Raw genomic sequence first — 72,089 nt, forward strand, 5'->3', positions numbered from 1 at the left:
CGGGGAGGGTCCGGGGAGGGTCCGGGGAGGGTCCGGGGAGGGTCCGGGGAGGGTCCGGGGAGGGTCCGGGGAGGGTCCGGGGAGGGTCCGGGGAGGGTCCGGGGAGGGTCCGGGGAGGGTCCGGGGAGGGTCCGGGGAGGGTCCGGGGAGGGTCCGGGGAGGGTCCGGGGAGGGTCCGGGGAGGGTCCGGGGAGGGTCCGGGGAGGGTCCGGGGAGGGTCCGGGGAGGGTCCGGGGAGGGTCCGGGGAGGGTCCGGGGAGGGTCCGGGGAGGGTCCGGGGAGGGTCCGGGGAGGGTCCGGGGAGGGTCCGGGGAGGGTCCGGGGAGGGTCCGGGGAGGGTCCGGGGAGGGTCCGGGGAGGGTCCGGGGAGGGTCCGGGGAGGGTCCGGGGAGGGTCCGGGGAGGGTCCGGGGAGGGTCCGGGGAGGGTCCGGGGAGGGTCCGGGGAGGGTCCGGGGAGGGTCCGGGGAGGGTCCGGGGAGGGTCCGGGGAGGGTCCGGGGAGGGTCCGGGGAGGGTCCGGGGAGGGTCCGGGGAGGGTCCGGGGAGGGTCCGGGGAGGGTCCGGGGAGGGTCCGGGGAGTTTCCGGGGAGGGTCCGAGGAGGGTCCGGGGAGGGTCCGGGGAGGGTCCGGGGAGGGTCCGGGGAGGGTCCGGGTAGGGTCCGGGGAGGGTCCGGGGAGGGTCCGGGGAGGGTCCGGGGAGGGTCCGGGGAGGGTGCGGGGAGGGTCCGGGGAGGGTCCGGGGAGGGTCCGGGGAGGGTCCGGGGAGGGTCCGGGGAGGGTCCGGGGAGGGTCCGGGGAGGGTGCGGGGAGGGTCCGGGGAGGGTCCGGGGAGGGTCCGGGGAGGGTCCGTGGAGGGTCCGGGGAGGGTCCGGGGAGGGTCCGGGGAGGGTCCGGGGAGGGTCCGGGGAGGGTCCGGGTCCGGGGAGCGTCCGGGGAGGGTCCGGGTCCGGGGAGGGTCCGTGGATGGTCCGGTTCCGGGGAGGGTCCGGGGAAGGTCCGGGTCCGGGGAGGGTCCGGGGAGGGTCCGGGGAGGGTCCGGGCAGGGTCCGGGGAGGGTCCGGGGAGGGTCCGGGGAGGGTCCGGGGAGGGTCCGGGGAGGGTCCGGGGAGGGTCCGGGGAGGGTCCCGGGAGGGTCCGGGGAGGGTCCGGGGAGGGTCCGGGGAGGGTCCGGGGAGGGTCCGGGGAGGGTCCGGGGAGGGTCCGGGGAGGGTCCGGGGAGGGTCCGGGGAGGGTCCGGGGAGGGTCCGGGGAGGGTCCGGGGAGGGTCCGGGGAGGGTCCGGGGAGGGTCCGGGGAGGGTCCGGGGAGGGTCCGGGGAGGGTCCGGGGAGGGTCCGGGGAGGGTCCGGGGAGGGTCCGGGGAGGGTCCGGGGAGGGTCCGGGGAGGGTCCGGGGAGGGTCCGGGGAGGGTCCGGGGAGGGTCCGGGGAGGGTCCGGGGAGGGTCCGGGGAGGGTTCGGGTCCGGGGAGCGTCCGGGGAGGGTCCGGGTCCGGGGAGGGTCCGTGGATGGTCCGGTTCCGGGGAGGGTCCGGGGAAGGTCCGGGTCCGGGGAGGGTCCGGGGAGGGTCCGGGGAGGGTCCGGGGAGGGTCCGGAGAGGGTCCGGGCAGGGTCCGGGGAGGGTCCGGGGAGGGTCCGGGGAGGGTCCGGGGAGGGTCCGGGGAGGGTCCGGGGAGGGTCCGGGGAGGGTCCGGGGAGGGTCCGGGGAGGGTCCGGGGAGGGTCCGGGGAGGGTCCGGGGAGGGTCCGGGGAGGGTCCGGGGAGGGTCCGGGGAGGGTCCGGGGAGGGTCCGGGGAGGGTCCGGGGAGGGTCCGGGGAGGGTCCGGGGAGCGTCCGGGGAGGGTCCGGGGAGGGTCCGGGGAGGGTCCGGCGAGGGTCCGGGGGAGGGTCCGGGGAGGGTCCGGGGAGGGTCCGGGGAGGGTCCGGGGAGGGTCCGGGGAGGGTCCGGGGAGGGTCCGGGGAGGGTCCGGGGAGGGTCCGGGGAGGGTCCGGGGAGGGTCCGGGGAGGGTCCGGGGAGGGTCCGGGGAGGGTCCGGGGAGGGTCCGGGGAGGGTCCGGGGAGGGTCCGGGGAGGGTCCGGGGAGGGTCCGGGGAGGGTCCGGGGAGGGTCCGGGGAGGGTCCGGGGAGGGTCCGGGGAGGGTCCGGGGAGGGTCCGGGGAGGGTCCGGGGAGGGTCCGGGGAGGGTCCGGGGAGGGTCCGGGGAGGGTCCGGGGAGGGTCCGGGGAGGGTCCGGGGAGGGTCCGGGGAGGGTCCGGGGAGGGTCCGGGGAGGGTCCGGGGAGGGTCCGGGGAGGGTCCGGGGAGGGTCCGGGGAGGGTCCGGGGAGGGTCCGGGGAGGGTCCGGGGAGGGTCCGGGGAGGGTCCGGGGAGGGTCCGGGGAGGGTCCGGGGAGGGTCCGGGGAGGGTCCGGGGAGGGTCCGGGGAGGGTCCGGGGAGGGTCCGGGGAGGGTCCGGGGAGGGTCCGGGGAGGGTCCGGGGAGGGTCCGGGGAGGGTCCGGGGAGGGTCCGGGGAGGGTCCGGGGAGGGTCCGGGGAGGGTCCGGGGAGGGTCCGGGGAGGGTCCGGGGAGGGTCCGGGGAGGGTCCGGGGAGGGTCCGGGGAGGGTCCGGGGAGGGTCCGGGGAGGGTCCGGGGAGGGTCCGGGGAGGGTCCGGGGAGGGTCCGGGGAGGGTCCGGGGAGGGTCCGGGGAGGGTCCGGGGAGGGTCCGGGGAGGGTCCGGGGAGGGTCCGGGGAGGGTCCGGGGAGGGTCCGGGGAGGGTCCGGGGAGGGTCCGGGGAGGGTCCGGGGAGGGTCCGGGGAGGGTCCGGGGAGGGTCCGGGGAGGGTCCGGGGAGGGTCCGGGGAGGGTCCGGGGAGGGTCCGGGGAGGGTCCGGGGAGGGTCCGGGGAGGGTCCGGGGAGGGTCCGGGGAGGGTCCGGGGAGGGTCCGGGGAGGGTCCGGGGAGGGTCCGGGGAGGGTCCGGGGAGGGTCCGGGGAGGGTCCGGGGAGGGTCCGGGGAGGGTCCGGGGAGGGTCCGGGGAGGGTCCGGGGAGGGTCCGGGGAGGGTCCGGGGAGGGTCCGGGGAGGGTCCGGGGAGGGTCCGGGGAGGGTCCGGGGAGGGTCCGGGGAGGGTCCGGGGAGGGTCCGGGGAGGGTCCGGGGAGGGTCCGGGGAGGGTCCGGGGAGGGTCCGGGGAGGGTCCGGGGAGGGTCCGGGGAGGGTCCGGGGAGGGTCCGGGGAGGGTCCGGGGAGGGTCCGGGGAGGGTCCGGGGAGGGTCCGGGGAGGGTCCGGGGAGGGTCCGGGGAGGGTCCGGGGAGGGTCCGGGGAGGGTCCGGGGAGGGTCCGGGGAGGGTCCGGGGAGGGTCCGGGGAGGGTCCGGGGAGGGTCCGGGGAGGGTCCGGGGAGGGTCCGGGGAGGGTCCGGGAGGGTCCGGGGAGGGTCCGGGGAGGGTCCGGGGGAGGGTCCGGGGAGGGTCCGGGGAGGGTCCGGGGAGGGTCCGGGGGAGGGTCCGGGGAGGGTCCGGGGAGGGTCCGGGGAGGGTCCGGGAGGGTCCGGGGAGGGTCCGGGGAGGGTCCGGGGAGGGTCCGGGGAGGGTCCGGGGAGGGTCCGGGGAGGGTCCGGGGAGGGTCCGGGGAGGGTCCGGGGAGGGTCCGGGGAGGGTCCGGGGAGGGTCCGGGGAGGGTCCGGGGAGGGTCCGGGGAGGGTCCGGGGAGGGTCCGGGGAGGGTCCGGGGAGGGTCCGGGGAGGGTCCGGGGAGGGTCCGGGGAGGGTCCGGGGAGGGTCCGGGGAGGGTCCGGGGAGGGTCCGGGGAGGGTCCGGGAGGGTCCGGGGAGGGTCCGGGGAGGGTCCGGGGAGGGTCCGGGGAGGGTCCGGGGAGGGTCCGGGGAGGGTCCGGGGAGGGTCCGGGGAGGGTCCGGGGAGGGTCCGGGGAGGGTCCGGGGAGGGTCCGGGGAGGGTCCGGGGAGGGTCCGGGGAGGGTCCGGGGAGGGTCCGGGGAGGGTCCGGGGAGGGTCCGGGGAGGGTCCGGGGAGGGTCCGGGGAGGGTCCGGGGAGGGTCCGGGGAGGGTCCGGGGAGGGTCCGGGGAGGGTCCGGGGAGGGTCCGGGAGGGTCCGGGGAGGGTCCGGGGAGGGTCCGGAGGGGAGGGTCCGGGGAGGGTCCGGGGAGGGTCCGGGGAGGGTCCGGGGAGGGTCCGGGGAGGGTCCGGGGAGGGTCCGGGGAGGGTGCGGGGAGGGTCCGGGGAGGGTCCGGGGAGGGTCCGGGGAGGGTCCGGGGAGGGTCCGGGGAGGGTCCGGGGAGGGTCCGGGGAGGGTCCGGGGAGGGTCCGGGGAGGGTCCGGGGAGGGTCCGGGGAGGGTCCGGGGAGGGTCCGGGGAGGGTCCGGGGAGGGTCCGGGGAGGGTCCGGGGAGGGTCCGGGGAGGGTCCGGGGAGGGTCCGGGGAGGGTCCGGGGAGGGTTTGGGGAGGGTCCGGGGAGGGTCCGGGGAGGGTCCGGGGAGGGTCCGGGGAGGGTCCGGGGAGGGTCCGGGGAGGGTCCGGGGAGGGTCCGGGGAGGGTCCGGGGAGGGTCCGGGGATGGTCCGGGGAGGGTCCGGGGAGGGTCCGGGGAGGGTCCGGGGAGGGTCCGGGGAGGGTCCGGGGAGTTTCCGGGGAGGGTCCGGGGAGGGTCCGGGGAGGGTCCGGGGAGGGTCCGGGGAGGGTCCGGGGAGGGTCCGTGGAGGGTCCGGGGAGGGTCCGGGGAGGGTCCGGGGAGGGTCCGGGGATGGTCCGGGGAGGGTCCGTGGAGGGTCCGGGGAGGGTCCGGGGAGGGTCCGGGGAGGGTCCGGGGAGGGTCCGGGGAGGGTCCGGGGAGGGTCCGGGGAGGGTCCGGGGAGGGTCCGGGGAGGGTCCGGGGAGGGTCCGGGGAGGGTCCGGGGAGGGTCCGGGGAGGGTCCGGGGAGGGTCCGGGGAGGGTCCGGGGAGGGTCCGGGGAGGGTCCGGGGAGGGTCCGGGGAGGGTCCGGGGAGGGTCCGGGGAGGGTCCGGGGAGGGTCCGGGGAGGGTCCGGGGAGGGTCCGGGGAGGGTCCGTGGAGGGTCCGGGGAGGGTCCGGGGAGGGTCCGGGGAGGGTCCGGGGAGGGTCGGTGGAGGGTCCGGGGAGGGTCCGAGGAGGGTCCGGGGTGGGTCCGGGGAGGGTCCGGGGAGGGTCCGTGGAGGGTCCGGGGAGGGTCCGGGGAGGGTCCGGGGAGGGTCCGGGGAGGGTCCGGGGCGGGTCCGGGGAGGTGTTGTATATGTGGGTGTGTGAAAATTGATGAAAAAGGATTAAAATTAAATGAAATTCGAAATTTGCATAATTAATCCAAAATTATGTTAACTCGTGTAATTATGCGTATAACTATGCTAATTAGAGAGGTGATCGTATTAATTTATACGAGTGGGTGTGGTTGTGTTAATGATAGCCTTTATGATAATCAGGCCCCGCCTCGTTGACGAGGTGGGGTTATCAATCAGTATAACGCAATCAATCGTGTGCAGTTACGCTAGTGTCAATTCGGCCTCGTTGTCTAACTTCGTATTATTGATCAGCTTAATACAGTGATTCTCGCTTTAACACTCCCCGAGTGTTCATATTTTAGGTCCCAATTTCATATCATTCGCTTTAAAGTTTAATGAGTGTGGATTGGTGTGTTTATAGTTTAGGTTCCCAAGTTCACATCTCGTCGCAGGATACAGATTTTATGCAAAAACTTCAGGAAAGAATCACACGACCACTTCTGTATTAATCAATTTATTTTCTAATTAAACCTTAACTATAATATGTATGTGAACTCTCAATCTCGGAACTTCAACACGGTATCCACACGGTATCAAGACAGTATCATCAACGACTGTACGATTTCACTTTGATAACACATGCACCCCGCATAAAGCGATTGCTGTTAGTGAGAGAGAGAGTCGGGACATGCAAATGCTATGCTACACAAAAGCTTATACATTATAATATGAACGATCATTATGCTTGAAATGGTCAGCACATTATCACAGGCGATTGATTAACATCCAACAGTATTCATATAAAAAAAAGACAATCAAACAGTTATTATTTCCAAAGGCATAAATGTAACAACAGATCAACCGGACAGAATATAAGATTACCGAAATGGCTTAGTGTGAGGGTATGCGCCGGAACGTGTTATCTCACGGGAGATTAATTAATTAATTCGTGAATAAGATTGTATGATCAGAAAATCGGTTTAGCACGATTCCTCCCCGGGAGCGTAGCTCCGGGGCGAAGGTGCCAAGGGTTAATTCGTATTGTTGGATCGGTTGGTAACTTATGCGATTAGAAGTACAGTCCAAAACAAAATATTAAAGAGGGAAATTATGAATATACTTATAAATGACGGACTGTTATCACACGAACGATGCTTCCACAGCCAGATGGTTCACGGACTTGAGTGTTCGCTTCTGGTTAAGGACCCGTGTATGTTTGAGTGATATGAATTGTTTTGAATAGTCAGTGTTTGGAATTAATTCTTTGCGTTGCCATACGCTGAAGTTGGCATCGCTTGTAGGAGAAGTAGCCTCGCTCCCTTTAGAGCGGTGAGGTGTGTGGGAGTGCGTCATACGAATCACCGCCCTCCTCCACGCAGCAGCCAGCCTCCGTCCACGGGGGAGAGTTGCTTGATCGCTCTCAGTGCTGCTCAGTGGACACCTCTCTCCACTGCTGGATGAGCTGCGCGATCACGCTCGTGCTGGTTCGCTGACAGCAGTTTCTCTCCGCTGTTGGATGAGCTGCATCGGCACGCTCCCTCTCTCTGGGTGGAGAACTCGAACGTGCTCGTTGCTGGTTTGCTGAAAGCAGGCTTTTCTCCACTGCTGGATGACTCAAGTTGCACGTGCTCTTGCTCTGGTTTGCAGAAGCTCTTGCTTGGTGCGTCGGTCGCTCTGCAGCTGGACTCAATGTAGAATAATTTTTCAGCAATACTCTGTCTTTCAGCTCTTGGAAATCACACTAGGTGACGCCTCACTACCTTGCGAGTCTTGCCAACGTCAATGGGTCGCGACGGGGCCACTTTGGCTTCTGCTCGCCGCCCCCTGCTCTGCAGCTCGCCGGCTGGCGATCTGTTGCTCTCGTTCCCGATTGAAACTGCTCCTGAGCCGACCCACTGGTCGAACTCCCCGCGTTCCGACCTCCTCCGAGTCGAACTCCCCGAGTTCCGACCCCCCTGGTAGAACTCTTCCAAGTTGCTCCTCCGAGTCGAACTGTCTCCCGAGAGTCGACCCCCCGGTCGAACTCTGGTGAGCCGACCCCCCCCGGGTCGAACTCTGGTGAGCCGACCCACTCCTGTCGAACTGTCTCCCGAGAGTCGACCCCCCGGTCGAACTCTGGTGAGCCGACCCCCCCCGGGTCGAACTCTGGTGAGCCGACCCACTCCTGTCGAACTGTCTCCCGAGAGTCGACCCCCGGTCGAACTCTGGTGAGCCGACCCCCCCCCCCCCCCAGTCGAACTGAGGTTTCAATGCTCAGGATCCTCTTTTTATGCCCAAAAATCCCTTCACTCGGATCCCGCCCACAAGGCGGGGTTTCTTTCGATTTTTGCTGTGTCAGGATTTGTCAGTATGTATCTGTGTCCGTGTGTGTCCGTACGTGTGTCAGTGTGTGTCCTTGTGCATCACCCACGGTATATTCCGTTGTCATACTCCTACCATAAAACCCACAAGTAAAACAATCAAATGTTATAAATTGTCTCGAAGGCGCCTCTCTGTCTGGGTGCACAACCTGGAGGGAGGGGCGATATTCCCTCCGACTTTCACCGACGCACAAAGAAATGGTTAAAAAGTTTTAAGTTAACATTTCATTTCATCAGAGTTCCATAGTTATGATTCTGTATTAATCCAAGGTCTGAGTCAGCTTCTCGTTGTGGTGTTTGACTCGTGTTTCCCCAAGCGTATACACACTCCTACCCCGCGCTGCAGGGATACAAAGACGGCCGGGATTTCTCTTTCTCTCCGACCCTGGGTTTAACATCGCCCTTTGCTTACGTTGCAGTTTTGCTGTGCGCTTGCATTTCTTTTCCTCTCTACTCTTACTTTAACCCTGCTTATTATTTGCGTATGGGTGGAGGCTAGAGCATTTATGTTGACTTAGGAAAACTTGATTGTTATAGGCTTCGGGTCAAGTCGTATAGAAATTATTAAAATATGAAAATACATTTCATATTAAATTAATAGACGGGTGATGATTACATTGACGTAGCTTGTGGCAGGGTTCAATTGAAGTGGGTGTGAAGATCAATAACTTTAGCCTACCCTGTCGTTAAATTCCGATTTTAAGTTACTTTAATAGTAATGTAGAACCAATCAGCTTTTTGACTGAACTATATCTAGGCTAACGCAAACTCCCAGTGACCCTGGCTTGGTGTGTTTACGTCAGCCCCTGGCAATTCGCTGTGCTCTGCTCTCTATCTGCTCCCTCTGACCCTGGGAGGGCTCTGAATGTCAAAATCGTGTTAGTGGGTCAAGGTAAATATGACCTCCACATGCCATGCTGAGGCCTGGTTTGGTGTTTTTATTCATTATTAAAATTAAAAGAAACAATAGAAATATGTATCTATATGTATTGAAAAATTACTTGTTAATATTAAGATGGAAAGGGGGCATATACAACATCCGCCCTTTTAAAAATGATCGGGGGTCATTTGGCCACAGGTCATTTTTAAAATTAAGAATATATGCACTTTTCCATCATGAATCATCAATATTACTCAAGTATTTTTTTCTTACAACGCGCGCACGTCACAACTTATGATTACATTTGAAATAAGAAAAGAAATACTAAAAGGAAGGTAAAACAAGGGGAAATTGTTTTACTGGCTACATGTTATAGGAGAGGTCGTTATTCCATGTACCCACGTTCAATACTGTCCGCAATCAGAATACATTTTCGGGTTTGACCAGTGGGAAATTCAACAAAAATGCCAGCTGTCTGGTCTGGGAGTCCCCATGTATGGGTGTGGCTGTACCCATTTTAAGGCAATTTGTACCTGTGTTGTACTGATTGTTTCCAGGGATGCTGATGGTAGCACATTTTTTTTTTAGTGTTGGAGTTACCAGATATGAAGGAATGTGTCCTTGGAGAAGATCACTGATGCTTGTGCTACGCAACAAGTCTTTGGATCAACCATTGAATTGGCTGTCGAGTATTCTCTTCTTCGTACAGATCTCGGATTGCGAAACCCAATTCTTGGATTGTTAAGTTAACCATGGCGGAGTGCAGGTTAACGAGAACCACGGTGTCTCTCTGTCTTTCTCATGTTACCTCTCTGCCACCTTTGTACCAAGTCATTGATAACCTGACTGACTCTTTTAGTCAAGAGTGTATCATATCTCTCATGGCCAGGTATCTTAGAGTTACCTATGACCCTTCCATGCAACATCATCATATCATCGTCCCGGCTCATCGTCGTGATGGCTTTGGCCTAATGAACATGGCTCACTGGTTCGTATCGGTAATTTATTTTATCACTCCCTTTCCATGTGAGATTGTGTGGCGTGAAGTTATGCTGTGCGTAACCAGGATCAACATACACCACGAGTTTCCGTGCTCGACTGTTGGGGTCATTTGCATTCTCCGCAGCCCTGTGCACATCTGCTGCCTCTGGGAGTTGATTTGACTCTGGGCCACGATTCCCTTCTGCGCTACGATTCGATTCCGTGCCAGAATTCGATTCTGGGTCACGATTCGATTCCGTGCTTTTGAGTGTGCTGTGTTTCAACACAATTCCCGATCCGTCACGGATATTCTTCTCCTCCACTTCAACACTCTGAACTCCATCCCTCCTTAGTGTGCCCGAGCACAATTTAACATCCAAAGGCTGATGTCTGCATTCATCTGCCTCTTCCACAGTACACTCACGCACTTCCACGACACAAGGGGTGGCATTTATATTTACCAGACCATCAGGTTTTCCTTCCCCTCCCTGCGGTTGGTTATCATCTCCTGTCGGATCACACTTTAATGCAGTTATGTTTCCCTGCTCGATAGGCGTGTCAATTACGGGAGCAACACTTGCGCTCTCCACCACATTATCAGAACTGGTGCCCGACGCAGTTATTTTTTCCCAATCATTGGGACCCTCCTGGTTTACCTTGTCAACAGCAGCCTGCTTAATTTTTTTAACGGGTCCATGATTTCCCTGCAGCTCCACGGACACCACTCTCACTGAAAGCTCCCTCTCAACCAATGTGATTGATTCATCACGTGCCCGTGTCATTTTTTGTGTCTCAGCCAAGCTCACGCCTGTCTCCCTATTCCTCATGCCTCTGCTCTCTCCTGGTAAAACTGGTGGGGGAATCGATCGGAAGTGGGCCGATTGTGTTTGATCCCTCGTGTGTCGTGGCATTGGGACCCGGCATGATTCTGCTCTTGGTCTACACACACCGCGATTCTCGCAAATATGCGTCCCTGCACGCTGCGATCGCTCCCAGCCTGCGGGCCATTGCCTCGCTGGTCGTGCTGTGTTTCTGCTCACGTGATTTTTATTTCCCTCTGAAACGCTGGTTACATCATCCCTCTCCCTGGGTGTCGTAGAACTATTGTCTTTAGCTCTGTACAGCCAAGCTCTGTGCGCCTTATCCTCTATATGGTGTATGGAGGCTGTTTCTGGATTCAAAACCATTCCCACAATTTCTGTAATCTCTGGACTCAAAGACCCGAAAAACATAACTTTGAACCTTTTGTCACCTTCGTGATACTGATCCACATCACCCGCGTAGTACGCTCTTTTAAACCGTAGGAGGTAATCTCGCGGATCCTCGTCTGCGCACTGGGTCATAGATTTTGCAGCATTAAATCCCTCAGACCATGTTAAATATTCTCCAAACTTCCGGCTCACTGCCAGGCTCAGCTTTTTGAAATCGTTCCGAACCTTGTATGAAAGCGACTTTACCCATGGTATAGACTGCTCGTGCAAGCTTCGTCTCAGTAAACTGGCTTTCTCATTCGTTTTACTCAAACCCCTGATCACTGCTTCTGCTTCTTCCGTTGCGATGTGAGCGTGTATGTCTCTGTTCCTATCGTGTGGATCAAAGTAGGGAATTCTGACGAGAGCCTTGTCCATCAATTTCAGAGTTTTACTACTGAATGAGTATTCGGACAGTTGATCATCGTCAGAGGCGTCTGTTCCTGAGGAGTGCTCACTCGAGCTGTCACCATCACGGTGGCGCTGCTTAACATAACTTTTGTAGTGCCTTTTGCACCTGTAACGTGAGTCAACTTTGCTCGGTGACTCCTGCTTATCCCATGGCTCATGCTTGTGTGATGTGCGTCTTTCTGGAAAGTAATCTCTGCCATAGGTTCCACGTCGGTCGTGCTTGCGTGGAATGTGTCTACCAAATGAGCTGTCTCTGTCATGTCGCTCGTCTCGCCCCAGCTCCGCCCTTTTTTGCTCGATCAGTACAGAATATCCTGCTGACTTAGTTTTAATATTTTTTCCCTCTCTACCCTCGAAGTTGTCAGTCCTATGTTTTCCTGTTTTCATCCGTATCTCTCCCTCCCCTCTCTCGAGTCGCGAGGGGGGATCTCTGTCAAAACCACTTTGATTTGTAGCCACACCTCCTGTGTGACCTGTCTTTGGTTTACGTCCGCGTGGCTCGGAGTGTGGTAAACTGTTACTCCCGTATGTGTTCTGTGTATCAACATCTGTGGGTTTCGCTGGTGCAGTTAGTGCTGACTCTTTCTCTCTCACGAGGGTGTGCAGACGCTCTACCTCCTCTATTAGGGACAGTTTCTCCTTTCTTTCCCTTTCAAATTTTACCTCATTCCATAATCTTTCTCTGTCTGTCTGTGTGAGGAGATATGAGTCTAACCTTACTATTTCTGCAATTTTTACATCACGTTCGGCTTTGTTACATGTCATCACGTCCTTAAGTAGTTTCCTCCTATGTGCCTTAACATCTTCTATATGTCTCCCCTCCCATACGTCTCTCTGCTCTGTCTGCTCTCTAGCAATCCGTCCAGTACGTTTTAACACAAATTCACGATATTGTTTTTCCATAGATTCCATCTCCTCCTAGGAGGTCCCCTCTATATCGGTGTTATGCGTTGGGGTGTCAAACTCAGAATGTTGCGGGTCATGCCGTTCTCTATTATGTAGTGTAGTTAATAGACTTAAGAGTGTATCTTAATTCTAACATCTCATGTGCGGCGTGAATTACTCTGGAATTCCACTTCAGAGCACATATAAAAACATTTGTATCACAGGATGTTGGTTCAACTCGAGCAAATAATCTTACCCCCACTGTCTTTGTTATCCACTGCTACTCTGGTATTTCCTTCAGAGTGCGTTTTTTTGTTTGTTTTACCCGTTTACAGTCACAGGGCAATGTTAGTTCACAATACCTTAATTAATACAACAGTGATTCGTTCCTTAATTTAAGCATAACCTGTCTGCGAGAGATCCTGGATACGAGCCCCCAATTTGTTGTATATGTGGGTGTGTGAAAATTGATGAAAAATAATTAAAATTAAATGAAATGCGAAATTTGCAGAATTAATCCGAAATTATGTTAATTCGTGTAATTATGCGTGTAACTATGCTAATTAGAGAAGTAATCGTATTAATTTATACGAGTGGGTGTGGTTGTGTTAATGATAGCCTTTATGATAATGAAGCCCCGCCTCGTTGACGAGGTGGGGTTATCAATCAGGATAACGCAATCAATCGTGTGCCGTTACGCTAGTGTCAATTCGGCCTCGTTGTCTAACTTCGTATTATTGATCAGCATAATACAATGATTCTCGCTTTAACACTCCCCGAGTGTTCATATTTTAGGTCCCAGGTTCACATCGTTCGCTTTAGTTTAATGAGTGTGGATTGGTGTGTTTATAGTTTAGGTTCCCGAGTTCATATCTCGTCGCAGGATACAGATCTTATGCAAAAACTTCAGGAAAGAATCACACGACCACTTCTGTATTAATCAATTCATTTTCTAATTAAACCTTAACTATAATATGTATGTGACTCTCAATCTCGGAACTTCAACACGGTATCCACACGGTATCAAGACAGTATCATCAACGACTGTACGATTTCACTTTGATAACACATGGACCCCGCATGAAGCGATTGCTGTTAGTGAGAGAGAGAGTCAGAACATGCAAATGCTATGTTACACAAAAGCTTATACATTATAATATGAACGATCATTATGCTTGAAATGGTCAGCACATTATCACAGGCGACTGATTAACATGCAACGGTATTCATATAAAAAGACAATCAAACAGTTATTCTTTCCAAAGGCATAAATGTAACAACAGATCCACCGGACAGACTATAAGATTACCGAAATGGCTTAGTGTGAGGGTATGCGGCGGAACGTGTTATCTCACGGGAGATTAATTAATTAATTCGTGAATAATAATGTATGATCAGAAAATCGGTTTAGCACGATTCCTCCCCGGGAGCGTAGCTCCGTGGCGAAGGTGCCAAGGGTTAATTCGTATTGATGGATCGGTTGGTAACTTATGCGATTAGAAGTACAGTCCAAAACAAAATATTAAAGAGGGAAATTATGAATATACTTATAAATGACGGACTGTTATCACACGATCGATGCTTCCACAGCCAGATGGTTCACGGACTTGAGTGTTCGCTTCTGGTTAAGGACCTGTGTATGTTTGAGTGATATGAATTGTTTTGAATAGTAAGTGTTTGGAATTAATTATTTGCGTTGCCATATGCTGAAGTTGGCATCGCTTGTAGGAGAAGTAGCCTCGCTCCCTTTAGAGCGGTGAGGTGTGTGGGAGTGCATCATACGAATCGCCGCCCTCCTCCACGCAGCAGCCAGCCTCTGTCCACGGGGGAGAGTTGCTTGATCGCTCTCAGTTCTGCTCAGTGGACACCTCTCTCCACTGCTGGATGAGCTGCGCGATCACGCTCGTGCTGGTTCGCTGACAGCAGTTTCTCTCCGCTGTTGGATGAGCTGCATCGGCATGCTCCCTCTCTCTGGGTGGAGAACTCGAACGTGCTCGTTGCTGGTTTGCTGAAAGCAGGTTTTTCTCCACTGCTGGATGACTCAAGTCGCACGTGCTCTTGCTCTGGTTTGCAGAAGCTCTTGCTTGGTGCGTCGGTCGCTCTGCAGCTGGACTCAATGTAGAATAATCTTTCAGCAATACTCTGTCTTTCAGCTCTTGGAAATCACACTAGGTGGCGCCTCACTACCTTGCGAGGGGCCACTTTGGCTTCTGCTCGCCGCCCCCTGCTCTGCAGCTCGCCGGCTGGCGACCTGTTGCTCTCGTTCCCGATTGGAACTGCTCCTGAGCCGGCCCACTGGTCGAACTCCCCGCGTTCCGACCTCCTCCGATTCGAACTCCCCGAGTTCCGACCCCCCTGGTAGAACTCCCCGAGTTCCGACCCCTCCGAGTCGAACTGTCTCCCGAGAGTCGACCCCCCGGTCGAACTCTGGTGAGCCGACCCCCCCCCCACCCCAGTCGAACTGAGGTTTCAATGCTCAGGATCCTCTTTTTATGCCCAAAAATCCCTTCACTCGGATCCTGCCCACAAGGCGGGGTTTCTTTCGATTTTTGCTGTGTCAGGATTTGTCCGTATGTATCTGCGTCCATGTGTGTGTCCGTACATGTGTCAGTGTGTGTCCTTGTGTGGATCACCCACGGTATATTCCGTTGTCATACTCCTACCATAAAACCCACAAGTAAAACAATCAAATGTTATAAATTGTCTCGAAGGCGCCTCTCTGTCTGGGTGCACAACCTGGAGGGAGGGGCGATATTCCCTCCGACTTTCACCGACGCACAAAGAAATGGTTAAAAAGTTTTACGTTAACATTTCATTTCATCAGAGTTCCATAGTTATGATTCTGTATTAATCCAAGGTCTGAGTCAGCTTCTCGTTGTGGTGTTTGACTCGTGTTTCCCCAAGCGTATACACACTCCTACCCCGCGCTGCAGGGATACAAAGACGGCCGGGATTTCCCTTTCTCTCCGACCCTGGGTTTAACATCGCCCTTTGCTTACGTTGCAGTTTTGCTGTGCGCTTGCATTTCTTTTCCTCTCTACTCTTACTTTAACCCTGCTTATTATTTGCGTATGGGTGGAGGCTAGAGCATTTATGTTGACTTAGGAAAACCTGATTGTTATAGGCTTCGGGTCAAGTCGTATAGAAATTATAAAAATATGGAAATACATTTCATCCATAATAATTAAATTAATAGACGGGTGATGGTTACATTGACGTAGCTTGTGGCAGGGTTCAATTGAAGTGGGTGTGAAGATCAATAACTTTAGCCTACCCTGTCGTTAAATTCCGACTTTAAGTTATTTTAATAGTAATGCAGAACCAATTAGCTTTTTGACTTAACTAGATCTAGGCTAACGCAACCTCCCAGTGACCCTGGCTTTGTGTTTACGTCAGCCCTTTGCAATCCACTGCGCTCTGCTCTCAATCTGCTCCCTCTGACCCTGGGAAGGCTCTGAACGTCAAAATCGTGTTAGTGGGTCAAGGTAAATATGACCTCCACATGCCATGCTGAGGCCTGGTTTGGTGTTTTATTCATTATTAAAATTAAAATAAACAATAGAAATATGTATCTATATGTATTGAAAAATTACTTGTTAATATTAACATGGAAAGGGGGGCATATACAACAACTACAACACATAAATCAACAGTTGCGAATTGTTTCATAATGAACTGTAACCTTCTTTGCATGCCGTTTAATTTTGAACTTATTTTTTACATCAATAATCAGTGGCATAAAACGAGAATATAAGAAATATTCGCAATAATATTAATTCTACCGTCAATAATCCAAACAACACAATATCCACGACATTGGAATTCGATTTTTTTAAAATAAAATATGCCAAAAAATAACCCGTACCCATGACCCAAGCCGAAACCTACAACCCCTCACTCTTATGTACTGAGAGAGGCCTCCACTTCTTTGAAACCCTCAGCAACAGACCTCATAAACATCCATGAAATCATATTCTTTGGGTCTTTCGGTAAAGTCACGTAGGTAGGTTGAAAGAAAATAATTTTTAAAAATAACAAAAAAACTACGACGTTTGGATCACAACACAAGCGATCGTCATCAGGAGGAGAAAAGAGGAAAGCTGCTGAGGCAAAACAGTCTGCGACAATTCTGTAAGCAGCCAGGGCCTTAAACGAAGGGCAGACCCCTTCCCAATGTTAAATGAAATGCAACTCATATTATTTCTGGCACAATTATTCCGGAAATCAGAAAACGATGACTGTGGACATTTAATTCATATTCTAGATGTGTGGGGACCGGTGGCGCAGCGGTGAGCGCACTCTGTGAGAATGTGGAGATTGGTGGCGTAGTGGTTTGCACATTGTGTGAGGGGGGAGTGGTGGCACCGCGGTTAGCACACTGAGTGATTGGGGAGCGGTGGGCACAGTGGTTAGCTATAAATGCTCTGACACGTGTGGCATTGCCTTTGTACTGTTCGCCTTTTGGCGATCTCTGGTCTGACACTGGTGGTGAGACTGGGCCATAAAGAAGGCTGTCTCTGGTGTAGGCCAATCAGTTTCAAAGAAAATGCAAATATGATCAGAGCATGTTTGTTTGCATGTTCACCACAAGTCACGTGTGTGGTTAATGCAGACTTGATTCATTGCAACAGGTTTCTATTTGGTGTTTGAACATCTTAACATTACTCCTGTTTTACTGCCAGAAAGGGAAAAAAAACCTTTTATTATTTTTCATACTTTGATTCTGGAAAATGGTCCCATGATACAGCTTGTTTGGCTGGATGGGGCTAAATGGATGTGTCATAGGCTAGAAGAGAGATGGAATGATGTGGTACAGAAGGATGTGGATGGAGCTAATTGGACTTTGATGACTTGTACCAAGTGTCAAAATCAGCCTCTGTGGAGGAGGTTTTCATATAAAGTCTTATAACTTTTTTCACAAGATCCCTAATCTCAAGCAAAAAGCCACCCAGACACGAACATGTGACACATTTCAATGTTTATTCACCCGATTGCTACTAAGCATGCATCAATTTCCAATTGCAGTCGACAGACACATTATGGTTTGATGTGGAAAATAGACTGTTGCAGAGTGCGAATACGATCTACAAAAAAAATATTTTTGATAGCAGCTTGCAGTCTTTTACATGATGAAGGATCATTTCCATTTATCATCCCAACGAGTAAACCATCTTAACCAATCAAATATGCTATGATTTTTGGAAAACCATGAAACACTATTAAAGTGTTCATTTTTGTACATATTTTCATGAAATGTTTCCAATAGATGTTTATATAGTTTTCTTACACGCGTCATGTAGTTCACTATGATAATAATGGTCTTGATATCACGCCATTTACACAGGGGCGTCTCAGATAAGGGGCGTCTCAGATAAGTGCCATGCAGCACATTTCATGAGGTTTTCTAAATAAAATTTTTGCAGGCTCCTTGTGCAAACCAGTCTTGTTTTCATGTCGTTAGTAAAGCAAAACTCACAAACTCATGGACTGTGTTGACCGGGGGAGGTGAAGATAATCACCAATAACCTTGCCATGGACATACTCTAAGACAACCTCTGTGAAGGACGTTCTCCCTGTGGAACTCATCATCCCTTCTTGATGCCCCAATCATTGTAGTGGTCCCCTAGAAGGCCAATAGACCCCCTCTGAGTACCCCTACTGCTCAACATCCATGGCAATTAATGTATGAGAGATGCGAGTTGATGACCCAGGTCAAAATATAACAAGAATATAAATGTATCATACATAGTTTGGACAACACTCACTTTGCTATCATGTATAATCAGGTTGGGCCAAATATTTAGACAGTGCATTTATTGTCCATTGTGTCAGTTTTGAAAGAATTAAGCAACATTGAAAAATAGCAAGCTCTGTCTTCATCTCCTGCCAATGCCAACATCATGCTCATGTTTGCTTTGCCAGGCCCGTTGACATGTGTGGCAAACCCAAAAGATAAAAATGCTATTGACAACGCATGTAAAAAAAAAGACATTTCTGATTTGACCCAAAATCCATGTTCACTTGGATTTTTTTTTTGCATTATGGTGCAGTTAAAATATAGTATTCAGCTCATTAAATTAACCTTTCAACATTAACTTTCAATCAGTTTTAGAAAAAATATATTTATTGCCTTAATTAATTATTTTGATGTTTAGTTCCCATAATATTTATATCCCTGATCTATAGTATTCTGCTTGTGCAGAAATGTGTAAGAGACTCCTGCATGTTCTGGTGAATCAAGTCCATGAACTTGGCGACTGTGCGCTAGACACCTGGCTGGTAAGCCCGTGCACAGCCAATGCCCCAGCTGGTAATTCCAGAAAGGAACCAGCGGCCGTTTGAGTCCTGGCAAACAAAGGGCCCCCCAGAGTATCCCTGCAACAGACACACACGACACCAATGTTAGAAGTTTACCGACTGACAAGGAGCCATGATGGAGCGATGATTACAATGACCCAGTATAGGAAATGGCATGTTATGATACCAAAGAAGGCATATCAGAAGGCCCAAAAAGTAGGTTTAAATGTTCAGCGCAAAGAGCAGTACAATTGAGAGGCAGGCTTGAAATGTTGTGGGACTGGGATCCTGAATGAGGACTTTGTTGTGGAAGGCCCATTCAGGACATGGCATTAAAACTCCGCTCTCCTCTTGCTTAAAAACAAACACCTACAAAATCACCCGAAGACAAATTGGAAAAATATTTTAATTACATGCTGTCAAATGTCACAAAGGGTGATTAATGCACTCAGCAGTGACTTATCTGTGTGCTCCAGTTTCCTTCCACGTATATACAAACTCACTAATTGGCTGGCAACATCTGAACATATATAGAAATGCAGGGCAATTGTTGGCGCAGGCTCACCTCCCTTGCAATATTCCAGCTTGGTCTTTGGCTCCTCAGCAATTCTGAGATGCAATTATCATGAACGACGCTATATAAAATGAATCGCTAGATATTTTTAAATAGCATAGCAAATGTGCTAAATTATCAGTGACAATTTGTTTGATTCGGAAAAGCCACATAGATCAGAAGGCTGGGAATGCGTTCAGGTCGTGTTGAACAGGGAGCTGTGCGAGTGACTCGAGGCGTGGCTGCCCCTGTGGCGCCCAGCTGATGCCCGCATCGCTCGTGCCACTCTCCTGGACCACCGAGTCATGGAACTACCCGCGGGATCCTGAGTCGATGCGACTCGTGTCATTGAGGGAGTGGCCGCAGGGCAAGTGAATGTCGGGTGCCCACAACTTAATCGGCATTATTTTCTATTGGCAAGCTTTAGGCAACCCTGTGATGGATTTGTATGTTTGTCTATGGGATACATTCATCATAGTAACAGGACCTTTCTTACCAAAATCTGTTCTTAATTATCATGGGAACTCAACACGTTCGTCAATAACAATGACCTTAAAATTAAATTAAAATGAAAAAATGTAGACTTTTGGGCAATGGCCCTTTTTCATAGTACAAATGGGAGACGGACCATGGCCCGAAACGTTGCATATAATGTTGTGTCTATTAAGGCCACAACATTACTGACTAATGTGTTGAGTTTTTTAGTTAGTTGTTCTTGGGCACCACTGCCAACGCAGCAGCAGCATTGCCAAATAATAATGTATCATCCGGTTAACTTGTTAGCACTCCATACTGCTCAGTCTGGGTCAGCGAAGCATTGAACCAGTTCAGATTTTGCTTTCCACTGATACTAGCCATGACTGGTTATCAAACTCATGTGGCTGGCTTCCACAGCAGGGCACGCTGAACAACACTGCCATTGCCGTGAATATTACATGTTTATATTATTCTTATAACATACGATACTTGTTTCGTACCACGTGTGTTGATTTCGATTTAAAGCTTTCGTGACTGCAGGGATTAATCTTCTTGGTTTTTTCGGTAAAGTCACGTAAAAGGGAAATAATAAAATGATCATAAAACATAATAAAATAAAATTATCACGACGTTTTGGCCACAACACAAGCAGCCGTCCTCAGGTGAAGAAACAGAGCTGTTGGAAAGACAGCATTCCAATGAACACTGCTAAGCTTGGCAGTGTATTTTAAGCTGGGTGGGAGGAGCAGAGCGCCTTGACAAAGGAGTTTACATATCAACAGAAGAATTTTGCATTGAAGTAGCTATGTTAATGTGAGAGATTAGCAGGATGTTAAAGTCAGAAATTAGCATGTAACTGGGAGATTAGCATAATGTTAATGTGACGAATTAGCATGCAACTGGTCACGGAAGTGGCTATTTTAAAGTCAGAGTTCACATATCAACAGAAGAATTTAGCATACATTGAGGGAAAAAAGTATTTGATCCCCTGCTGATTTTGTACGTTTGCCCACTGACAAAAATTATCAGTCTATAATTTTAATGGTAGGTTTTTTTGAACAGTGAGAGACAGAATAACAACAACAAAAATCCAGAAAAACGCATGTCAAAAATGTTATATATTTGACCCCCTCTCAATCAGAAAGATTTCTGGCTCCCAGGTGTCTTTTATACAGGTAACGAGCTGAGATTAGGAGCACACTCTTAAAGGGAGTGCTCCTAATCTCAACTTGTTAGCTGTATAAAAGACACCTGTCCACAGATGCAATCAATCAATCAGATTCCAAACTTCCACCATGGCCAAGACCAAAGAGCTCTCCAAGGAAGTCAGGGACAAGATTGTAGACCTACACAAGGCTGGAATGGGCTACAATACCATTGCCAAGCAGCTTGGTGAGAAGGTGACAACAGTTGGTTTGATTATTCACAAATGGAAGAAACACAAAAGAACTGTAAATCTCCCTCGGCCTGGGGCTCCATACAAGATCTCACCTCGTGGAGTTGCAATGATCATGAGAACGGTGAGGAATCAGCCCAGAACTACACGGGAGGATCTTGTCAATGATCTCAAGGCAGCTGGGACCACAGTCACCAAGAAAACAATTGGTAACACACTACGCCGTGAAGGACTGAAATCCTGCAACGCCCGCAAGGTCCCCCTGCTCAAGAAAGCACATATACATGCCCGTCTGAAGTTTGCCAATGAACATCTGAATGATTCAACTCGCCGTGTTTGGAGGAGGAGGAATGCTGCCTATGACCCCAAGAACACCATCCCCACCGTCAAACATGGAGGTGGAAACATAATGCTTTGGGGGTGTTTTTCTGCTAAGGGGACAGGACAACTTCACCGCATCAAAGGGACGATGGATAGAGCCATGTACCGTCAAATCTTGGGTGAGAACCTCCTTCTCTCAGCCAGGGCATTGAAAATGGGTCATGGATGGGTATTCCAGCATGACAATGACCCAAAACACACGGCCAAGGCAACAAAGGGGTGGCTCAAGAAGAAGCCCATTAAGGTCCTGGAGTGGCCTAGCCAGTCTCCAGACCTTAATCCCATAGAAAATCTCTGGAGGGAGCTGAAGGTTCGAGTTGCCAAACGTCAGCCTCAAAACATTAATGACTTGGAGAAGATCTGCAAAGAGGAGTGGGACAAAATCCCACATCAGAGATGTGTGCAAACCTGGTGGCCAACTACAAGAAACGTCTGACCTCTGTGATAGCCAACAAAGGTTTTGCCACCAAATACTAAGTCATGTTTTGCAGAGGGGTCAAATACTTTTTTCCCTCATTAAAATGCAAATAAATTTTATAACATTTTTGACATGCGTTTTTCTGGATTTTGCTGTTGTTATTCTGTCTCTCACTGTTCAAATAAACCTACCATTAAAATTATAGACTGATAATTTCTTTGTCAGTGGGCAAACGTACAAAATCAGCAGGGGATCAAATACTTTTTTCCCTCACTGTATATATAAACAAATAGTGCATATTTAGTGTATCGTTGAGTGCATGTTTACGTGCTCTAACCCAAAAATCTCGATTATGGACTCAAAAAACCGCTGGGAGACTTCTCACTCAGACCCGTAGCAAGACGATATCGCCCAATGTTCAAATTGTTCAAATATCTCCCGAACGAGTCCAGGATCAATTTAAAGATCATACTCGGCATTCTGAAGGTCCTCCGTGGTCTGACTATGATCACGTTGCCATGTTTACGCTTCTTACAAATATTTTTGCCCTGTTGAATCGATCACCAAACCCAAGTGACGGTAATGTTACGGTAAAAAAAATCTCAGTGGGTGACCTCTGGGCAGAGCATGACCTTGCAAACAGACGACCAATCGAGTGAAATAAACATGGGAAACGCACCTCGATGAACAGGCTGACTTCCCTGTGTGTTTGGACAAACTTATTCATCACAGGCAAAACGAACATGTCCCGAATGCCCACGTCCTTCAGGAACTGCATCTGGAGGTATTGGCACACCAATTGCGTCACCTAGCAAAAGAGGAAAACAGCAGGAACGACGTGAATACATCATCGCCATGCAGCAGTCTACGCCCGTCAATTTCTCACAGCGGAAGTAAGGTCCTTAGGTGTCTGGGAGCACAAGGCAGGTGCAGGTGGGTGAGTCATAATTTCCTTCCCTTATGCCAAAACATATTTCAGGCTGTGCAAGAGATAATGACACAGATGAATTGTCACACAAGCCAATTAGAAAGCTGCAATGCTGTTAATGGTTAGTAAACTGAACTCACAGACCAGAGGTCGCTAAATGGGCACACCACAGTTAGCTGATCGGCAAGTCACGTGTGATGCAGCAAAGTGTGGCTTTCAGCCGGCTCTTCCAACACATCTGGTCAACGTGGAAAAGTAGAATATGGGACCTTCCTGGTGTGGACTAATCAGTTTCAAAGAATGTTCACCACAAGAACGTGTGGTAAATGCAGACAGGATTCCTTGAATAAGGATTCTGTTTGGTGTTTTAACATCTTGACACCTGTTGTATTGCCAGAAAGGGTAAACCCTATTGTTATATGGAAAAGTAGACCAAATACTCGTAAAGAGTTCGCTCTCATGAAGGTCTTTTCACCAGCGGTGGTGTGACCAAGCAATTGCAGAGCTGCACTTTTATATAAGTCAGGTCAGAGCCAGATACACATTGGAGGATAAACATCCCACGGTGGCTGGGCAATTGTTGTGCAATAATGTCAGGTCAAACTTACTTAGGATATTTACAGGTGCGTTTTATTCATGCCGTATATATTAATGCACACATTGTGTAGTGGTATTATTATTAAACTCACCTTTAATGACGATGACCATAAACATGATTAAGAGTGTGACTATTAATGAATGTGCGACCGTACGATGTGGACGTAGCGGAGGGGCCCCCCACGGTGAGCGGTGACGCAACGCGCGCAGTGGCCCGCGTCACGTGGTTGGCACCTCACGTGCACAGAGCGAGGCAGGCAGAGCCAGAGGGGGGGAGGGCGGCGTTACCTAGGCGACGTTGGCGTCCTCGCGGTCTACTCCACGGTCAAGCTGCGTGTCACTTGGTGACCCCCCCACCGCCTCTTACTGGACACCTGTGAGAGCTTGATAGCGCTTCGGATTTTGATTCCGAGTACAGTGTGCACAGCACCTGTACGGCGAGTCCTCGTTTAACGCAGTAGATGCGTTCCTGAAAAGTGCCGCGTTAAGCGAAAACTATTTCCCCCGTAATGAATGTCCAAGCGCAGTCAGAATTGGGTTACAAACAACTTGAGGGGACGCCGCCGCGTTACCGTCTCGTCTCGCTCAACCGCGCAGCTCAAGAAAGTAGTTCGGCGTCGACCGCTCACAAGTCGCCTTATGGCGGTGCGCGTTCCCTAAATGAAGGCAACCGCGTTATAGCGTGAACACGCGGGACAGACCCAGTTGTCGTGTGCGGGTCAACTCCCTGAGATAAACTTGCTGCCGACTTCATGCGTTGTATACGCCCAGTGCTCAGCCAATTGTTGTGAGCGTCGCTCCTCTGCCCTCTGTTGTTAATGGAGGGAGACTGCACCCAACTGCCAAGTATCATCCTTCGCGAGCCTCTTCAAAATGCTCATCTTGACACCGCTGGAAGCAGTCATCGGCCTTGACCTCACCCCGCTTGCACCAATCGCATAACATCACAGCGTTGACTTTCAACTGTTACTTGTGTAGAGGTGGTCAGATTGTCCAGACATTCGGTTGATACTAATAGGGTTTATTTGCCAGTATTGTAGATTATTTGAAATACATTTGCTTGGGCGTCAGGGTGGTGCAGTGGTCACGCCCGTGCATGGCATCTTCTGAAGGAGTGCCTGGTTTCGCTTTCCTAATTCTGGTCCCTTTCTCTGCAAGGGTTTACTCCCATAGCAAAACAACAACAAACACATACAATGTAATTGGTACTAGCCAAACATCTGGGATTGTTTTTGTTATGCTGCCTTGCCCAAAATGGCATTTGGTGATAAAAAAAATTTGGCAGGAATTGATGCACTAATGCAATTTGAACTCTTATATATTTTTATTTCATGACTTGCTTAGCGTTCATATTCTTGGTTCTTTCCGTAAAGTCACGTAAATAGAAAACAAGAAATAAAATTCAAATTAAATTAAAAAATTAAATTAAAAAAATAACAAATAAAAAATAAATTTAAAATAAAAGCAAAAAACCCGTTTCAATCGCAACACAAGCGGTCTTTATTTTATTGTTTTTTGTTTTCTATTTACGTGACTTTACCGAAAGAACCAAGAATATAAATTCCTGCAGTCACGAAAGTTAAGTAAAAATTTGCTTCGCGTTCCTTTACTTTGCCCTCCCATCTGTTTGTACTGTTGTTTGTTGTTGTAACTTTCTGACTCGCCCCGACTGGACATCTGTGAAAAAAAGAGCTTCATAGCTCATCAGATTCGTCCAGCCTAATTAAAGATTCTGATTCGGACATTAACTGACCCAGTTTTCGCGTGGAGATCACGGCCAGGATGTGGAACAAAGGGACCACCGGTCACACTCACGTGGAATGCCTAGGGCATTGCACAGCATTTAAATGGACTAGTTTCGTGAGATTTAGTGGTGGCTTAGGGAAGGCCTTTATTCAACAATGTATATCATGTATATCATGGCCGATAAGAATTTTTATAGTCATACACCATAGCCCACGATTTCCTGCACCGTTCATTCACTTGAGGAGACTGCGCATGGTGGAGATGGATGACCCTCGGTATCCTGTCCCAAAGTGATTCCAGTGGTTCAGGTAGTGGAAGAGTTGCTAGAGCTTCTGGTTCTTGCCGAAGCCTTGCGACTTTGGGATGAGAGCGTGGTAGGATGAGTGAAGCGTGGAGCTAAAGCTCCTGGAACATCCTGTACCCAAACAACACCAAACATTCAAAATCTTACAATGCTGCTGTTCCAGCACGTACAACATAACAATGAACAACATTTTCACAAATTCAACGTAATGCAGGAAATTGAGAGGCTCGAGGTTAATTTCAATGTCAGAGCACCGAGCCAATGCCATTGAGGTCCTCCGTTCAAAATTCAGTGAGCCATCTATCAACAAACGTTCCTGCGAATTAAGTGCAGGAATGCTGTGGTCTCAACTTGGTCACCAATGGCTGCACAGTAAACATCATGTCAAATGTGTTTTTGTTCACTGAAGCATATCCCAGCTCTGAGGGTTTGAATTCCATTTGACGTGTAATGAATTATCTTCTGCTTGGATTCCTGGTAAAGCACATCAGTGGCAACTTGTCTCTGAAACAGGGGTTCCTTGTTCGACAAACTGTGTTTCTGGAACATTCAAGCATCCTCAAGTGCCGTGGATAAGTAAGAGTTTTATCGTTCCACTATTGTTTTGTGCACCGTATCAGCTTTAACAGTTAGCAAATAGAGAGGGTGGAGACCTCAGCATGTAGACATCTCAACCACAACTCTACCTGGTCTCTGTCATTTATTTAATGAGCCAGCCCTTGCCACACTGAGGTTATACGAATGAACCTTGCATGCCACAGACAGGGCAGTGAACGGCAGTTGCTGCTATTGTTTTGGTTGTTTGTAGTTTTTTCTTACCCAGCGATGGCAAGCTCGTACTCCGAGTGCCCATAGAAGGAGGCTGGGTCAAAGATGACGGGCCCTTCATTAATCTCTGCAGCGTTCCCAGTCCATAGGTCACCGTGGAGCAGTGCCGGAACCACCTCTACGTCCCGGAAAAAATCCCCCAACCGAAGCTGCACACCACGCAAAAAACAACACCACTTTATTCATGATAACGTTTTTTTCGAGTTAGATCGCGTAAATTTACAAGCATCGTACACCCACTCCAATTGCCATTAGGCAATTGCCAGAAGTCAGAACGCTTCTGGCAATTGCTTGATGATGCTGGTTGTAATCACCAGCGAAAGGTCGTACTCGTTTGAAAATGTTCTGCGTTTCCTCTCTAACACACCAGAGTGCCGAGCACTAACATAAATGGCACATTCTGTTCATGTCAGAAACATTACTAATGGGCTGTGTTGGGTGGATGTGGGTGTACGACGCATTTACACTTACGCGATCTAAGCCAAAAAAAACTTTTTCATGAATAATATTGGTCGCGAAAGCCTGCGTGTGAAACACCACTTTACCTTTAAAGTCACCTCGAAAACCCACTGCGATCAAATGGGTTTCCCATATGGCTGTGCACATGATGAGCTACACTGCTGCATGTATTAACTCTTTAATGCTCCGAGATGACTGCAAGTTGCGAGGTGCATCCCGTTCACCGCTGAATCTCGTGTACGTCATCGGAACGTAATAGGAAGTAAATATTAAATAACTTTATCGGTACCGTGGATCCCACAAGGCCGTGCGGGAAGGTGTGTAGCACAGTTTGGTACCAGCTATAATAGAGTGCTGTCCTGTCGCTACGGTGCTCTGCGGCGAGTACAATGTCTTTAAAAACAACGGCGCTATGCCTCTCTAAATAAAATTACCGCTGAACCGCTTGCGCGTTCCGAGATTCGGTGGTGAACGAGACCCATCCTGAAATGAGCAGTCGTCTCGGAACAGGAAAGGGTTAAGGGCGAGAGTGAAACAGCTTACGAACCTGAAGCCGAGACCAGAGCTCGCGGGTTTCCCGTTCACCGTAGTCCTTCTCTATCATGTCCAGCTGAAGCTGCAGTCGCTGCCGTGAGAAGAACGTCACCCAGTCCTCCTGCCACTCATTCAGCTGGTGGCATTAATATGGTTTTATTACGGACATTTGAAAACATTAGCAAATAATACCTACTTTATTGGGCCAATCCTTGACCTAAAACAGTGATATTCACTCATTTTCGGAGGGGGGCCACTTTTGCAAATAAGACATTATCAGTGAAAGAGCCATCTCACATTTGAAACCATTGGGGGGTTTGACAGCATGATGGGGTGTTTTCACTTGTGTGTATTGTCGGGGACTGCACGTCAGGGGTCGCAGTAAAAAGGACACCAGGGACTGCCACCGGCCCGCGGGCCTTGCAATGAAGAACACGGACTTAAGATGTCACCCAGAAACGTTGAATTTTACGTATAAATGGCTGGGTAATTCTTAAGACATAATTCGACACTCATGTTATGTACCGATTATTATGCTGTAGTCTTTGAACATCTCATTTCAGCCACCAATTGATATCCTCATAAAAAATTACAACAGCATTGATCCTAACGATAGGTTCTGCGCTTAATTCCCGCACCTCCGTTTAGCACGGTTGGCTATGTACGGTGGAAAGGAAGTTCAACATACATTCATACAAGTCTGTCAAACCCGGCTGAGTGTAATTGGTAATTAGCGAAAACATAACTGATTATGTGAACACTGGTTATGAAAGATCGATCTCTGAGGGAACTTCAGTGACATCTGGTGATGTCAGTTGTAACTGTGTGCCCTGTTATCAATGGTACAACTGTGTGCAATGGAAGAAAATATATGCATTTTTTTATCAAATATATTATTTCATAAATTTGTGTACTTATGCAAGATAAAATGTACGCCAATCTAGTTCTTCTTAAAATGTAACCTTAAACCAATGTTACCATCATCAGTGGTTAATAGACTATTACACAAAGGACTCTCATATTTCTACGATGTAATACTAATTAGACTGACATCTGAACAACAGCTGATTTCACCGCTTCATGATAAAACTAATTTAATCAAGTTAACATTATTGCCGTTCCTATAAAACAGGGGTCGGGAACCTATGGCTCGCGAGCCAGATGTGGCTCTTTTGATGATTGCATATGGCTCGCAGATAAAACAAAATATTCTCACTTGTTTTAATCCATCCATCGATTTTTCACTGCGCATGTCCTGTTCAGGGCTGCAGGAGCAATTGTCCATTATTTTAATTGGATGATACTGGCCTACGTTTGCCGTTGCTGGGTAAAACAGGTAAACGCCCCCTTTTGAATCAGTCTGAGACTGCGTCTGCTCGGTCATTAGCTCAAAGCTAACCCTTCGACGAAGAAGATGGCGAAAAGAAAAAAAGACGACGAGTATCGTACATTTCAGGACGAATGGACCGAAGAATTCGCCTTTGTGGAGAGAGCGGGTTCTGCGGTGTGTCTAATTTGCAATGACAAAATTACATCGTTGAAACGGTCGAATGTAAAGCGGCACTTCGACACGCGCCACGCTACCTTTGCATCAAAATACCCTGCGGGAGACAGCAGAAAGAAAGCGTGCCAAGAGCTTCTGAGCAGGGTGCAAGCTAGCCAGCAGCAACTCCGCGTATGGACCCGGCAAGGTGACTATAATTCGGCTAGCTTTGCTGGTTCTTTAGCAATAGTGAGGAACGGAAAACCATTCACAGATGGCGAGTATGCTAAAACGTTCATGCTGGATGTAGCCAATGAACTTTTTGATGATCTTCCGAACAAAGACAAGATAATCAAACGGATACAAGACATGCCTCTGTCGGCAAGAACTGTTCATGATCGTACCATCGTGATGGCAAACAAAGTGGAGGAAACGCAAGTGAAGGACATAAATGCAGCACCGTTCTTTTCTCTGGCTTTGGATGAGTCAACAGACGTGAGCCATTTGTCGCAGTTCAGCGTGATTGCAAGATATGCTGTTGGTGACACACTGCGCGAAGAAAGTCTTGCTGTTCTGCCATTAAAAGGGTCCACAAGAGGTGAGGATTTATTCAAGTCTTTCATGGAGTTTGCTCAAGAAAAAAGTCTACCTATGGATAAACTTCTCTCAGTGTGTACTGATGGTGCTCCGTGTATGGTGGGGAAAAACAAAGGATTTGTGGCGCTTCTCCGTGAACATGAAAATAGACCCATCCTAAGTTTCCATTGCATTATACACCAAGAGGCACTTTGTGCTCAGATGTGTGACAGGCAGTTTGGCGAAGTGATGTCGCTGGTCATTCGTGTGATCAACTTTATTGTTGCCCGAGCCTTAAATGATCGCCAGTTTAAAACACTGCTGGATGAAGTTGTAAATAACTATCCTGGTCTGCTTTTGCACAGCAATGTGCGTTGGTTGTCAAGAGGGAAGGTGCTTAGCCGTTTTGCGGCTTGCCTGAACGAAATCCGGACTTTCCTTGAAATGAAAGGCGTCGGGCATCCTGAGCTAGCCGACACCGAGTGGCTCCTCAAGTTTTACTATCTCGTAGATCTGACTGAACATCTGAACCAGCTCAACGTGAAAATGCAAGGCATTGGAAATACAGTGTTATCCCTTCAACAAGCTGTATTTGCTTTTGAAAACAAGCTGGAGCTTTTCATCACGGATCTTGAAACAGGTCGTTTACTACATTTTGAAAAACTGAGCCAATTTAAAGATGCATGCACAGCAAGTGAGCCCATTCAAAACCTTGATCTCCACCAGCTAGCTGGCTGCACATCCAGTCTCCTACAGTCCTTCAAAGCACGCTTTGGAGAATTTCGTGAGCACACTCGTCTTTTTAAGTTCATCACCCATCCAAACGAGTGTTCACTGAACACAGCCGACCTGAATTACATTACTGGTGTCTCCGTCAGAGATTTTGAAGCAGAAGTGGCTGACCTGAAGGCCTCAGACATGTGGGTGAATAAGTTCAAGTCACTGAATGAAGATTTGGAAAGAATCACACGACAGAAAGCGGAGTTGGCGAGCAAGCACATGTGGACAGAAATGAAAAAACTCCAACCCGAAGACCAGCTGATTCTCAAAACTTGGAACGCGCTTCCTGTCACATACCACACACTGCAGCGTGTGAGTATTGCTGTATTGACCATGTTTGGATCTACGTATGCATGTGAGCAGTCATTCTCACATCTTAAAAACATCAAGTCCAACCTACGATCACGTTTAACGGATGAAAGCCTCAACGCTTGCATGAAGCTTAACCTCACCAAGTACCAACCCGACTACAAAGACATCAGCAAATCCATGCAGCACCAGAAGTCGCATTAATGGTGAGTGTTATAACAACATTATTTAAAAGAATAAATTCAGAGGCTTATTATACTGACATTTAGTTGAATTCACTTTTAAAATATATTATATGGCTCTCACTGAAATAAATTTCCAAATTTTTTGCTTTCATGGCTCTCTTAGTCAAAAAGGTTCCCGACCCGTTTTAAACCATTTCGGTTCTTAATTGATTGTATTTTATGGTGATTTTCAAACCGCAGCCCTTTCGCTGGCACTGCCTCTTAATACTTCTCACACCACGGTCAATGCTATGGTTGACAACAAGTAGTATAATAATTAATAGTATAACATTGTAATGTTTAACATAACTCATAAGGCAATATATAGCATCGTAATTGCATAATGAATATACATCAGTGTGGTATATAGTTGGGTTCATAGAATAAGACATAGTGTAATATCACAAGTCTAATTGTTTATAATCTAAAGTATAGGGTAGTGTAAAGTAACGCATTGTATAATTCAAAAGTGGAATTTATCTATGATATGATGTTATACCATGTAGTTTAGATTGGAAGGTATAATATTGTATTATATAGTAGTCCAGTTTACAGCATAGTCATAAGGCAACTCAGGACACAACAGCGCACCTTGGCTGTTGCACTTGCCCCTTTTCTTGTTTCCTCTCTGCCTGTGTTCCCAGCCCCCCCCCCTCCTCCTCTCCGGAGGTGATGCTGGTAACATGAAAATTCATATTTTAACTCCGCCCACACAGCTTAATAGACGCGGTCCTTGCATGTCAGCGTTCATTCAAGCTCTGTCTTCTGGACAGACCTGTCTCTTCACTTGAAGAAGGCCACTTGTGTTGTGGCCAAAACGTCGTGAGAATTTTATTGTCTTATTTTATTTTATTATTTTATTCCCATTCTACGTGACTTTACCGAAAGAACCAAGAAGATGAATCCTTGCAGTCATGAAAGCTTTAAACCGAAATTTACTTATGTCACCAGACAAGGCCCATTGAGCTATATAGATCCTTTTCAGAATAGACCTGGCTACAAATGATAGATATACGAGTGGCTTATCACCGATACATTTATTGCAGCCAAATCCTCTAAACGCATGTTGCTTCTAAATGCAGAGGGAAAACCCTGAGGATCTAGAACAAAATCCAGGCGACCACGGGTGAGAACTTACAAACTCCAAATATACAGGCGACAGGGTCGGGATCGAATCCACCACCTCCTGTATACTAGGCAAAATAGTGAACATCTCACCACCTTGGCGCCTCACTCTCTGACTCAACCATCCACTCACTTACACGCTAACTTACCCACTCAACTTCCCATGTTAAATTACCCACCCAGCCGTCACTCACCCCTCCGCTCACCCACCCACTCACTCATTAACTTGCCCACCTATCTTCTCAACCACTCACCCAGCATCCCACTCAATCTCATACAAAACTAATCTACACACACCCACACACCCACTCACTGACCCACTCACTTATGCACTCGCCCAACCACCCACTTACTCCCTCATGCACTCACCAACCCACCCACCCATCTCCTCACTCACACACCCACCCCATCAATCACCCACCCACTAACTAGCACCCACACACTCACCTACTCACCCACTCACCGACCCAGCACTCACTCACCGAGCCACTCAATCGCTAACCCACCCACTCACCCACCCACCTGCCCACTCACTCACCCAGTCACTAACGCACTCACTCAATGTATAACCCACCCACTACCCACCTAACCTCCTTCCCACACACTCATTCACCCAACCACATACCCACCCACACTCACCCATACACTCACCTACTCGCCCAGCTGCTCAATTATTTACCGAGCCACTCACCTAATTACCCAGCCACTCACCTACTCACTCACCCACTTACACATCCACTCACCCTGCCACCCACTCTATTTCTAACCCACACACTCACCCAACCACCTCCCACTCCCTCGGCCACTCACCGACTCACCAAATCACCCACTACCCAAATAACTAATCATCCACCCACCCATCACTCAACCAAACAATAATAAAGCCACCCAGTAATTAAACTACCCATTAACTCAACCACCCACTAACTCAACCAGGTTTATTTTACCAGGTAAGGCCCACTGAGCTATAAATATTGTTCTCAGAAGCACCATCGCCAAAAATTATAGCTCAAAAAAGTGGCTTATCATGTATACATTTATAGCAACCAACTCCTCTATATACATGTTTCTAAATGTGGAGGGAAATATACAGGCATTAGGGTCAGGATCGAACCCACAACCTTCTGTATACGAGGCGAGGTAGTTAACATATCGCCACTGTGGCCCCCCACTATATGACTCTCCCACCCACTAACCCACACAGTCACCCACTCACTTAAACACCCACCGTCACATGCATCCAGGCACTGACTCACCCAGCCACTCAGTACCCATTAACCCACCCAGGCACTCACCCATGCACTTGCCCACTCATTCACCCACCCAAGTATCCACACACTAAACTAAATTTTGAATATTTTTTTTATATCTTACCAGGTCAGGCCCACAGCAAAATAGATATTTTTCAGAAGCCACGTGACCACAAATAACAGTTCAATGAAGTGGCTTTTCACGTAGAACGTTATAGCAGCCAAATTCTATAAATGCATGTTTCTAAATACGGAGGGACAACCCGGAGAACCCGGAGAAAATTCCACCCGACCATGGGGAGAAGATGCAAACTCCAAATGTATACAGGCTTTAGGGTTGGGGGGAACCTACGAACTCCAATATACCGGGCGAGGGAGTTAACATCTCGCCACTGTGGCGCCTCATTATCTGACTCACCCACCAACTCAACTACTAAAGCCACCCACACACTCACTCACCCACTCACAAACCCACTCACTCACTAACCCACTGACTCATCAACACACCAAGCCACTCACTCAAGAACTTACCTATGCACCCACCTACACACCCACTCACTCTAAATATACAGACATCAGGGTCGGGATCGAACCCATGACATAGTTTATAAAAGACGAGGCAGTTAACAACTCGCCACCATGGCACTCCACTCTCCGGCTCAGCCACCTACTCACCCACCCACTCACAAACCCACCCACTGGATCTCAAACACACTCACTCACTCACCAATTTACCCACCCACTCACCCTGACACCCACTCAATCTCCAACTGACACACCCACGCACTCAAAATCCCACCTACCCACTGAACCATCCAATAAACTGAAACTAAACAATTTTTTTTATTTTACCAGATAGGCCCACAGAGGTATATCAAGTGACCTGGTTACAAATAATAGGTCGACGAAGTGGCTTATCACGTAAACATTTATTGCATTCAAATCCTTTAAACGCATGTTGATTTGAAATGCGGAGGGAAAACCCGGCTATTTTAATGCACACAATGGACCGGAAGGACAAGCGCAAAGGGTTCGCATAATGCGCATGCATAATGTACGTTGACTCATTAATCTCCCCCCCCCCCTCCCCACTTTGCATCAAGAGCGCCAAAGTGTGGTCACCACATCTATGCCTCTTTATAAGGAACGAAACAGACTAACTTCTCCACAAATCTGGCTGTCGCCTGATGAAGCTAGTTGTAATTACTGGCGAAACGTTGTACTCAGATTGTAAATGTTGTGGCTTGACTCTCCAACACACCGGTGTGCTGTACTAGTGATAAATTGGCATGTTCTGATTACGTGACAACCCTTACTAGTTGGCTGTGTCGGGTGGTGGTGGGTTTTAACGACACATTTATATATTTACGCGATCTAACCCAAAAAAAACCCTCTATTATGGATAATATTGGTCGCGAAAGCCTACGTGTAAAACAAATCCCAAGGAATCAAAATAATCGACGCGACCACGGAAAAAGATGAAAACTCCAAATATACAGCTTCAGGGTCGGGATCGAATTGATTACATCCTGTATTCTGGGCGAGGGAGTTAACATCTCGCCACTGCGGTGCCTCATTATCTGACTCACCCACCCGCTCAACTACTAAAGCCACCCACACACTCACTCACCCACTCACAAACCCACTCACCCTGCCACCCACCCACTCATACAAATCGGGCATCAATACCGTTGCTTTGTATGATCTGTGAAACGAGGAATACTGCAGATAAAATCGGACATTTTGAGCTTGCTGCCGGATCGATTGAGTGGAATCAATACAATTAGTCTCGATTCACGATCAACAAAGACCATATATAGGAAAATCTCTGATCGGTGATTTTGATTGCATCATATTGCAGCGCCCCTTTGATGATGTTATAAAGCACTTGCCCCAACAGTCTGTTAAAGGCTACACGGGGGATCTTTGTGTGCGAGTAGCTCACAGATCCTTGAGAGATCTGGACACTGTCCGATCATCAGCGAGCTCCTCCGGCAGGCAAGGCTGAGTTGGCTGTTGTCTGTGCATTAAGAGGTGTTAAATATCCCACGCAGACGAGTCTGCTTACAGGACAGATAAGAGGTTCTTCACGTACCGTGCCCCGTGTCACCTGAACGTTAAATGGGGCCCCGGTAATTCAGTGTCCACCGCTGAATCATCTTTCACCATCACCACTCGTCCATGAAGGCCAATGCGACGAGGCCATAGATAGACGGCGCGTTATAACGGAGGGGGGGGGGACCAGAAGAAACGTCGTACTACGTGACATCACAACACCCTGCACACAACCGTAGTGGCAGATTAGGGTGCGCATCGTTAACGAATATGTGGTGTAAGTGGTTGAGAATAGATGGGCGGGCACGCCATGGGCTGGAGTGGAGGTGGACTGATGCGGTACGGGAGGATGTGGAGCTGAGTGGGCTTTGCCGACGACTGGTACCAGCGGTGTCGGGATCGGCCTCTGTGAGGGAGGCTCGTGAAGGACGCTTCTACTGGGCAGTTGGAGACAGTCGCCCTCCACCAACAACAGAGGCGTGACGCTCACAACAACGAGCGGAACACCGGATGATAAATATGCAGCAATTTGGCACAGTACAGGGAACAGGTGGTGCATCTGCCAGTCATCTCAGTCAGCCAACCCATGGCACCTGGGTCTGTTCCAGGACCTCCGGTCAGCGAGCCTTCGACACTTCACGTGGCTTCAAAGTGCACCTGGCCTGGCACAGGCGCCGTGGTGACGTCACTGTCACTTATTGGCGAATGGCGACGGTCGATAACGCAGCGGTGGTTGTGAGAAATCCTATTTTGGGGGGGGGGGGGGGGGCGCCAAACCTGACCAGCTGTAAACCTCACGTCGCCTCGCAGCCACACAGTGGCAACAGGGAGTTCTGGATGGGTGCAAGGGGCTGGTAATCCCCCTCCACCTTCAACTAAATAACCACACACGCGAGCCCTTGGGTCTCTCTGTGAGTCGATGGATCTGTGTGTGGTGAGTCTATGGGTTTCTGTGAGAGTCCGTGGGTCTCTGTGTGGTGAGTTTATGTGTCTCTGTTTTATGAGTCTATAGGGCTCTGTGCGAGTCTGTTTGATTCGGTGGTTCTCTGTGTGGTGAGTCTATGCGTTTTTGTATGACTCTATGGGTCTCTATGTGGTGATTCTATGGGTCTGTATGGTGGGTCTATAGGTCTCTCTCTGAGTCTATGGGTCTCTGTGGTGAGTCTATGGGTCTCTGTGTGAGTATGGGTACGATTGAGTCTATGGGTATCTGTCTGGTGAGTCTATAGGGCTCTGTGCGAGTCTGTGGATCTGTTTGAGTCTGTGGTTCTCTGTCTGATGAGTCTATGGGTCTCTGTGGTGAGTCTATGGTTCTCTGTGCAAGTCTGAGGGTATGTGCGTGGTGAGTGTATAGGTCTATGTGTGATGACTCTGGGTCTCTATGTGATGGATATCTGTGGTGCACATATCCTGGCACAAGCGCCGTGGTGTCGTCACCACCACTAAGTGGAGAATGCTCCTACCCCTGCTCCTGCTTGTTGTTGTGCTCGGGAAGGAGAGAGAAAACTAGACTAAGGTCCACTGAGCTAAACATCTCTATTTCAGAAGCGACTTGGCACCAATGAGAGCTCAACGAAGTGGCTCATCATCACAGTCACTAAAGTTTTAAGTCAAAACTTTAAACGAATGTTTCTAAATGTGGAGGGAAAAACCGGAGGACCCGGAGAAAAAGTCCACACGACCACGGGGAGAGACAGAGACACGCAAACTCCAAATATACAGCAGGCATCAGGGTCGGGGTCGAACCCACAACCTCCTGTACACCAGGCGAGGTAGTTAGGGGGGAAAGCAGAGACAGCGAGAGGGAGGAGAATTAGTCAAACTTACACTCAGTATTACTAACTAACCATGATACACTCACCATGATACTCACCATCATACTCACGCATTCACCATCATACTCACACACAAGCCCACACACATCAACAGTCGCCATTCACCACTACGTGGCGGTGATGTCCCCACAATAACTCAGGTGCCAAGGTTTGACGGCTGTGCCAGGCTAAGTGCAGGAGGAGGCCACGGGCCAGACTCAGGTGCCATGGGTTGACTGCTCTGCCTGGCTAGGTACAAGAGGAGGGCTAGACCCTGGTGCTATGGGTTAACTCGTGTGCCACCACCTGCACAACCACCACAATAACAACCACACAACAATAACCACGACCAACAACTGTAACCACAACTATAATTTAACCACAACTATAATTCCCATCAGCCACACGGCCCTCTGGGAGTGCCTCTCAACAGCAGCAGCAGGGCCGAGCTCTGCTTGAAGCAGCGCCGTGAACTCAGCAGAACATGACGGCTGTGGGCCAGGCGCCTCCTCTGTCTCCCCCCACCGCCGCCGCCGCCACTGCTGATGTGGACACACCGCGCGAGGTTCTCACCTTCAGGCTGAGTCGACGTAGAGGAGGCCCAGCGAGCCGCCGCTTCAGAAGCTTTCGCGAGCCACTGACGGTGGCCGTGAGCTGGAATCCAAATCAGCCGCTCGCCACCCACAATCCACAGCGCGCGCCGCCTCCACTCGGCCCCGGCCTAAGCGGAAGTAGCAGCGAGGGAGGGGGGCGGGGCATGGGGGGTGAGGGGGCGGGTCACGAGGGGGAGAGCAGGGGGGGCATAGAGGGGGTTCGTTAGGTGGAGAAAAAGGGGGGGCATGGGGGGTTGTGAGGGGGCATGGGGGGTTGCGAATGTGGAGGGGCGGGGGGGGAAGGGGGGTCACGAGGAGGGGCAGGGGGGCAGGGGGGTAGTGAGGGGGAGGGAAATGGCGGACCATGGGGCGTGGTCGCGAGGGGGGGCAGGGGGGGAGGAGCTCAGGTGTGAGGGGGAGGAGCTCATGGCTCTGACGTCACGGGGGCGTGGTTACCTTGGACCACCCCCGCCTCTCGCGCCACGTGCTTCCGACTGGCAGTTTGGCCGTTAGAGAGACGCGGACCGACCCCAGAGCAGGAGTGGAACCGAGCTGTGGGTGAGTGGTGGCGGTGGTGGTGTGAGTCTCTCTGTGCGAGTCTGTGTGTGTGTGAGGCTTTCTATATGAGTGTGTGTGTGACTCGCTGTGTGTGTGTGAGTCTCTCTGTGTGAGTCTGTGTGTGTGTGAGTCTCTCTGTGTGAGTCTGTGTGTGAGACTCTGTGTGTGTGACTCTCTGTATGTGTGTGAGTCTCTGTGTGAGTCTGTGTGTGTGTGAGACTCTCTGTGTGTGTGTGACTCTCTGTGTGAGTCTCTGTGTGTGTGACTCTCTGTGTGACTCTCTGTATGTGTGAGTCTGTGTGTGTGTGTGACTCTCTGTATGTGTGAGTCTCTGTGTGTGTGTGTGAGTCTCTGTGTGTGTGTGTGAGTCTCTGTGTGAGTCTCTGTGTGTGTGTGTGAGTCTCTGTGTGAGTCTGTGTGTGTGTGAGTCTGTGTGAGTCTCTGTGTGTGTGAGTCTGTATGTGTGCGAGCCTCTGTGTGAGTCTGTGTGTGTGTGGAACGGTCGTAGAGCTGACAGCGCGCCGCGCTATGAACCCGCCGACCCCGAGTTGGATTCCCTCTAAAGGCCAACAGCAGTAACGATTATCTGAACCGGTGCTGGGCCTCCCCTAGGTTGACTCAACCTCGAATGAGTACCTGGTGTGGTGTGTAAAGATCGCCACTGGGGAGACAAAGGCGGCCGGGCGTGGTGCTGGCAATCCAACCCCCTCGTGTGTCGTGCCGGCCTTCATACGTACTGCTGGCTAACAGCACTTGCCCCTACAGCCTGTTAAGTCTCTACGGGGATCTTTGTCTTTGGTGTCCCATACTGGCAGGGGGAGGAGTGGTGGTGTTAATGTTGGTGGTATTAGTGGTGGGGGTGCTCGTGATGGTGGTGGTGTTAGTTGTGTTAGTGATGGTGGTGTTAGTGATTGTGGTTGTTAGTAGTGGTGATAGTGGTGGTGTTACTGGTGTTAGTGATGGTGGTGTTGGTGTTGGTGGTATTAGTGATGGTGGTGTAAGTGAGGTGATCGGATGCCATGGTGGTCCCCATCTTTAAGAAGGGAGACCGCACAGACTGTAACAACTACAGGGGCATCTCACGCCTCAGTGTGCCGGGAAAGGTCCTGGCAAGGATTATTCAACACTGCCTTACCAGGCATGCTGAGGAGAGGCTTGTGGAGCCCCAATGTGGTTTCAGGAAAGGGTGGTCCTGCACAGCTGCCATATTTTCTGTCCGTTTGCTAAAGCAGAGGTGTAGGGAATTCCAACAAGACCTACATCTCTGCTTTATTGACCTAGTAAAGGCCTATGACACCATCAGTAGGCCTGGGTTCTGGGTTCTTCGTGCTTTCGGAGTCCCTGACCCGCTGCTCACGATCTTTAAGGACCTTCATTATGGTGAGCGGACCCGGGTAAAACTACATTGCCGGGAGTCGGAGCCATTCCCTGTTCACCTTGGGATCCGACAGGGATGTCCTCTGGCTCCAACATTATTTAACATCTATTTCGACCACGTAGTTCGTGAGGCCTTCAGTAGCTGTACCGGAGGAATTTCCATCTGGTACAGATACAGTGGGAGGCTGATCAATGCCCGGATGCCGTTAAGGGATGGCTCGCTATTGGTCAACCACGTTATGTATGCCGATGACGTGATAATTGCGGCTCACTCAGAGGAGGAGTTGGAGGCGCTGCTGCTAAAACTGGAGTGTGCCACTAAGAGGTGGGGCCTTACCATCAGCCCCACCAAAACGAAGCACCTGCCTGGGTATTTTGTACCATCGGGCACTCCACCTCCACAACTCCCAATCGGTGATGGGGCAGTTGTGGAGAGAGTGGAAAGTTTCCCATACCTGGGCAGTGTGCTCATGACCGTCTCCGGTTTAACAGCAGAGGTCTCACTCCGAATCAGTCGAGCGGCATTATCTTTTCAGCAGTTGCGTAACGCTGTGTGGAAGCTACCTGGTCTGTCGCTCCACACGAAGCTTCGGGTCTTCTCAGCCACAGTCATTCCCTCCCTTCTCTACGCTTGTGAAACGTGGACCCCCCTAATGGAACATCTTTGCCGGTTAGAAACGTTGAGGCTGGCCTGCCTCCGATCAATCCTGGGTTTAACCAGGCTGGATTGTGTGAGGAGCTCACAAATCCTCGAAAGATCTGGACAAAGCCCCATCAGTGAGCTCCTCCGGCAGGCAAGGCTGCCTTGGCTGGGCCATGTAGCCCGCATGCCCAATCACCGCATGCCCAAGCAGCTTTTATTTGGCCGGATCGAGGGGGCTGAACGGACGCAGCACGGGCTAGAGAAGAGATGGAATGATGTGGTACAGCAGGATGTGGAGCTGAGTGGACTTGCCGATAACTGGTACCAGCTGTGTCAAGATCGGCCTCTGTGGAAGAGGCTCGTGAAGGATGCTACTGGGCAGTTGGAGGCAGTCGCCCTCCAACAACAACGGAGAGCGCAGGAACGACGCTCACAACAACGAGCAGAGCGCCGGATAGCTAAAGCACAGCAAGTTGGCACAGTAAGGGGCACAGTTGGTGGATCAGCCAGTCATCTCAGTCAGTCGACCTGTGGCACCTGGGTCTGCCCCGTGATCTCCTGCCAGCGGGCGGGCGTTCGACACTTCACGTGGCCTCAAGGTGCACATGGCCTGGCACAAGCGTCGTGGTGACATCACCGCCACTTAGTGGCGAATGGCGATTGTTGTTGTTGGTGTTAGTGATGGTGGAATTTTTGTTGCTGGTGTTAGTCGTGGTGGTGTTAGTGATGGTGGTATTATTGGTGTTGGTAGTGGTGTTCGTGGTGGTCTTAGTGGTGGTGTTAGTGTTGGTGGTATTATTGGTGGTGGTGTTAGTAGTGGTGTTAGTGATGGTGTTAGTGGGGTAGTGTAGCGGTTAGTGCGCCGCGCTAAGAACCTGGCGACCTGGGTTTGATTCCCGCTCACAGCCAACATTGGTGACGATTATCTGAACTGGTCCTGGGCCTCACCCTAGATCGACTCAGCCTTAAATGAGTACCTGGTGCGAGGTGCAAACATTGCCACTGGGAGACAAAGGCGGCCGGGCGTGGTGTTGGCCACCCACCCCCTCGGGTGCCGTGCCGGCCTTCATAGGTGCTCGCGGACAGCACTTGCCCCAACAGTCTGTTAAGGCTATATGGGGGATCTTTGTCTTTGTCCGTGGTGTTAATTGTGGTGTTAGTAGTGGTGTTCGTAGTAGTGGTGTTCGTAGTGGTGGTGTTCGTAGTGGTGGTGTTCGTAGTGGTGGTGTTGGTGGTGTTAGGAGTAGTGTTAGTAGTGGTGTCCGAACAGAGGAGCAACGCTCATGACAACAACCTTTGAGCCGGGCATCTAAAATGCAGCAAGTTGGCACAGTCATCTCAGTCAGACAACTCATGGCACCTGGGTCTGACCTGTGACCGCCTGTCAGTGAGCCTTCGGCACTTCACGTGGTCTCAAAGTGCACCTGGCCTAGTACAGGCGCCGTGGTCACATCACCACTACTTAGTGGCGAATGGCAGTTGATGTTTTTTGTGTTTTTCGTATTGTGTGTGACTGGTGAGGATGTGAGTCCGTGTTGATGAGAGTCCCCATTGTGACGTGACGTGGGTTTAGACGTGGGTGTGTCATGCCCCTTCAACTCTGCGTGTCCCTTGCCTCTGTCTGCCGCTCTCCACGCAGAGACCCGGACCGCGCGAGAGACACCGTGAGCTCTGAGCACCCTCGTCTGCAAGTTGCCACCATGGAGGTACATGTGGCTCCTCGACTCGTGTGGTGAAGTATGGGTGGACGTGTGTTCTCCCCTCTGCGTGTGCCTACCTGTCATCTGTATACCTGGGTGTGCTTCTCCTTGCCCGCCTAAGTGTGTGCGCGTCTATCAGAGTGTCTCTCCGCGATCCTGTTGGTGTACGTGCCCGTCTACGCGTGAGCATCTACACCGCTGTTATCTATCCACTGATGGATGAACGCCTCCCTCCCTGAGACCCTACTACCCGTCACATCCTGTGATGGAATAATCCGCCAAGCACCGATTTCGTCGCACCATCTCTCTGGCGGCTCTCCTCTCTGATGTGTTCTGTTCCTTGGTTGTCGCTCCATTATTATTCTTGACCATGAGCCATTGTTGTCCCTCCTAGCCATGGCTCGTCCGGCCCGAGTTCCACTCACTCCTCTTAACAGTTTGAACGATCCCATTGACCTGCATGTGACCTCGAAATCCACGCGTCTTTCATTGTAAATCCAAGCATGGCAACTGATATTGGCCAAATATCCCAACGCTGAGAACTGGCAACATCTCGGCAGGACCCTCCTGAATGTGGAGCCCAGGATGTCAGAGATGCTGGCTCAGTGCTCGGCCACTGCACTTGCTCCAACATCTTAATCAAGCCCATGTGGTGGACTTTTGTCTTTGCATGTGTAGATCAGCCGAGCTGGAGAGGCTCGGAGTAACGGCGAGTCTTGCACCACGTGGAGTGCGCTGTCCTCAGCGCGCACCGGCTCCATCCGCAGCAAATCGCCACAAGGTAAGAACAGAAATGAGTGACGTCAAGATGGCCACGCTGAATGGTGGGACATCACGACGATCATGTTTCAAGGGGGACGTCACAGTGACCATGATGCATGGGGGACTTCATGGTGGCCATGTTGCATGGGTGATGTACCGTTCGAATTTTGCCGTTCTCTGGTCTAACACCGACGAGACACGGTCATAAAGAAGGCTGTCTCTGGTGCAGGCCAGTCAGTTTCAAAGACAATGCCCATATATTATCGGAGCATGTTTGTTTGCATATTTTTCCACAAGTACGTGTGGTAAATGCAGACTTGATGCCTTGCAAAAGGTATCTATTTGGTGTTTGAACATATTAACACCTGTTTTTGTGCCAGAAAGGGTAAAAGCTATTCTTATTTTTTATAAAATCCTTCTTGCATATCTGTGTTATATTTATCTAATTCATTAACCCCGTTTTCAAACCCAAGCAACCTAAGATGTCCTCAGAGCTGCATATAGCTGGACATCGAACAAAGATGGTCACTGCATGGCACGCTTTCAGATGTGCTTCTGCAGTCATCTGGAATGCTCTTCCGACATTAGGCAGCCACTGGAGCGATGCACTTTTACATCAATAATTTTTGCGAACTTGTTAGTTTGTTGTCTTTCCCCCTCACTTCTGATTAGCAGGGCTGCCGAAGCACGGTTTAACATACGGACATAACTTGTATTGGCCAAAACATTCAAATCCCCTGCAAATTCCTCAAATTGGGATCACACAGCAGACATAATAGCATCAGCGTCGCCCCCATTCTCTGTAAATCATCTGCAGGAACCTCCTGAAAAGGAATCTTGAGACTTTTTGAGGCTGTGCTGCTTAAACGAAAGATCACCGACAGTTGTTTTTATTCTCTTGCCTGCAGCAATCCTGGCTCTCTTTGGCCCACAAATGACCCACCGGGAGAAGCTGGAGCTTGTCGCCATACAGAAAGTATGGTACTTTGCGCTCGGCAACAGATCCCGGGGACACAACAACGATGGATACGACGACCACGAACATCATTACATTCCGGTGAGACTCGCCACAAAGCCCCCGTCGTGGGGGCGGTCACAGGGCGCAGCGGTCGCGGGGTTCGTGGCTTCTTGTCATTGCAACTTAAGCACCAACCAACCAGAGAAAGCACACGTGCACTCTCCCACACACTTCACAATCAGAAGTTTATTTCCCAAGTTAAGCCCATTGAGCTAAAGAGCTTTTTTTAGGGTGACTCGGCCAGCAGACATCAGAGCATTCCACAATTACAGATTTAAGAAAGCCAAACACTTAATAAAAGCAATTATTTTGTAAAATAATGCTCACATGTTGTGATTTTCAAAATATAGTCAGTCTAAATTTGTGTAATTTTGTGCAGGTCCACCATGAGCACCTTCACTACCGCTATGAGGTGCTGAAGAAGATTGGGCGCGGAGGTCAAGGCCAGGTGATCCGGTGCCTTGACCACAAGATGAACACCCTGGTGGCCGTGAAGATCTTGGTATCACCATTGAGGTAAGAATTCAGAGTGGTGTCGTCACAAGGACGATGTTGTTGTTACGTCCAGTGCTGTGGGCGGCCGTGTGATGAGGTGGTGACAACTCGTGCCTCACGTAGAGGGTCCCCGGTTCGACTCCTGACTCGGGTGCCCTCCTGTGTGGAGTTTGTATGTTCTCCCCCTGTTCTGGATCAGTTCACTCTTACATTACATTAAGTCTTCATTTAACCTAGTAGAGGCATTCCTGAAAAGTGCCACGTTAAGGGAAAGCACATTAAGCAAACATAATATCCCCATATATAATGTAACGATAAAGTTTTGCAAGATATAATACATGCACACAGTGATGTGAAGAGACCAATAACGGAGGGCATGCTGTCACGTCACGTGATCATTCCGCATTCCGCCTACTGTGTCATACCGCTCAGCTGTGCATTTTTATAGCGGGCACATTCCACGTTATAATGGGCGCTTTCCTGCATTAGAACAGAAGCATTCCGGATTATAATGGGTGCGGTCCGCGTTATAACGGGAGCCTTCCACGTTATCATGGGCACGTTCCACGCTATAAAAGGCGTGTTTCACACTGTAATGGAGATGTCCCATGTCATAACGAGCGTGTTCCGTGTTATAACGTGTGCGTTCTGCGTTATAGCAGCTACATCATGGGACCTCCTTTGCCAGTACCAAAATATACTCCCAAAGGAGGTCCCATGATGTAGCCATTCACCCCGAGCTCTCATTACTCTGAAAACGCTTGTCTTTGTGCTGTACGCCTTTTGGCGTCCCCTGGTCTAACACCGTTTTTGAGACGAGGCTCAAAAGAAAGCTGTTTCTGTTGTGGACCAATCAGTTTCAAAGACAATGCATATATTATCAGAGTATGTTTTTTGTTTGCATTCTGACCACAAGTATTGTGGTTAATGCAGACATTATTCCTTGTAAAAGGTTTCAGTTTGGTGTTTTAACATCTTAACACCTGTTTTCTTGCTAGAAAAAAGGAGAAAATATATTCTGATATTTTGGTACTGGCAAAGGAGGTCCCATGATATTCCACGTTATAATGCCTTGCTCTGTGAGAGCCACATTCAGTCACGACTCAGCTGTGGCTCAGTCTCTAAAACTCAGGCTCAGCTCTAGCTCAGCCATGGTTTGGCCCAGGCTTGAGCCGCTCAGCTGCTGTTAAAGATACATGAGTGGCTCAGCCGTGGCTTGGCTCAGCTCCTGGGAATCCTGAGTGTGGCTGGGGCCATGCTCGGAGTCGGTTCAATTCACACATTAGGGAATCACTACGTTCAGGCAGCACCCCAAACCCCCTTCTATCCCTTGCTTATTTGATCCTCTTCCCGATCCTTTCTGGAACCTTCCATGAGCGCACTACCGGAACTCACAATGCCATTACACTTGGGGAACAAATATTTATTTATTAATTCTGAATAGAATTTGTTTCTGGTCATTCCTTAAGCAAGTCTAAGTCATGATTCATTTGTGGATTTTCTCTGCACAGCTCCAAGCATGATACATTTCAGAGAAAGGAGCTCCAGATGGCTCTGGAACTTCAGGGCGAGGGCAGTGATGAGGACTACAACGTCATCAAAGTCCTGAACCATTTTGACTTCAGAGGACACCACTGCATTGTCCTGGAGCTGTTGAAGTACGTACCATGTGTTCCCACCGCCCCCCCCCCCACCCCCCCATAGCGTGGTTAACTTCATTAGCTAAACTAAAACTTTTATTTAACAGGTAAAGCCCACTGCCCTATCAGTTATTTTTCACAAGCGGCCTGGCTACAAATGATAGCTAAAAAAAGTGGCTGATGTGGAAATGTATAGCAGCCAAATACTCTAAACGCAAGTTTCTAAATGTGGAGGGACAAACCAGAGAACCCGGAGAAAAATCCACGTGACCAGGGGTAGAACATGCAAACTCAAAATATACATGCGTCACGGTCGGGATCTAAGCCCCGATCTCTTCCACACCAGGGGAGGGTGATAACGTCACACCACCGGGGCTAGATGTTACTTTTGGGATTCCTGTGCCACCCACGCATTGTGATACTGTGGAGCTGTCATGTGTCTCGGGTGCACGAGGCCACGCCTCTTTTCTCAATCAGCCCCGCCCACTTTTATATAGCCACGCCTCCACTCGATCAGCGCAGTGGTAATGCTTGAGCCCCTCGGTGAAAATCCCTGAGTTCGATTCTCTACTCGGACGCCTTTCTCTGTGGAGTTTGTATCTCCTAATGGATAATTCCACCACCCGGAAACAGAGCCAATGAAAGCAAGTGGACAAATGTGCTAACTGATTTGGTTTATCAGCAAACCGATGACCTAAACCCACACTGAGCTATGAATCATATTAGTCGTGAATGTGCAAATAGAATATTAATATTGTCGTTATCAGAATCCACGCAGTATTGCAGGGTATGACACTGACGCTGCTTCGTTGTTGTCATTGTTGTTGCTGCTGCTGCCTCTTTCACAGGGAGAGCCTCTATGATGTGATTACGGAAGGGAGGCTCCGGAAATTGCACATGGGGATGGTGAAAACTTACACCAGGGGCATCCTCAAGTTCCTTTGCCACACCAAGGCCAGGAGCATCATCCATGCAGACATCAAGCCAGTGAGTGGACACAGCATTCAGCGCGACTTTGTTCCGGAGTTGTGTCATTATTGGGGACTCGGTCCATAGAGAAAACTAACCACGTTGGTCACAGGGTCGATGTGTTAGCTCTGTCCGTCTATCTGGAAGGAAGCAGGGTCACGTTACCTCTGGTGATGATCTGGTATGAATTCAACTGTCGTGTAGAGTCGTGTCGCTATTGCGGGACTCACCACAGATAAAACCAGCAATGTAGATCACAGCGTTGCCCCAAACTTTGGGAAACACAAACCGGAGCTGAAAAGAATGATTTTCAAAACGTGCCAAACACGCGTTTGAACTGACAGCTGCCCGTTGTCAGCTTCCATGCTGTGAATGGAAAACTTCCCAAGACAAACGCGCGGTGGAAAGCGTCACGAAATCCGTGCGCCCTCGGGTGTGGTTTTTGGTCCGTAACTCGTTATCGGGCAGCTGTGAGCATCTATGATAAGTTGTCTATAGAGCTGCTCCCTTTTACTTAGATGGTGCTTCAGAGAGCTTTAAATGTGATGAGCCTCGACTAACATCGCTCATCTTGACGCATTTGAAAGGGGCACCCCCAGTGGCAGCTGTCAGAAAACAGCGAATGTTGCACTTGACTCAAGGTTAATGATGGCGCTACGCCTCACCTAGTTCCCCTGTTTAGTTTGTACCGTGGTACGTGATTGATCCAATGCTGGCTGAATGCTATCGGCGTAACCTCCGAGTGTGAATTCCTTCTGCCTTTCTTCCTTTAGGAAAATGTTCTACTCAAGGATACCGTGACTGGCACCGTCAGGGTCACGGACTTCGGCACCAGCTTTTTTGTGAAAAGGCAACGTGAGTAACCTCACCTGGGTGTGAGTTTCTGCGTGTGGGTGTGAGTTTCTGCGTGTGGGTGTGTCTGTGTTCCAGTGTGTGTGTGTGTGTGTGCAAGTCTCTTAGTGTCTGTACATGTGACAGTGTGTGATAACGATGCTGTTCATGACACAGTGAGTATACACACACACACGTACATATATATTTGTTGTTGTTGTGCAGCTCTGCATGTTGGTGGGACCCTGCCATACCTATCTCCGGAGGTATTGCTGGGCTACAGATTAACGTGTGCAGTGGACATGTGGGCACTGGGCTGCACAGTGGCGGAGTTGGCGACCGGCAGGGAATTATTCCATTCGGACAGCCGCGACGACCACCTCCCGTGCTGCATGGAGGTATTTCCAACTGGGCGTTCACCCACTCGTGATTCCCCCCTCCTTCCTTGAAGTTGTAGGCTATGGGGGGGGGGGAGCCAGGAGAGGGGGGAGCGATTGGCTACTTGGTGATCTGGCGAATGGCAGCCATCGTATGTTGTACGTGTGTACACATGTGTGTCTTGTACGTGTGGGGGGAGCAGTGGTGTAGCGGTTAGCGTGCTCAGCTACAAACCCGGTAATGCGAGTTTGATTCCAATTCACGGCCAACATCAGTGATGATTATCTGAACCGGTACTGGGCATCCCCTAGTACAAATCAGCCTCAAATGAGTACCTGGTGCCGTGTGTACCTGCTTCAATATGGCCAACCATAACCTCTCTGTGTGTGCCACAGTCCTGGCCCTCAACAGGTGCCGCTACTGTTGCTGCTGCTGTTTCTACTCACTACTAAAAGCACTTGCCCCTACAGTCTGCTGCGGCTACACGGGTGACTTTTGCCTTTATCTCAACCATGTGCAGATCCTCGGGTTGCCTCCAAGATGCATGATGGATGCAGCTCCTGACGGAATGCACTACTTTGGTGAGTTGAAGGGTGGGGCGAGCAACCGGCCGGATTCAGTGTTAGGGTGTGGCCTGGAGCTGTTGTAGTTCTTTTTGGGGGGGGGGACTCTTTGTATTTTCAATTCCTTGGGTGAGTGGGTAGGTAAATGGGCGCGTGGGCAAGTGGGCAGGTGGGCAAAGTGGTGGTTGGTGACTGTGTGTCTCTCCTGCTGTGCATGTCTCCTGCAGATCGTTTGGGCATGATGTTCTCCCCAGTCAAGAGAAGGGTGCCAGGGAGCTTGTCACTTCACGGGGCACTCAAAAGCCACGACCCGGAGTTTGTTGACTTTGTCAGCTCCTGCCTGCGGTAAGAATCATCCCCCACCACCTCCCCCCTCCCCATGAGGATTTCTCCCACCAAGGTGATCAACGATCGCCCTCCACCGATCACCAAGAAGATGTGGAGCTGAGTGAACCTGCCGATAACCAGTACCACCGGTGTTAAGATCGCCCTCTTTGGAGGTCCGTTAAAGATGATCCTCGGCAGTGCGAGGCTCAGGGCATTTTTAGAGTACTGCGTATTGAAGGATTGCCGCTGCTACCGCGACTACCGCTGATGCCGTGCGATCCTGGACCTCGTGGGAGAAGGGAAGGAACGTCAATCCTCTCACCACGCCTCTCTCACCACGTGCGCTGCGTGTGACCCCGGTGCGTCTCAACAGATGGGATCCGGATTGTCGCATGACGCCAGCGCAGGCGCTGGGTCACAGCTGGCTCCGGACCGTGGCCACCAGCACCACCAGCAACGCCACCACCATTGCTGCTCCTGGCAGTGTACAGTGTTTTGGAGCTGCTGAGCGACGGTAAGCCATGAGCTGCTTGTCCAATGTTCAAGGCAGTCCATAGGGAGGTGTGGGGCCCGGGGCAAGTCACAATTAAATCGGAAGTATTACCAACAATACAGGGGTTTTTTCGGTTAGATCGCATAGATATACATGTGTTGTTAAACTCACCACCACCCAACACAGCCAATTAGTAAGGTGTATCATGTAAACAAAATGTGCCAATTAGTTACTAGATCAGCACACCAGTGTGTTGGAAAGTAAACCCACCACATTTACTATTCGAATACGACATTTTGCCGGGGACTGCAACCAGCCTCATAAGGTGACGGCCAGAATTGTGGAGAAATACTCCTGTTTCGGTCTTAAATAGTGATAAATGTGAATGTGATGTCATCATTTGTGAGCCAATCTGGTGCGAAAGCCTACGTGTTAAAAAGACATTTTACGTCTGACACCGTAACATCGAAGCACAGGGCCGCCAAAAGCACGGTGCCTGGGGCGGTTTCCCCAGTACACCGTACCCGGGGGACGGCTCTGCTCCTGTTAATGTATTTACATTTATTACTACTACCCTTATTTAGCCAGCATGAGCCTCACTCAGTCTCAAGACTCTTTTTCAGTAGAGTCCTGCCAAGTTGTTTGCAGTACAGAACAAATTTGCTTTTGCTACTGCTGCTATGCGATCCCAATTGAGTCATTTGGAGGTTCAATTTCTAACACTGGCGAGGATGTCCATCCAACACTGGTTGCGTTGCGTGTGTCAGGGTTCAGTTAAGTGGAGGAAAATGCCAAACCCAAAGGAATGAAAGTTACATTTTAATGTACAATTTTATTGAGGGACTGTGTGTTGTCTTGGTGGGGTCTGGGGCTGTTTTGTTGATGTTTTGCTGCCTTGCCCAAGTTTACATTTAGTGTTGAAAATCTGGCAGGATTTTATGTACTTTGTGCTTATGTGCTCAATTTTTTGTGACTTGCTTACATTTTTACACGTTGCACTCCTTTTGTTTGTTGTTGTAACTTGCTGACCCTGTGCCTCGACTGCATATCTGTGAAGGAAGAGCTTCATAGCTTATCGGATTCCTCTTCATCCAGTCTAAATAATGTATTCTGATTTTGGAAACCAATGCAGGACAAAACGGGGGGGGGGGTAGAACACACTCCACATTCCACACGGAGAAGTGGCTCAAGTATGGGAATCAAACCCAGGTCCCTCTTTGACCGAGTTCCAGCCCTGCTGCCTGCAAACGAACACATGTACAGTTCAAACCCCACGTATACATTCAGTTATATACGGATGTATTTTTATAATTGGTTCCTGGGTGAGGACAAATAATGAGGCAGCCATATCTTTGCCATGTAGCCCTTCATCCAGTGTGATATCGCAAGACTAATGCCGATTCTGTAACCAGACCCACGATGGGCATGGTATGCTGCATTATTGCAGCATCGTTATTAACCTGGTTAATCTATCTCCGCACACAGTTAGTCCGTACGCGGATGATGGTGGGGGGGGGGGGGGGGGGGGACTGCGATCTCTGCTGTAGCAGGAAGTTGGAACGGTGTCGTGCGCATCTCTTCACAGAGCGGAGCCGGCGCTGCCCCCATCCTCCGCGCTTGCCCTAGCCTCTAAATGTAAGCTGACGGTTGTGGTGGAAGAGGAGACCCTGGTGGAGGAGCTCGTGGTGCAGGGAGAGGAGACCCTGGTGGAGGAGCTGGTGGTGCAGGAGGAGACCCTGGTGGAGGAGCTGGTGGTACAGGAGGAGGAGGAGACTCTGCTGGAGGAGCTGGTGGTGCAGGAGGACACCCTGGTGGAGGAGCTGATGGTGCAGGAGGAGACCTGGGTGGAGGAGCTGGTGGTGCAGGAGACCCGGGTGGAGGAGCTGGTGGTGCAGGAGGAGGAGACCCGGGTGGAGGAGCTGGTGGTGCAGGAGGAGGAGACCCGGGTGGAGGAGCTGGTGGTGCAGGACGAAGAGGAGATGTGGGGGGAGACAGAGGAGGTGGAGACGAAGAAGGAGCAGGAGGAGGAGATGGTGGTGCAGGAGATGGTGGTGGAGGAGGAGATGACAAGGAAAGAGGATCAGGCGATGGTGATGCAGGAGGAGAAGAGGAAGCGAGGGGGCCTGGCCCGCATAGGGAGAACCATCCGTGCACTCCTCCGACGCGCGCTGCTGTGTGGTGGCCGGTCCACCACACAGTAGAGGTGGTGGTCATGGATAGTTGTGAACCACGACCACTATCACCACACCCACCACGCACACTCCACACATACACCCCCCTGTGATACCCACCACCCACCACACACACCCTGCACCCACCCCACACTACACAAAGAGCTAGGGGTTTAGAGGGTTAGGGGTTTATAAAGTTATGGGTTTAGAGGTTTTGGGGTATTTTGGGGATACGGGGTTTATATGTTTAGGTATTTTGAGGGTTATAGGGTTTAGGGGTTGAGAGTGTTAGGGTTTTAGGGGATTCTAGAGTTAGGGGTTTAGAGGGTTAGGGTTTTAAGGGTAAAGGGGTTTAAAGGGCTAGGTGTTTAGAGGATTAGGCTATTAGGGGTATAGGGGTTTAAAGAGTTAGGGGTTTAGGGGTTCAGAGGGTTATGGTTTTAAGGGTAGAGGGGTTAAGAGGGTTAGAGATTTAGAGGGTTTTGGGTTTAAAGATTTTGTGTTTAAGGGTTTAGGTTAGGGGTTCAGTGGGTTAGAGGTTTGGGGGTTTATGGGTTAGGATTTTAGAGGGTGATGGGTTTAGACTGTTATGGTTTTAAGGGTAAAGGGGTTTTGAGGGTTGAGTTCTAGAGGGTTACAGTTTAGAAGGTTGTGGTTTTATAGGGTTCTCGATTTAGAGAATTAGGGGTTTATGGGGTTTGATTGTTAAAGGGTTAGAGGTTTAGAGGGTTAGGAGTTTATAAGGTTATGGACTTAGGGGTTTAGAGGTTTTGGGGCTTTTAGGGGGTAAGCAGTTTAGAGGTTTGGGTGGTTTTAAGGGTTATGATGTTTAGGGGTTGAGCATATTAGGGGTTTTGAGGGTTAGGGTTTTAGTGGGTTAAGGGTGTAGAGGGTTAGGGGATTAGAGGGTGAGGGGTTTAGAGGGTTGGGGTTTTCGGGGTATTTGGGTTAGGATTTCAAAGGGTGAGGAGTTTAGACGGATAGGGTTTTAAGGGTGAAGGGGTTGAGGTTTTTATTTAGTAGAGTTTAGAAGGTTATGGGTTTAGAGGGTTAAGGGTTTAGAGTTACTGTCGGTGTTTAGAGGTTTAGGGGGTTTATGGGTTTTGATTGCTCGGTGTTGTGGTTTACAAGGTTACGAGTTTTAGAAGGTTTTGAGTTTAGAGGTTTCGGTGTTTCGGGGATTAGAGGTTTATAAGGTGAGGGGTTTAAAGGGTTATGGTTTTACAGGTTTAGGGGTCTAGACAGTTTGGGGTTTAAGGGTTTAGAACAGGGGTGGGCAAATTTTTTGACTCGCGGGCCACAATGGGTTCTAAAATTTGACAGAGGGGCCGGGCCAGGAACAGATGGATGGAGTGTTTGTGTGAACTAATATAAATGTCATGTAAAAATAATGACATGAAAGGATTTGGCCTTTAACAGGTAGCAAAGCATTTATTTGCAAGGCAATTTAACAAATGGCATGAACATGAACAATACAAAAACATGTCGTAACTCCCGGTCAAAGTGCGCCATCTAATGGGGAAATAGGGGCATTACAGGAGAAAGGTAACAATTAATTTAATAATAATAATTGTACAAGTTCGGCGGGCCGGATTAAAAATCCGAACGGGGCCGTATACGGCCCGGGGGCCGTACTTTGCCCATGTCTGGTTTAGAAGGTTAAGGGTTTAGACAGTTAAGAGTTTTTGGGGTTTATGGGTTAGGGTTCTAAAGGGTGAGGTGTTTAGACGGTTGGAGTCTTCAGGGTAAAGTCCTTTATAGGATTTGGTGTTTAGAGGGTTAGAGTTTAGAACGTTTTGAGTTTAGAGGGTTTAGAGGTTTATGGGTTTCGATTGATAGAGGTTGAATGGTTTAGATGGTTAGGAGTTGAGGAGGTTATAAGGGTATGTGTTTAGGGGTTTAGAGGTATAGGGGTTTCAAGGGTTAGGGATTTAGAGTGTTAGGGGTTTAGTGGTTAGAGAGTTTAGAGGGTTTAACACCTAGACTTTCACAACTAATATTGGGTTAGTCTCCAACACTAAATGGCACTTTTTGTTGATGTGACAAATTTTCCTAATTGGCTGTGTCGGGTGGTGGCTGGTTTAACGACACATTTATATTTACACAATCTAGCCCCAAAAAAACATTTATGGGTTTAGAGAGTTAGGGGTTTAGTGGGTTATGTGTTTAGAGGGTTAGCATTTTAGGGGTATGGGTGTTTTAAGGGTTAGGCATCTAGAGGGTTAGTTCTTTAGAGGGTTGGGGTTTAAATGTGTTGGGATTAGATTAGGGATTTAGGGTTTTAGAACGTTAGGGTTTTGAGTGTTAGGGTTTTAGAAGTTGAGGATTTAGAAGGTTATGAGTTCAGAGGGTTAGGGGTCTAGAGGGTTAGTTCATTAGAGGGTTGTGGTTTAGATTGGTTGGTATTTAGAATATTAGGGATTTAGGGTTTTAGAAGGATAGAGTTTCAAGGTTTAGAGGGTTAGGGATTCAGAGGGTTGAGGGTTTCGTTTTTAATGGATTCGAAGGTTAGGGTTAAAAGACTAAGGGGTTTGGAGAGTGAGGGGTTTTTGGTGGGTTAGGGTTTTAAGGGTAAAGGGTTTGAGAGGGTTAGCGGTTTAGATGGTTATGGGTTTAAATGGTTAGGGATTTAGATAGTTACGGGGTTTAGAGGTTTAGAGGGTTTTATTTGTTCGAGGTTTAGTGGTTAAGGTCTCTGTGCGAGTCCAACAGGTTTATTTTAGTCTATGGTAAGATAAAAACAGTTCAGTTTAATTTGTATATATTTAAACAATTTGTTTATCTTTCCTGTCGTGTTTTTGTATTGTATTTTTCTTATGTTCTGACCCGCCCGATTGGACGTCTGTGAAAACAGATCGTCATAGCTCATCAGATTCATCCAGTATAAATATTCAGATTAAAATTCTATTGACCTCTGTGCGAATCTATGGATTTCTGTGTGAGTTTTTGGGTCTCTTGAGTGTATGGATCTCTGTGAGGCTATTGGTCTCTGTGCATGTCAAAAGGACTCTGAGTGAGTCTATGGGGTTGCTGTGTGAGTCTGAGTGTCTGTAGGAATGCATGGGTCTCTGTTGGAGTCTATGGGTTTCTGGGTATGGTTGTTTGTGCGAGTTTTACATGCATAAATGGAACTTAAAAAGGCCACTGAGGGTTGCAGAATCCAAATTGAATATTAAGTTCCCCGCAGTGCAAGCCAGCTCCCTAGTCGTGTCATCAAACAGCCCCTGTAATTCTTTATAATAAAAGACTTACTCCAAGAAATCTACACAGTAAGGTCCTGAATTGGGGTTTTATTTTATAATCTTTGGTTTTATTCGGTTAAGTCACGTAGGTAAAAAATAAATTAAAATTAAATAAAAGAAAAAATTAAAACACGACGTTTCGAAGGCAACACAAGCTTCCGTCTTCAGGTGGAAACAGTCACTGCAAAAAATCGCTGCACAAAGTGGCGAGCCTCTGGGAACCTCTGGCTTAAATACATGTTAAGGGAGGGGGGGGGGGGAGGAGCCATGTAGGGGGACCTTAGTGGGGTGCGGGGCTGAGTTAATCCGTCTTTTGTTGTGTAGAGGGTGCGGGGGATGGGTCACTGTGTGTGTGCAATAGAAACGGAAAAAAAAATAGAAAAATTAAAGATCGGCAAGAATGTGCTGTCAGGGGGAAGTAGAAAAAAGGGAAATAGAAAGTTCGGAAGGAATATGCTTGGTATACCACTACTTGAAATTGCTGTTAGAAATTAGTTGACGTTTGGTATGATTTAAAACGTCCTTCCAGTGGTTGCTTAATTTGAAACTATCCTCTCGGTTGAAGGTATGCCTGTATTTGTATATCTGAATGGCTTGGTGAACACATCTCTGGTGATAACCTATAGGTTTACAGAGAACCTTGGTATCGGAGAAGACAATCTCATGATCACCCATAGCGTTGTGACAATGATCAGCCACAGCAGAAGAATTCGTTCTGCCGTGTTTCAAATCTGATTTGTGCTCGCGAATTCGGTCAGAGACATGTCGCTATGTCTCCCCGATATAGCAATCACCACAGGTACAACTCAATTTGTAAACCCCGGGGTACTGTAAGTCAGGAATGACATCCTTCACGGATGGGATCAGATCACGAATTTTGTGTACTGTATTGAACCGGACCTGGATCTTGTGTTTGTTTAGAATTTTGGAAATATTTTAGTAACGCCTGCTATATATGGTAGTGTGATGGTTTTGACCAGAGTATCAAGTGGTTGTTTCTGTATGGAGGGAGAAACAGCTTGGTGGATGGTACGGTCAGAGTATCCATTCCTTTTGAGGGCCAGGTGTACATGTTTTAATTCACTGGTCAGGTGGTGTTGGTCCGAAATGCAATGAACCCAATGGTATAAAGTTTTGATGAGATAATTCTTTTGGGCTGGGTGGTGGTGGGAATCAGGTTTCAAGTAGGAATCTGTGTGGGTGGGTTTCCTGCAGACAATGCCCCAATGAGCCATCAGGTCTCCTCTCAAACAGAACATCTAAGAATGGTAGCTTGCCATCTTTCTCCACTTCCATGGTGAATTTGATGGCGGGATGTCTGGAATTGATGTGGTGTAGGAAAAGCTCAAAGCTGGGAGGCTATGTGGCCAAATGACGAAAGTGTCATCCACATATCTCTTCCCCTGGGAAGGTGTGAGGGTGGAAGTCTGGATGGCGTCTGATTCAAATTCCAAGTAAAGTAGGTATTGTTGAGGCAGTGCCTAACCAGTGCAGGTGTATCGGCGTCTAGTCCATGTTGGACCACATTTTCAATTATTTCAATGGTATCAGGTACTGGGACCTTGGTGAACAAAGAGACCACATCGAAGCTGACAAGGATATCGTCAGGGGACAGTACAACGTCTTTGACCATAGAGACCAATTAGGCTGAGTTAAGTACTGCTGAGGTGGTCTTGTCAGTGAAAGGCAGCAAGGAATATGACAGAAAACGGGCTAGTCTATAGGTAGGGGAGTTGATCGTGGATACGATGGGTCGTAGTAGGAGCCTTCTTTATGGATCTTGGGAAGACCATAGAATCTAGGGAGTCTTGCAGCAGAAGGTTTTAGGGAGGGACGTTTAGTTGGGTCGATTAGGGAGGTCGAACTTGTGATGATCTTGTTGGTTTTTATCGCTAGGCTATTGGTAGGGTCATTTTTAATTTTTGAGTAACTTCCATCGTTGAGCAGATTCTGGATTTTGTTGTTGTATGAATCTTTATCCATAATTACAGTAGCATTGCCTTTATCGGCTGAGAGGATGACTATATCACTTGTTTTTTTTTTAATTCGCGAGTTCAGAGCGTTCATTTTTGCTGATGTTACTAATGGGTTTCTTAGCATTCTTAAGAATAGGGGCTATTTCAGCTCTCGCAACGTCTGCTTAGATGTGTCCCACGCCTTTGAGGGCTACATCGACCTGAGAGATGATATCATCTACTGGTATGTGTTTTGGGGTGACAGCAAAATTCAGTCCCCTAGCCAGTACTGTTTTCAGAATGTCCGAAATCGGCATGCTACTCTGATGAATGACGATTTTGTTGACGTCGAGTTTTGTTATATGTGGAACTGGGTTCTTCTTTAATAGCTGGTTGAATTTAGAAATCAGGTTAGCTTTACATTTGACTGACAGTGAATCAGCAGAAGAAGCAGTCATGTTGTCTATGTGATTCCAATCCGCACCAACCGGCATGTGCACCCGCATGTACACCACCTCTACACCGTTCATCATGCTAAGTCGGCCAATCAAATGCTAATTTTTATGCTAATTCCTTTGTGAAGGCACCTTGTTTCCTCGCACACAGCTTAACGGTCGCGGTCTGAGCGTGGCTGTGTTTCACTCCAGCGCTGTCCTCGAGACGGCCTGGTTCCTTCACCTGATGAAGGCCGCTTGTGTTGTGGCTGAAACGTCGTGATTTTTGTTGTTTTATTATTTACCTACGTGACTTTACCGAATAGAACCAAAGAGTATGGATCCTTGCAGTCACGAAAGCTTTAAATCTAGAATTGATAACCTCTACGGGGTTATCAATTCTCGCTTTCACACTCATTTCTTCTGCTGTATCTTCTTCAAATTCTAAACAGATTCTGTTTAAGGCCAGCCTATCTTAAATCTCAGAGAGGATAAGGCTACTCCGATTTGAACTCGATACTTTAGACAGGACTCTCCTACAAGCTCATTTAATGTTAACACAAAAAATGTCACCTTCTGATTGGAATCACATAGACAACATGACTGCTTCTTCTGCTGATTCACTGTCAGTCAAATGTAAAGCTAACCTAATTTCTTTCTGATTGAGAGGGGGTCAAATATATAACATTTTTGACATGTGTTTTTTCTGGATTTTGTTGTTGTTATTCTGTCTCTCACTGTTCAAATAAACCTACCATTAAAATTATAGACTGATAATTTCTTTATCAGTGGGCAAACGTACAAAATCAGCAGGGGATCAAATACTTTTTTCCCTCACTGTATATATAAATAAATAGTGCATATTTAGTGTATTATTGAGTGCATGTTTACGTGCTCTAACCCAAAAATCTCGATTATGGACTCAAAAAACCGCTGGGAGACTTCTCACTCAGACCCGTAGCAAGACGATATCGCCCCAATATTAAAATTGTTCAAATATCCCCCAAACGAGTCCAGGATCAATTTAAAGATCATACTCGGCATTCTGAAGGTCCTCCGTGGTCTGACAATGATCACGTTGCCATGTTTACGCTTCTTACAAATATTTTTGCATCGTTGAATCGATCACCAAACCCAAGTGACGGTAATGTTACGGTAAAACAAATCTCAGTGGGTGACCTCTGGGCAGAGCATGACCTTTCAAACAGACGACCAATCGAGTGAAATAAACATGGGAAACGCACCTCGATGAACAGGCTGACTTCCCTGTGTGTTTGGACAAACTCATTCATCACAGGCAAAACGAACATGTCCCGAATGCCCACGTCCTTCAGGAACTGCATCTGGAGGTGTTGGCACACCAATTGCATCACCTAGCAAAAGAGGAAAACAGCAGGAACGACGTGAATACATCATCGCCATGCAGCAGTCTACACCCGTCAATTTCTCACAGCGGTAGTCAGGTCCTTAGGTGTCTGGGAGCACAAGGCAGGTGCAGGTGGGTGAGTCATAATTTCCATTCCTGACGCCAAAACTTATTTCAGGCTGTGCAAGAGATAATGACATGGGTTGTCACACAAGCCACTTAGAAAGCTGCCATGCTGTTAATGGTTAGTAAACTGAACTCACAGACCAGAGGTCGCTAAATGGGTACACCACAGTTAGCTGATCGGCAAGTCACGTGTGATGCAGCAAAGTGTGGCTTTCAGCCGGCTCTTCCAACACATCTGGTCAACGTGGAAAAGTAGAATATGGGACCTTCCTGGTGTGGACTAATCAGTTTCAAAGACAATTCATATATTATAAGAGCATGTTTCCATGTTCACCACAAGTACGTGTGGTTAATGCAGACAGGATTCCTTGAATGAGGATTCTGTTTGGTGTTTTAACATCTTGACACCTGTTGTATTGCCAGAAAGGGTAAAACCGATTGTTATATGGAAAAGTAGACCAAATACTCGTAAAGAGTTCGCTCTCATGAAAGTCTTTTCACCAGCGGTGGTGTGACCAAGCAATTGCAGAGCTGCACTTTTATATAAGTCAGGTCAGAGCCAGATACACATTGGAGGATAAACATCCCACGGTGGCTGGGCAATTGTTGTGCAATAATGTCAGGTCAAACTTACTTAGAATATTTACAGGTGCGTTTTATTCATGCCGTATATATTAATGCACACATTGTGTAGTAGTGGTATTATTATTAAACTCACCTTTAATGACGATGACCATAAACATGATTAAGAGTGTGACTATTAATGAATGTGCGACTGTACGATGGGGACGTAGCGGAGGGGCCCCCCACGGTGAGCGGTGACGCAACGCGCGCAGTGGCCCGCGTCACGTGGTTGGCACCTCACGTGCACAGAGCGAGGCAGGCAGAGCCAGAGGGAGGGGGGGGGCGGCGTTGCCTAGGCGACGTTGGCGTCCTCGCGGTCTACTCCACGGTCAAGCTGCGTGTCACTTGGTGACCCCCCCACCGCCTCTTACTGGACACCTGTGAGTGAGAGCTTGATAGCGCTTCGGATTTTGATTCCGAGTACAGTGTGCACAGCACCTGTACGGCGAGTCCTCGTTTAACGCAGTAGATGCGTTCCTGAAAAGTGCCGCGTTAAGCGAAAACTATTTCCCCCGTAATGAATGTCCACGCGCAGTCAGAATTGGGTTACAAATAACTTGAGGGGATGCCGCCGTGTTACCGTCTCGTCTCGCTCAACCGCGCAGCTCAAGAAAGTAGTTCGGCGTCGACCGCTCACAAGTCGCCTTATGGCGGTGCGCGTTCCCTAAATGAAGGCAACCGCATTATAGCGTGAACACGCGGGACAGACCCAGTTGTCGTGTGCGGGTCAACTCCCTGAGATAAACTTGCTGCCGACTTCATGCGTTGTATACGCCCAGTGCTCAGCCAATTGTGAGCGTCGCTCCTCTGCCCTCTGTTGTTAATGGAGGGAGACTGCACCCAACTGCCAAGTATCATCCTTCACGAGCCTCTTCAAAACGCTCACCTTGACACCGCTGGAAGCAGTCATCGACCTTGACCTCACCCCGCTTGCACCAATCGCACAACATCACAGCGTTGACTCTCAACTGTTACTTGTGTAGAGGGGGTCAGATTGTCCAGACATTCGGTTGATACTAATAGGGTTTATTTGCCAGTATTGTAGATTATTTGAATTACATTTGTTTGGGCGTCAGGGTGGTGCAGTGGTCACGCCCGTGCATGGCATCTTCTGAAGGAGTGCCTGGTTTCACTTTCCTAATTCTGGTCCCTTTCTCTGCAAGGGTTTACTCCCATAGCAAAACAACAACAAACACATACAATGTAACTGGTACTAGCCAAACATCTGGGATTGTTTTTGTTATGCTGCCTTGCCCAAAATGGCATTTGGTGATAAAAATTTTTGGCAGGAATTGATGCACTAATGCAATTTGAACTCTTTTATATTTTTATTTCATGACTTGCTTAGCGTTCATATTCTTGGTTCTTTCGGTAAAGTCACGTAAATAGAAAACAAGAAATAAAATTCAAATTAAATAAAAAAAATAAATTAAAAAAATAACAAATAAAAAATAAATTGAAATTAATAAAAGCAAAAAACCCACGATGTTTCAATCGCAACACAAGCGGTCTTTATTTTATTGTTTTTTTTTTCTATTTACGTGACTTTACCGAAAGAACCAAGAATATACATTCCTGCAGTCACGAAAGTTAAGTAAAAATTTGCTTCGCGTTCCCTTACTTTGCCCTCCCATCTGTTTGTACTGTTGTTTGTTGTTGTAACTTTCTGACTCGCCCCGACTGGACATCTGTGAAAAAAAGAGCTTCATAGCTCATCAGATTCGTCCAGCCTAATTAAAGATTCTGATTTGGACATTAACTGACCCAGTTTTCGCGTGGAGATCACGGCCAGGATGCGGAACAAAGGGACCCCTGGTCACACTTACGTGGAATGCCTAGGGCATTGCACAGCATTTAAATGGACTAGTTTCGTGAGATTTAGTGGTGGCTTAGGGAAGGCCTTTATTCAACAATGTATAGCATGTATATCATGGCCGATAAGAATTTTTATAGTCATACACCATAGCCCACGATTTCCTGCACCGTTCATTCACTTGAGGAGACTGCGCATGGTGGAGATGGATGACCCTCGGTATCCTGTCCCAAAGTGATTCCAGTGGTTCAGGTAGTGGAAGAGTTGCTAGAGCTTCTGGCTCTTGCCGAAGCCTTGTGACTTTGGGATGAGAGCGTGGTAGGATGAGTGAAGCGTGGAGCTAAAGCTCCTGGAACATCCTGCACCCAAACAACACCAAACATTCAAAATCCTACAATGCTGCTGTTCCAGCACGAACAACATAACAATGAACAACATTTTCACAAATTCAACGTAATGCAGGAAATTGAGTGGCTCGAGGTTAATTTCAATGTCAGAGCACCGAGCTAATGCCATTGAGGTCCTCCGTTCAAAATTCAGTGAGCCATCTATCAACAAACGTTCCTGCGAATTGAGGGCAGGAATGATGTGGTCTCAACTTGGTCACCAATGGCTGCACAGTAAACATCATGTCAAATGTGTTTTTGTTCACTGAAGCATATCCCAGCTCTGAGGGTTTGAATTCCATTTGACATGTAATGAATTATCTTCAGCTTGGATTCCTGGTAAAGCACATCAGTGGCAACTTGTCTCTGAAACAGGGGTTCCTTGTTCGACAAACTGTGTTTCTGGAACATTCAAGCATCCTCAAGTGCCGTGGATAAGTAAAAGTTTTATCGTTCCACTATTGTTATGTGCACCGTATCAGCTTTAACAGGATTTGCCCAAAAAGCCTTAGCAAGGAAGTAATGAGTCTTTGTAAGTTAGCAAATAGAGAGGGTGGAGACCTCAGCATGTAGACATCTCAACCACAACTCTACCTGGTCTCTGTTATTTATTTAATGAGCCAGCCCTTGCCACACTGAGGTTATAAGAATGAACCTTGCATGCCACAGACAGGGCAGTGAACGGCAGTTGCTGCTATTGTTTTGGTTGTTTGAGTTTTTTCTTACCCAGCGATGGCAAGCTCGTACTCCGAGTGCCCATAGAAGGAGGCTGGGTCAAAGATGACAGGCCCTTCATTAATCTCTGCAGCGTTCCCAGTCCATAGGTCACCGTGGAGCAGTGCCGGAACCACCTCTACGTCCCGGAAAAAATCCCCCAACCGAAGCTGCACACCACGCAAAAAACAACACCACTTTATTCATGATAACGTTTTTTTCGAGTTAGATCGCATAAATTTACATGCGTCGTACACCCACCTCCAATTTCCATTAGGCAATTGCCAGAAGCCAGAACGCTTCTGGCAATTGCTTGATGATGCTGGTTGTAATCACCAGCGAAAGGTCGTACTCATTTTAAAATGTTCCGCGTTTCCTCTCTAACACACAAGAGTGCCGAGCAATAACATAAATGGCACGTTCTGTTCATGCCAGAAACATTACTAATGGGCTGTGTTGGGTGGATGTGGGTGTACCACGCATTTACACTTACGCTATCTAAGCCAAAAAAAACTTTATCATGAATAATATTGGTCGCGAAAGCCTGCGTGTGAAACACCACTTTACCTTTAAAGTCACCTCGAAAACCCACTGCGATCAAATGGGTTTCCCATATGGCTGTGCACATGATGAGCTACACTGCTGCATGTATTAACTCTTTCCTGCTCCGAGATGACTGCAAATTGCGGGGTGCATCCCGTTCACCGCTGAATCTCGTGTACGTCATCGGAACGTAATAGGAAATAAATATTAAATAACTTTATCGGTACCGAGGATCCCACAAGGCCGTGCGGGAAGGTGGGTAGCACAGTTTGGTACCAGCTATAATAGAGTGCTGTCCTGTCGCTACGGTGCTCTGCGGCGAGTACAATGTCTTTAAAAACAACGGCGCTATGCCTCTCTAAATAAAATTACCGCTGAACCGCTTGCACGTTCCGAGATTCGGTGAACGAGACCCATCCTGAAATGAGCAGTCGTCTCGGAACAGGAAAGGGTTAAGGGCGAGAGTGAAACGGCTTACGAACCTGAAGCCGAGACCAGAGCTCGCGGGTTTCCCGTTCACCGTAGTCCTTCTCTATCATGTCTGGCTGAAGCTGCAGTCGCTGCCGTGAGAAGAACGTCACCCAGTCCTCCTGCCACTCATTCAGCTGGTGGCATAAATATAGTTTTATTACAGACATTTAAAAACATAAGCAAATAATACCTACTTTATTTGGCCAATCCTTGACCTAAAACAGTGATATTCACTCATTTTCGGAGGCGGGCCACTTTCGCGAATAAGACATTATCAGTGAAAGAGCCATCTCACATTTGAAACCATTGGGGGGTTTGACAGCATGATGGGGTGTTTTCACTTGTGTGTATTGTCGGGGACTGCACGTCAGGGGTCGCAGTAAAAAGGACACCAGGGACTGCCACCGGCCCGCGGGCCTTGCAATGAAGAACACGGTCACCCAGAAACGTTGAATTTTATGTACAAATGGCTGGGTAATTCTTAAGACATAATTCGACACTCATGTTATGTACCGATTATCATGCTGTAGTCTTTGAACATCTCATTTTAGCCACCAATTGATATCCTCATAAAAAATTACAACAGCATTGATCCTAACGATAGGTTCTGCGCTTAATTCCCGCACCTCCGTTTAGCACGGTTGGCTATGTACGGTGGAAAGGAAGTTCAACATACATTCATACAAGTCTGTCAAACCCGGCTGAGTGTAATTGGTAATTAGCGAAAACATAACTGATTATGTGAACACTGGTTATGCAAGATCGATCTCTGCGGGAACTTGAGTGACATCTGGTGATGTCAGTTGTAACTGTGTGCCCTGTTATCAATGGTACAACTGTGTGCAATGGAAGAAAATATATGCATTTTTTTATCAAATATATTGTTTTATAAATGTGTGTACTTATGCAAGATAAAATGTACGTCAATCTAGTTCTTCTTAAAATGTAACCTTAAACCAATGTTACCATCATCAGTGGTTAATAGACTATTACACAAAGGACTCTCATATTTCTACGATGTAATACTAATTAGACTGACATCTGAACAACAGCTGATTTCACCGCTCCATGATAAAACTAATTTAATCAAGTAAACATTATTGCCGCTCCTATAAAACTTTGGTCACCCAGGCTGTCCTTCAACAAAAGGGTATATTAAATCTATAATATGCTTTTTTCTGGGTTAGATCGCATAAAAATAAATGAGCTGTTAAACCTACCACCACCTAACAGCCAATTAGTAAGGTTGTCACGTAAACGGAACATGCCAATCCGCTACTAGTACAGCATACTGAAGTGTTGGAGAGAAAATCCACAACATTTACAATCTGAGTATGACGTTTCGCCAGTAATTACAACTATCATCATTAGGTGGACAGCCAAATTCGTAGAGAAATCCTCCTGTTTCATTCCTTGGAGGGATAGATGTGATGACATCACTTGTGAGCCCTTCACGAATTGGAATGTTCTGTTTATGTGACAAACCTTACGAATTGGCTGTGTCGGTGGCGGGTATAACAACAAATTTATATTTCAACGATCCAACCCAAAAAAAACGATATTATGGATATTGGCCGCGAAAGCCTACGTGTTAAACGGGTATATTAAAATTTAAATGGGCTACAACCAGTCTCATGACTTTAAAGCGGAGATCACATGGGGGATGTAACCACAGCATATAGCCGTATGAAACCCACATACCCTACATCCTCCTGCCCAGGGTCCATACCTGTTGGGAGAAATTCAAGACTGAAATTTTTATCAAAATCTGTAAAGCACATGAGAACCTTAATTTAGCAGTCTCAAACTGACTGGGACCCCTGTCGTGACGGAGCAGCTGAACATTGCACAAAATCATCAACGCATATACAGATATATACCGAGGGTGACCAACTTTCCTGACCCTACCAGCAGCATACCATAATCTTCAGATGGCCGCGGGAGCCACAAGAGATAAAGATTAGCCATACAGAAGTTGACTCGTGTTGACTGGCTGTGGAATTTTGAGTTTAGAAATCTCAGTGCCCTGGGAGTACTCATGGCCTGCCTCCGATACCAGATTGTTCTCACTTCATATAAAGTTAAATTGAAGAGTTACAAATTAGCAGCGCCTCTGCAGAGCCACACTTGAACTGCCCAGGAGCCACATGCAGATGCCGAGCGATGGTCTGGCCAACCATGGTATTTTCTGTACATTATAGACTTGTAAATCTAGCGTATATAAAAAATTAGCTGGAAACATTTATTTTAGCATTTACTCTATTGCCCTTTAATGAATGAATAGCAAAACTACATGAACTCTCTCCTAAAGCCTTCTTTTGGCTAGCAGACCTTGACATTTATCTCCTGAACATATTGAGATTATATTCTTGGTTCTTTCGGCAAAGTCACGTAGAAGGGGAATAATACAAATAAAACATAATATAATAAAATTCTCACGACATTTCGGCCACAACGCAAGCAGCCGTCCTCAGGTCCTCACTGGGCAGTGAACACTAGGCAGTGTTCATTAAGACGCTGTCTTTCCGACAGCTCTGTTTCTTCATCTGAGGACGTCTGCTTGCGTTGTGGTCGAAACTTCGTGAAAATTTTATTATATAATGTTTTATTTGTATTATTTTATTATTTCCCTTCCACGTGACTTTACCGAAAGAACCAAGAATATGAATCCCTGCAGTCACGAAAGCTTTAAATCGAAAAATATTGCGATTAGCAAAAATATAAAGGGACGCAATGTTGAATGCTCTAAGTCTCCTTTGCAGAAGAGTTTGCCCTGATGGACTTAAATAAAGATACTTTTAATAGCCATAATTCATATATTACCCAACATAATTCATATTCTGAAAAGTACATTGCACACACATGAACAATACAGTTCCCTTCATCACAAAGATGGCTAAAACAAAGAGATGAATGTGATTAGGTGTGGAAAAGCATGACCGCTGGCTGGCTGGTTGTGTTCATGTATGAAATAATGACAGCATGTGTCTATCTCATTCACTAGCTCAATCGCTTTATTTTTACGATTAATAAACAGCTGTATGAAATGTGTTTGTTTACACACAAATCGCCTGTTTACACATATTCATTAGATCCAATTAGCATGCCTACTCTCAGTGCGAAGGAATGTCAACATAATACATAGTTGACATGATGCTAGGGTTGGATCGGTGGGCCTAGTTTTCCACATGTTTTACATTTTCATGATTCAATACCGAGTTTTCTCTTCCTTGTGAAGCCTCTCTCCAATCTTCCTGTTGTGAAGGTGCATTTCAGCCAGATGCTGCCCCAACAAGCCTGAGCCCCTGTCAGAGTGTACAACACAATAGACCTGTCAAAGAAAACATTAACTTTATCATGTCAACAAACCCCAAGTAATAATTCATATGCAAACTAAACTACATCATATTTGTCCAGGTGGTCTGTGGCCGAGAACCTCGCTTGAAAATACGAATATATCAGTTCACATTCTGGTTTGGGTGACTCAAAACAATATTCTTCTGGGGTTTATACAATGAGTGTTAATTCCTGGGAAGTCAATCCTATGTAGACTATAAATGAAACCATTTTTTTATTTTACCAGAGCTATTTTTCAGAACCGACCTGGCCACAAATGATAGCCTAACGAAGTGGCTTATCATATAGAAATTTATAGCAGCCAAATGCTCAAAATACTCATGTTTCTAAATGTGCAGGGAAAAACTGGAGAAACTGGAGAAAGACCTGCACGACCACGGGGAAAACATGAAAACTTCAAATATACAGCAGGCGTCAAGGTCGGGATCGAACCTACGAAGTTCAATATACCAGGCGAGGTAGTTAACATCTCCTAGCCACCATGGCGCCCCATTCTCTGACTTATCCACCCACCCACCCACTCGTAAAGCCACCCACCCACTCACTCACCCTGCCACGTACCGAACCTCTAAACCAGTGGTTCTTAACCTTGTTGGAGGTACCGAACCCCACCAGTTTCATATGCGCATTCACCGAACCCCTCTTTAGTGAAAAATAAAATGTGATTTTTTTCAAATTCAAGACATAGATATGTTTTTTACTGGTACACAAAATGAGCCGTGCATGAACATTACCTTGTTCAAAGAATAAAACCAACACAATGCATAAACTCACAACAAATTACATACCTGGAAATCAATGTGACTTCTGCTGTTGCCTTTGAGAGATCAGTTCAGATATGCGTGGCTTCACCTTGGCAAGTGCCACTCTCATGTCATTTTCACAGCAAAGTCTGTTCCTTTTCTTCGTTTTTATGTCCAGCATCCTCGAAAAGGATTGCTCACAAAGATATGTTGTAACAAATGGTATAAAAAAATCCAGGGCTTTCTTAGCAATAACTGGATACTTGTTCATTTGTCGACACCAAAACGTTGAGAGCGTTGTTGTTCTGAAGAGTTGCTGTTGAACCTGGCTCTGCTGAATTTCAATGATTTCGTCGAGGAATTCATCATTGACATCTGCTGTTTCAACAGCAAACGTGAACGGCTGTCTCACCCATGCTGGATATGACTCTCTTGTAGGGAAATATCCGTCGAGAGACTTTGCAAGCTCATCTAAGTGCGTGGCAATTGTTTGCTTCAGTTCCGTGGATACAGAAATATCTCCGATTCCAGACACATCTTCGATCTTACTTGCACAGTCGTCCAGAAGCGGGAAGTTTGCGAAGTTATTGTTCTCTGTTCGTCGTTTCCATAACGGTAGCTTTTTTTGAAAAGCCTTCAGGTGTTCTTCCGCTTCCATGATATTGACTCCACCACCCTGCATCTGCTGATTGAGATGATTGAGAGCTGCGAATATATCAGCCATGTACGCTAAAATGAGAATGAACTCAGGATTTTTGAAGCAATCTGCATGGCAGTGTTGGTGCTCTTGCAAAAACAGGGCTAATTCCACATGCATGGCAAAAACACGATTCAGCACCTGTCCCCGGGATAACCACCGAATATTAGAATGGAGCAGAAGTACCTCAAATTCAGAGCCCATTTCTTTACACAGCTCACTGAAGATGCGGTGCCTCAGAGCACTTTTTCGCACATAGTTCACACATTCCACCACAGTTTTTAATACTTCTGCCATTTTTGGAGGTAAGGTTTTTGTTGCCAACGCATGCCTGTGCAGAATACAATGCGTCACAATGATGTGTGGTGCATCGGCATTTACTAGCGCACCAAAACCAGACTTTCTTCCCAGCATGACTGGAGCTCCGTCCGTACAAACTGCAGAAACCATATCCCATGAAAGATTGTTGTCTCTGAAGAAGTCATCCACAAGCTTCTTCACATCGGCTGCCTTCGTTGTTGTTGTAAGAGGCTTACAAAATAAAAACTCTTCTTTTATCATGTCGTCTTTCACATAGCGTACAAAAACAGCAAGCTGGCTTAGATCAGAAACGTCTGTGGTTTCGTCGAGTTGAAGGCTGAATTTTGCCGGGCTTGAAATCAGATCCGCGACTACTTGAGCCAAGATGTCTTTACTCATGTCTTCTATTCTGTCACTGACGGTGTCATTTGAAAGGGGAATTTGGGATAATTTACCTTCGGCCGCTGTTCTGAGTATCAGATTCGCCATCTTTAATGCAGCTGGTTTCACAAGTGTTTCACCAATGGTGTGTGGCTTGCCCTGCTTTGCGATCAGGTAAGCAACTTCGTACGATGCTGTCAGGATCGGTTTGTTAACAGGTACAAATCCAAGAGCAGGCAGAGTGGCCCTTTCATCGAATCTGGCTCTCTTCACCCTGAATTCAGCAAGTGTTGTGTTCTTGTATTCCCCGTCTCCATGCAGCTTCAAGAAGTGTTCCTTTAGTTTTGCTGGTGCAAGACTAGAGTTGCTCAACTTGGCGTTGCAAATCATGCAGATAGGACGCTCACTCCCATCACGTTCCGTGATACATGAGAATCCATATTGTACATATTCGTCCGACCACTTTCTTCTTTTGCCCGACATAGTTAGCATCGATAAAATATTAAAGAAATCACACGACGTACGACAACAACAGTCACACGTTGACTACTGAGTACGCACTAAATTCCCCGCAGCGCTGATTGGCCAAGCAGTGTAGCATGATCATCTGCAGCCAGTGATGGCCAAGCGGGCCGTGTGTGTCATCACACATTTACACAATAATTCAAGTGTGTCCGGACCTCCGTGGCGGGGGCTCTGCCGAACCCCTGAGATCGACTCACCGAACCCCTGGGGTTCGATCGAACCCAGGTTAAGAACCACTGCTCTAAACCAACAACTCAACCACCCACCCACTAATCCAACCTCTCACTTACTAAACCAGCCACTCACCAACCCACCGACCCACTCATCCACCTATTCACTTAAAATAGTTCAACTACAATTGAATTATTTTAAATTCACCAGGTAAGACCCACTGAGCTATACAGATCCTTGTCGGCAACGACGTGGCAAACAAATGATAGCTCAAACAAGTGGCTTATCACGTGGACATTTATAGCAGCCAAAGCCTCTAAATGTATATTTCTAAATATGCATGAAAAACTCGGAGGTCCCAGAGAAAAATCCATGCAACCACAGGGAGAACATGCAAACTCCAAATATACAGGCGTCACGATCGGGACCGAACCCACGATGTCCTATACAAATGGCGAGGGAGTTAACATTCCGCTACCCTGGCGCTCCACTCTGACTCAGCCTCCCACCCACCCACTCAAACACCCAGCCAAGCACTCATGAACCCAATCACCCTGGCACCCACTCAATCGCGAAACCCACTCACTCATCAACACACCCAGCCACTCACTTAACCACTTACCTACGAACCCACCTGCATACCCCCCACTCACTAACTCAACGACCCACTCACTCAACACTCCACTAACCCACCCACTCACCTATTCATGCCCCAAATCACACACTGACCCATCCACCCACTTAATCTATAACTCATGCACTCACCCACCCACCTGCTCACCAGCCACTTATCTACTCACCCACCCACTCATCCTGCCACCTACTCAACCTCTAAACCACCCACGCACCGAACTACCCACCTACCCAATCACCCATCCAATAAACTACAACTAAACTATTTTGTATTTTACCAGGTAAGCCCCACAGAGCTATATAAAACATTTTTGAAGTGATATGGTTACAACTGATACGTGAACGAAGTGGCTTATCAAGCTGGCATTTAGTGCAGCCAAATCTTCTAAACAAATATTGACTCTAAATGCGGAGGGATAAATCTGGAGGACCGGGAGAAAGATCCACGAGGACACAGGCAAAACATTAAAACTCATAATATACAGGCAGCAGGGTCAGAATCGAAGACACGATTTCCTGTATACTCAGTGAGGTAGTTAATATCTCACCATAGTGGCACACCGCTCTCTGACCCACTCACCCAATTACACACTAACTCACCCACTCAACCTCCCACATTAACTTACCCACCCACCAGTCACTCCCCCATTCACCCAACCACCCCCTCACTCACCCAACCACGCACCAACTCACCTACCCACTAACTCACCCACCCATCTTCTCCCGCACTCAGCCAGCCACCCGCTCAATCACGTGCCGACTAACTTACTCACACACTCACCGACCAAATCACCCATTCACCCACTCACTTACCCACCCACAATCTCACTACCCAAGCCAACCACCCAGCCCCTCACTCACCCACTTATCCAATCACTCACTACCCCACACACTCACCCAACCACTCGCTCACTTACCCATACGCTAACCCAACCACTCACTCACCGACTCACCCACCCACTAACTCATCAAAATGAATTCTCAACCACTCACCCAACCACCCACGCAATCTCATACCCACTAACTCACTCACCTACCCATTTATGCACTCACGCACCCACTTACTCACTCACTCACGCACCCACCAACGAACCCACCTACCCATCTCTTCACTCATTCACCCACCCACACAGTCAATCACTCACCTACATACCTACCCACTAATACTCACCCACTCATCCAACAACGAACTCACCAACCCACCCATCGACTCACTCACTCAGGTACTAACCCACTCAATTTCTAACCCACACACTAACCACCTAACCACCTACCCACACACTCACTCACCCACACACTCACTCACTCATCCACCCACCCAAACATCCACTCACCCACCAACTAATTCACCCACCCACTCACTCCCTCATCCATCCACTCACCTACTCGCCCATCCACTCACTCAATGAGCCACTCACCTTCTCACCCAGTACTTACACATCAACTGACCCTGCCACCCACTCAATTTCTAACCCACCCACTCACCCAACCAGCTGCCCACTCCCTCAGCCACTCACCTACTTACCCACCCCACTTACACATCCACTTACCCTGCAATCCACTCAATTTCTAATCCCCCACTCACCCAACCACCCGCCCACTCATCTACTCACCCATTACCACGGAATTATTCACCCACCCATCAGTCAACCACCCAATAATTCAACCACTCACAAACTAAATCACCTATGAATTAAACCACCCACTACCTCAACCACCACTAACTTAACCACCGAGCCACTCACCCACTCAGCAAGCGACCCACTACTATATCTCTAACCCAATATCTCACTCACCCACCGCCCACTCACCTACACACGTATGCACTCACTCACACACCGCTCACTCACCTACACACTAAATTATGTTTATTTTACCAGGTGAGGCCCAATGAGCTACATAGCTCGTTTTCAAAACAACCTTCACCACAAATAAACCGACCATTAAAATTATAGACTGATCATTTCTTTGTCAGTGGGCAAACGTACAAAATCAGCAGAGGATCAAATACTTTTTTCCCTCACTGTACATTGCGGGGGTCACAAAAATATCTCCAAAATCCTGAATAAACACAAGATCCAGGTCCGATTCAACACAGTACAAAAAATCCGTGATCTGGTTCCATCTGTAAAGGATGTGGTTCCAGACATACAGTACCCGGGCATTTACAAACTAAAGTGCCTCTGTGGTAGCAGCTACATTGGAGAAACCATACGACATATATCGGACCCCATCCGCGAACATAAAGCAGACTTGAAACACGGTAGGACGAACTCCTCTGCCGTGGCAGATCACTGTTATAATTCAGTGGGCTCACATGACATTGACTTCTCCAAGACAGAGGTTCTTTGCAAGCCAACCGGCTACCATGAGAGATTCGTTCATGAGGCCATCCACATATACAAGCACAGAGACAATTTCAACCGAGAAGATGGATTCTGGCTTAGTAACCATTGGAAAGATGTTTTAAACCATTTCGGTTCTTAATTGATTGTATTTTATGGTGATTTTCAAACTGCAGCCCTTTCGCTGGCACTGCCTCTTAATACTTCTCACACCACGGTCAATGC

The 72,089-nt window shown here is 48.6% G+C and overlaps 2 protein-coding genes across 5 annotated transcripts in view; both read right to left on the bottom strand.

Moving 5' to 3' along the window:
* Positions 1-16,947: 16,947 nt before the first annotated feature.
* LOC142930441 (fructosamine-3-kinase-like) lies at positions 16,948-37,280 on the bottom strand. 2 transcript variants are annotated; one of them, XR_012946377.1, is made up of 6 exons: positions 37,094-37,280; positions 26,918-27,040; positions 25,903-26,060; positions 25,006-25,194; positions 22,188-22,316; positions 16,948-18,361 (listed from the first exon to the last, which is right to left on the bottom strand). XR_012946377.1 is itself a non-coding variant. In XM_076072797.1 (6 exons), the coding sequence occupies exons 2-4, from the start codon at positions 26,972-26,974 to the stop codon at positions 25,176-25,178; spliced, it is 234 nt and encodes a 77-aa protein (XP_075928912.1). In that variant the 5' UTR covers positions 26,975-27,040; positions 37,094-37,260; the 3' UTR covers positions 16,948-18,361; positions 22,188-22,316; positions 23,322-25,175. The 2 variants fall into 2 exon arrangements, 1 of the variants encoding a protein (XP_075928912.1); XM_076072797.1 differs by having other exon boundaries at positions 23,322-25,194; positions 37,094-37,260.
* A 22,515-nt stretch (positions 37,281-59,795) lies between these two features.
* The window catches only part of LOC142930442 (fructosamine-3-kinase-like), a 19,063-nt gene continuing 6,769 nt past the window's right edge, over positions 59,796-72,089 (bottom strand). For 2 of the 3 annotated variants that reach the window (XR_012946378.1, XM_076072799.1), the window contains 4 exons: positions 65,928-66,017; positions 62,724-62,846; positions 61,711-61,868; positions 59,796-60,957 (listed from right to left, as the gene is read on the bottom strand). Coding sequence is in view for 2 of the 3 variants with exons in the window: in XM_076072799.1 (XP_075928914.1) it covers positions 60,939-60,957; positions 61,711-61,868; positions 62,724-62,780 (234 nt within the window). In the remaining variant the exon portion in view is untranslated. The remainder of the gene's footprint in view (positions 60,958-61,710; positions 61,869-62,723; positions 62,847-65,927; positions 66,018-72,089) is intronic. The other variant, XM_076072800.1, reaches the window with a different exon arrangement.

Source organism: Petromyzon marinus, chromosome 39 (genome assembly GCF_048934315.1).
Source record: "Petromyzon marinus isolate PM22_M1 ecotype Great Lakes invasive population chromosome 39, UKy_Petmar_22M1.pri1.0, whole genome shotgun sequence".
NCBI classification, from domain to species: domain Eukaryota; kingdom Metazoa; phylum Chordata; class Hyperoartia; order Petromyzontiformes; family Petromyzontidae; genus Petromyzon; species Petromyzon marinus.

Bases quoted from the DNA above. Each gene is read 5' to 3' on its own strand.
- LOC142930441 (XM_076072797.1), bottom strand. From the start codon at position 26,974: ATGATAGAGAAGGACTACGGTGAACGGGAAACCCGCGAGCTCTGGTCT. The intron at 26,061-26,917 runs GTTCGTAAGCTG...CGTGGTGTGCAG, and splicing joins AGCTCTGGTCTCGGCTTCAG to CTTCGGTTGGGGGATTTTTT.